General features: G+C 34.1%; 3 protein-coding genes across 3 annotated transcripts; 2 read left to right on the forward strand and 1 right to left on the reverse strand.

Moving 5' to 3' along the window:
• Positions 1–19,881: 19,881 nt before the first annotated feature.
• Positions 19,882–21,821, forward strand: LOC145565039 (uncharacterized). The gene is made up of 4 exons (XM_081625153.1): positions 19,882–20,029; positions 20,071–20,318; positions 20,413–20,539; positions 20,671–21,821. Exons 1-4 carry the CDS (start codon positions 19,882–19,884, stop codon positions 21,819–21,821), a joined length of 1,674 nt encoding a protein of 557 aa, XP_081481279.1.
• Positions 21,822–25,575: 3,754 nt separating this feature from the next.
• Positions 25,576–30,227, forward strand: LOC145563780 (uncharacterized protein At1g66480-like). The gene is made up of 2 exons (XM_081624206.1): positions 25,576–26,532; positions 29,782–30,227. Exons 1-2 carry the CDS (start codon positions 25,858–25,860, stop codon positions 29,839–29,841), a joined length of 735 nt encoding a protein of 244 aa, XP_081480332.1. The 5' UTR covers positions 25,576–25,857; the 3' UTR covers positions 29,842–30,227.
• Positions 30,228–33,488: 3,261 nt separating this feature from the next.
• LOC145562348 (putative 1-phosphatidylinositol-3-phosphate 5-kinase FAB1C) lies at positions 33,489–43,714 on the reverse strand. Its single transcript, XM_081622596.1, has 11 exons — positions 42,012–43,714; positions 40,660–41,445; positions 39,914–40,067; positions 39,474–39,818; positions 38,489–39,217; positions 38,022–38,353; positions 37,735–37,861; positions 37,482–37,646; positions 35,613–37,019; positions 35,257–35,523; positions 33,489–34,037 (listed from the first exon to the last, which is right to left on the reverse strand). Exons 1-11 carry the CDS (start codon positions 42,557–42,559, stop codon positions 33,783–33,785), a joined length of 5,115 nt encoding a protein of 1,704 aa, XP_081478722.1. The 5' UTR covers positions 42,560–43,714; the 3' UTR covers positions 33,489–33,782.
• Between the last annotated feature and the right edge of the window lie 28,375 nt (positions 43,715–72,089).

The raw sequence follows: 72,089 nt of genomic DNA on the forward strand, positions 1-72,089 counted from the left end.
AAGACTCTAAGAGAGGATTTTTTCCATGCCTCATGGTTTTACACTCAGTAAAACTCTATGCCTTTAAAAGTTAGTAGAGTTGAGTTGTAAAGGTAGTGTACCTAATGCTTTCGCAAAAGGGTCCATTACACGTGCCATGAAATGTACAAAGCAAGTTGTTACATATGACTTGTGCATGTGTAGCAAGTTTCAAGAAATACAGAATAAGCATACCGAAAGTTACCAAGAACAAATCCTTAAATACTTGAGAAGCACTAAAGGAATTTTTCTAGTTTATGGTGTTAAAGATAAACAAGTTGTCAAAAGTTTTACGAATGCAAATTCTTTCCAAACAGGCAAGATGACTCTAGATTTTGATCTAGACGCACAATTTTGTCAATATGGAGAAGTACAGTGAGCTTGAAAAGTTCAAAGCAGAGCATCATTGCAGGCTCAATGTCAGAATATGTGTATTAAGCTATAGTCGGATAGTTTTAGAGGAAGTTCGGATTAAAATGTCATATGACTAAAGGATCACCTTTGCCCAAGAACAAAGGAGCCAGTGTCACATCACAAATCCAAACAAATGGATATGAGATATCGCCTCAGTTATGAGATCATTGACCAGCGGAAGGTCACGTTCTGCAAAGTTTTATCATGAGTGAGAAATCACCAAACCCCTTCCATAGACAAATGTATGAAAGTCATATTGAAGTCTTGGATTGAAGCAAATTATGTAAATTTAAGTTGTGTATGTTTGTGGAAACATATTACATAAGAAAATACATCAATTTGCAGAATTATGTTTAAAATAGAAATTATTATTTCTCTTATTTAATTATGGTTTGAAATTAAATAAAATGTCCAAAATAATTATGAATTGATGGGCTCACTAGGTTGATGACCTTTTGAATGAAACCCCACAGGTGAACAAAATTCATATATTATTTAAGTTCCTAGCTCGAAATCATTAAAATGGACATAAATGATTTCAATAAATGGACTAGCATGTAAGATTGATTGGATAGCGCAGTTTCATGGGCTATAGGGGCATAGTGATGCTCGATCAATCACTTGGATATGCATGAATGATGCATGATCGAACTATTGACCTACTTTGAAGTTCAAGTATAGAGCTTCCGTATATATTAGTGGATTCCTTTGACATGAGTGGAACATTGATCTCATTTAATGATTGCTTTAACTGTGGTACATTCAAACGTCTGGCCGTAACTGGAGATTATAAAGGATGTTTCCCGGTTACTTCATGAGTTGAGTGGGAGCTTTGGTTGCCACAAGATTGGATAGAGTCTACCTATTAAATTAGGAAATGTGTCATGGCCGCTTGAAGAGGGAGAATTCAGAAAATACGTGGCCGCGTTCAAATGCATTACTCAGTAATCATTTGGTTTTGTAATTCTAACTCAGATTTCAAGAAACGATTTGTAGATTAATATGATCTCGACATGTGATGCAATCATATTATCAAATCGACATATACATTGACTTAAGGAATTTGAATATTGCACCCTTGTCTCAGACAAGTGGGAGATTGAAGGAGTTATGTCTTCGTCGTGTGCAATTACTAGATATATAATTGGATCAAATTATGGAGATAATTAAGTCCGGACATTTGGGTCGTCGTTTTGCCATAGCTAGAGGCACTAACGATCTTTGGACTAGTAAAATAGGCCAAAGCCCAATTGGACGGATCCTATAAGGTCACACAAAGGGGCTAGATCGAGCATTAGAGGACGAGGCCCATCATGGGCCTCATCACTCTAGGTGGCCGGCCATATGGGGCTTTAAGAGGCTATTGGGCTTCGTGCCCTAGTCTAATTATAATGAGATTATAAATAGACTAGGTGCCTAGGTTTGCAGGGAAGGAATTAACTGATCATTTAGATCAAACCCTAATTAGCAAACACGAAACCAAACCCCTCTCATACTCCCTCTCTCACGGCTCTCTCCTCCTCCTAGGCGCGGTGGTGTCTCGTGGTGGTGGTGGTTCGTGCGGTGGTCGGTTGTCCGAAAAGGTGGTGATCGCGGTTTTCCTCAATCACTCGACCAATCTAGTATTGGTGGACGGCTTGTTCGAATCTCGTGGACTAAGTAGAGGAGCAACACTTGGGGCTCTATTCTCTCCCTGATTTGCCTGTCGAATAGCTTTGTGGAATTCACGCTTCAAAGGTATGATTATGTGTCTTGTGTGTTATGCATGCGATCCTTGGATTAGGTACTCTATTGAATATGATTCATATATATTATTTCCGCTGCGTAGTACCTATAAACTCCTACACAAGTATCACGCGGTTCAAGCATGCTTCGATGGCAATTGTAAGGGGATGTCTTGCTGCTAAAGCTTCTACTACATCCACCTCTCTTCTTCCCCTAAAACACTAGCAGGTAGCTATGCGCATAATATCACCTTCACTGTCTCTCATAACCCCCCCCCCCCCAATGCCCACGATACTATCACCAAAAACGGTTGCATCTGAGTTGATCCTGTAATTGCCTCTCACGGGAGGCTGCCATTTATAAGGGGTAGTTACTTGATTAAAACAGATAGGGGGAGAACACTCATTTGCCTTCTCAAATTCTCTAACGAGGCTGACAGCTTTTTTTACAATGATATCCTCAAACATCCAAGCATTGTGTTTGAGCCAAATACCCCATAAGAGACTCAAAATGATATCCCACCAACTCTTCTCTTTATACTTTTCACAAGAGAAAGAATCCAAATTTTAAGTGGCATGTTCTTTCCGACATCGAAGTTTAAGCGAATAGGTGAAAAGTACCATATCATCTTGCTGACTTGGAAGAGGAATGGAGCGTTTAGTGTTGCTTCAGGGGCACAACCACACACAGGGCATATATCCTCCTCTCTAATTCCTCTTTCTTTTTTCAGATTGTAACAAGTAGGCACTCCATCATAAAGCACACACCACCCAAAATTTTTCACTTTTGGTGGAACTTTAGCATTCTAGAGTAATTTCCAAGCACGCACCATAAGTTGATGAGAAACTGAAACCTGACCCCCTTATCTCGCTTGCATCTCAGCATAGTAAGCACTTCTAACAGAAAAATTGCCTTTTTTTTGTTAAGTTCCATGACTAAAAATTCTTATTGCTATGACGAGCTAAAGGGATCTTCATAATTTCCTCCGCTTCCCAAGGCCAAAAAGTAGCATTTATTAGCTCTGAGTCCCAGCTCCCCTCCTTGATAATCTCACTGACCAGTTTCGACTTCTCCTCTTGGATTTGTTGTCTTGGTAGAACGCTGAAATTTGGAAGCATAAAAATTCAGGGGTCTTTCCAAATCTCAATAGCTCTTCCATTACCCACTATTTTATAGCCCCTCTTTTGATAAGATCATGAGCCGACAAAATCAACCTCCAAGTATAGCTCACATTTGATCCAGCCTTGATAGTCATAAAATTTGCATTCGAAAAATATTTCCGTTTTAGCATTTTCACCATCAGGGACTTGGATTCCGTGAGAACCCTCCATTCCAGCTTAGCCAACATTGCCTTATTAAAAATCTGAACATTCCGAATTCCCAACCCTCCCTCTTTCTTGGGGTAGTAAAAGTCGTTCCCAAGCAATCCAAGCCATTCTACGTTTAATCTTTTTTTTACCCCCATAGGAAATTACGACACATTCTTTCAATCTCACTAAGGATACTAATTGGGATATTAAAACATTTCATAACTTAGTGGGTATATCTTGTGCAATAGATTTTATCAAGATTTCCCTTCCCGCTTGAGATAAATATCTTTCCTTCCACCCTTCTAATTTTTTCCAAACACAATCTTGAATAACAGAGAAAATCCTTTTCTTCGAGCTTCCCAGATACATCTGAAGACCAAGATATTTTTCTTGATCCTTGACAGCCTTAAAAGATAACTTCGTCTGAAGCATATATCTCTAGTCTAGATCAACATTTCGGCTAAAGGACACTTTGGATTTCTCCATGTTCAGCTTTTGGCCTGAAGTAGATTCATAAGTGGTAAGAATATCAAGAACGTTCTCAACCTCCTCCTCAGTGGCTCGAACAAACAAGAGGCTATCATCCGCGAAAATCAAATGGGAGATGGGATCAACCCTCTTTCCAATTTTCACACCATGGATCAACTTTTTCTTCTCCGTCTCTTAACATAGTCGAGAGTCCTTCTGCACAAATAATAAAAAGAAACAGAGAAAGAGGATCCCCCTACCGGAGACCTCTAGATGGAATAAAAGATCTTGAAGGTTGACCATTGACTAGAATTTTGAAAGAGGCAGATTGAACACACCCCATAATCAAACTCACAAAAACATCCGAAAAGTCAATGTTTTACCATCATTTGCTCTAAAAATCCCCATTCTACACGATTGTAAGCTTTACTCATATCGAGCTTTAGACCCAAGTGTCCACACTTTCCTTTCTTCTTCTTTCTCAGAGAATGGAAACATTCATAAGCCACGAAAATATTATCAAAAATTAATCTCCCAAGCACAAAGCCGCTCTGTGACTCATGAATAATGTCTGATAAAACAATTTTCAGACGAGTAGCAAGTACTTACACCATAATTTTATATAGCACATTATACAGGCTAATTAATAAGCCTAAGATCAACAGGAGACACACACTTCTTCTTTATCAGGATTAAAACAATGTAAGTCTGATTTAGAGAGCCTATATCCCCACCATCATTTAAAATATTAATTATGCATCAGTGACATCCTTTCCAACAATACTCCAAAATTTTTGATAAAAAAGAGTGCACATACCATCGAGCTCCGGGGCTTTGGTGGGGTGCATTTGGTCGATTGCTTTCTTCATCTCATCCATCTGAAATTAAGCTGTTAACAAAATTTTTGATAATGTTTTGTTAAAAAGATTAAACCATGTTAATAAACTTGAAGATTTAATATTTAAATTTATACATAAATTTTCAACAACAAATAATCTAATTTCTTTTATATGCTCATACATAAATAAAACATATAGCTATTTTTAATATATGTATTTCAAAATATGTATTGATGTTCAATGTGATTGAAAAAATATATTTAAAATAATACAAGCATTATAGGATATGTAACTAATTTCATCTATATTTATTTTTCATCACGTAATTTTTATTACTATGTATTAAAGCTTATTTTTAATATATATTTTATAATGACCCGGGACATCACCCGGGCCAAAAACTAGTTATAGTTCTAAATAATAAATTAGATCACAAGCATATCCAACATGGAAATAACTAACTTGATTTTGAAACTTTTATACTTCCTCCGTTTTTTTTTACGACCCATTTGGACTTTTACACTGTTCACCATCCCTCCTTTGACCGTCTTTTGTGAATTATACATAAAGATAAATATATTCATGTGAGATCTTATTAGAATCGTCTCAATAAGCACTATCACAATATAAAACGTTTTATAATTTTTATTTATGAATAATTAAAGTTATTGATGGCTAAAGTTTTGTATTGGCAAGCGTAATAAATGAAACAGGTCAAATAAAAAAGAACAGAGGTAGTAAACAAGTTGGAAAGAATAGTATAATTATGAACAACTTTTTATTTTTCTTTTTGAAATGACAATGAGAAATATATTTATTATATTTGAAGTTTGAACACATAGTTGAATTTTGCTAATAATAGTACAAAGATACTCCCTCCGTTTCAGAATGACGTTCCTATTTCGTAAATCGATGCAATTTTTTATCCATATTTGTCGCAAATATCTTTAATCTCACACTAGCAAAAATTATAAAAGTTAGATGACAAATCAAACTAGATCCCGTATGACTATATTTGTTCTTATAGATTAAGAAAAATTTAAAAGATTTTTTCTTTTTTAAAAAAGTCAAAGATTTCAAACAAAAACATTATTGTGGAACGGAGGGAATAGTAAACGATTATGAAAATATAATTTGTTGAACAAGTTTTCCCTATCATGCCGAACAACTAATATAAGTTGGGTTCGTTGTTTTTGTCTTCTCTTCCTAACAAACATACAAGTATTTGTGGGCCAATTAAATGCATACTTAGCTACCATAATTAGGTTTTAAACTAAGTAGCTTAGTGACCAAATATGATGCGACTCACCCGCGATGAATGGAATTAATTTAATATATTGGTTGTTAATATAATCATACTTTTGTTTTGTTATCCGTTGATTACGGTGTGAATGATAGAATAAAAAAACTATAGTTTAAAAAAATGGTCTTTATTTTTTCTTTTTGCATGTTTTCATGTTTGAAATTAATTTTATCCACACCAACTCTAGCTGAAAATGATGCCTTTAATTTTTGTCGATCACCGTTATTTTTCTGTTGAATTTTCCATTTTCTGATGATTGTCAAAGCAAATCTAAGTTTGATATATGTCATTTTCCATTCTTTGTTTCTTTAAAAAAAATTATTGACAATTTGCTTCGTTCACTAATCGATTTTTTACTTGTATTTCAAATAGCTGCGTAATTTAAGAAATTGATTGAAATAATTTACTCGTGTTGACATTGCATTTTCTTCTTATTGGTGGTGATAAATATGTTCAAAATTGTTTGTTTCATGTTTCAAATAGTTTCCCGTAAATTGCGTCTTAGCTGCTGATAACTAATTAAGATTATTGACATTTTTTTTCCGGTCAAAGATCCTAAACTTCAAAAATTTTATTTTATCAAGAAAACTCGTATATAATTTTCATTATTACAATAAAACTACTTGATCGAAAATATAAACTTAAGTTTTATTTTAGTTACCGTAGCTTGACTTCTATATTTGTCAACTCATAAACTTGAAAATTAATTTCCTTATATATCTATCAATATAGCTTATGAAAAGACTTGACATTTTAAACAAAAAAATATTATACACATAATATAAATGTATGTAGTATAATTTATAAGTATAGAGTATGGTCAAAGACTAAAAGTATACGTAATAATAAAGATGGCAAATATAAATGGAAAAGGTACGGTAATACCACTTGAAAAAGTCCAGAATTTTAGCCGCACATCAAAAAGGACGACTTACTTTTCTACGACTCAAGTTTACTACGTACAACAAGTTACTCATGAGTGTGTTTACGTATCCTAGAGTTCCAACGTGTATTATTATGAATGCTAAAGTGCACGAGTATGTATTTTCAATATTTTACTCGACTTAATATTGAAAATTTAGTAAAAGGTCAAGCATATACGACTATGGATAAGAATTTAGCATTGAATTAGATGATTTACCATCAACTTTTACTTGGTAAATCTAGATAAGTAGTACACGAAGAGTCGTAGTCTCGTAGTGTTTGAGCCAACTTTACATTGTAAGTATTCAATTTGTTTCGCGAAGTTAGTATTGAGAATTTGAGACTAATGTCTGATCAAGAATTGTGATATGTTATCGAATTCCTATTGTACATTACATTTTATGATTGTTTTCATGTCAAAAAAGGATGTTAATTTAATTTGTAGTTCGAAATCTAGTGGGGCTGATTTTCAATGCAGATATTTCTCAAACTATTTATTTGATGCGATTCAAGTTGGAGTGATAGCTTGTTTCAAGAGTTATCCAACGATAGGTCACATTCCAATTCCAATAAGAAACGAGAAAGTTATGGGCGTTTTACGAATACTTGACAAAACTAGTTGTTAAATTGTGACTCGAAATCTAGTAGGGATGACTTTGAATGCAAATATCTCTCAAACTACAAATCATTTGAGGTGATTAAAATTGGAGGTGATAGTTTGGTTCAAGAGCTTTCCAACGGTAGGTCATATGCTCAATTTCGATAAGAAACGAGAAAGTTATGACCGTTTTACGAAAACTTGATGAAGCTGGAAATTGCAACGAGGCTGCAAGCTATAGCTCTATACGAGTGAGCTATAGCTTAGCCCTATGAGGACTTGCGGCATGCATGAGCTATCTGCGGAGCAATAGCTCGGTAGTTTGATTTTTCTAGGATAATTTATGCAATATTTCCTAAAATTATATATTTTCTATGACGGCTATTTGAGTATACTTGGGGAACAATTTAGGGTTTTTATTAGGGTTTTCTTGTGTTATAAAAGGACCTATTAGTTGATCAATTAGATGATACCTTTTGAGCCATTAGATTTAGGACTCCTTGTATTATTCTCTCGTTCTTTCTCCATTATAGTGAAGAAGCTCTCGAATCCATCACCCGTGGATGAAGGTCTATTTTGACCAAACCACGTAAATCCTTGTGTTCTTTGTTTATCATCTTTATTGTTTTTCTCGTTCTTATTTTTCATTTATTTGTTCCGCATTAATCAAACACAATTACACCCTTATTTCCTAACAAGTGGTATCTAGAGCCAAGGTTTTTAAGGTCTTAGGTTTTAGGTGTTTATAGATTAGTTTGATTAAATTATGCCAATGAAATTTGACTTTGAGAAATTCGACATCCATGTGAATTTTTGCCTGTGGCAATTGAAGATGAAAGTCATCTTGGTTCAAAGTGGTTGTCACAAGGCCCTTGAAGATGTATCCAAAAAGTCTTCAGGCATGACGATGGATAAGTGGGAGGAGATCGATTTGAAGGCTCTTTCAGCAATTCAATTATGTCTCTCTGATGATGTTTTGAAAGAGGTTGCCGAGGAGACGATTGTTGCGAGTTTGTGGTTGAAGTTGGAGTCACTTTATATGACAAAGGGTGTGACCAACCGTCTACTACTCAAATCTAGAATTCATGATCTTCGTCTAGAAGAAGGTAAACCGCTTAAATCTTATTTAGATGAATTCTTCTCTATTATTATGAATTTTCAAAACATCGATGTTGAGATCGATGATGAGGATATAGCTATTAGGTTGTTATGTTCTTTACTGCCTCCGTATAAGCACTTTCGAGGTACTTTATTGTATGGTAGAGATGATTTGAGTTTTGAAGATGTTAAGGATGCCTTAACCTAGGGAGATTTAATTGACAATAAATTGGTTAATAAATATAGTAATCCGGCTCAAATTAATGCTTTGGTTGCTCATGATGGTAATAAGAATTTTGGTAAAGGAAAATTTTGTAACTATTGTCATGTGTAGGGTCATATCAAAGCCGAGTGTTGGAAATTAAAGAAGAAGAATGAGGAGAAGTCCAATGAGGACAAATCCGCAAATATTTCCAACACCGACGATGATGATGATTATGCACTTTAGGGTTACGAGCTTCGGGGTTGCAGTTTCTATGATCTCTTCATGATAAGTGCCCCTTTGAGATCTCTTGGTAAAATGAGAAACCGTGTGGACTTGGTATAGAGTCTGTGACAGATTGCTTTTGATTCTTTTTTGTAATAAAGTAATAATCTTGGTTATGCATTAGATTTTGATCTAGTTATGCTATTTCTTATCTCAATTTTGGTATTTTTGTGATTTGTTAAGTACAATTGCAATTTAGAAATTATTGATGTAATTTTTATTTTCTAGAATTTCTTAAGTTTTTTAGTTTGGTTTTGAGATGAAGAAGTGTTTGAAGAGAGTTTGGTCAATTTTGATAAGCATGCTTGGCGTTGTGACATTATACTCTCAATAGGCCATGTGAAGGTTTTGTGTATGGAATTTTGTGTTCAGAGACGCACCGGTTCACAAGTTATGGAAGATGTCCGTTTGGTGATAGCCTAATGTGAGTAGGCTTATGGAGTTTTGTTTAAGGTGGAGGTTATTGTTTTCTTATGAGCATTACTTCTTGGTTTTTGGTTCAAGGTGGAGTTACCTTGTTTTGGTCAATTTCAAGACAAGGTGGAGATTGTTAAATTGTGACTTGAAATCTAGTAGGGCTGACTTTGAACGCAAATATCACTCAAAATACAAGTGATTTTTGGGTGATTCAAGTTGGAGGTGATAGCTTGGTTCAAAAGCTTTCCAACGATAGGTCATATGCCCAATTCCGATAAGAAATGAGAAAGTTATGACCGTTTTACGAAAACTTGACAAAGCTGGAAATTTGCAACGAGGCTGCAAGCTATAGCTCTATACGAGTGAGCTATAGCTTAGCCCTATGAGGACTTGCGGCATGCATGAGCTATCTGCGGAGCAATAGCTCGGTAGTTTGGTTTTTCTAGGATAATTTATGCAATATTTCCTAAAATTATATATTTTCTATGACGGCTATTTGAGTATACTTGGGGAACAATTTAGGGTTTTTATTAGGGTTTTCTTGTGTTATAAAAGGACCTATTAGTTGATCAATTAGATGATACCTTTTGAGCCATTAGATTTAGGACTCCTTGTATTATTCTCTCGTTCTTTCTCCATTATAGCGAAGAAGCTCTCGAATCCCCCACCCATGGATGTAGGTCTATTTTGACTGAACCACGTAAATCCTTGTGTTCTTTGTTCATCGTCTTTATTGTTTTTCTCGTTCTTATTTTTCATTGATTTTTTGCGCATTAATTAAACACAATTACACCCTTATTTCCTAACACTAGAAAATTGCGACGAGGAGGCAAGCTATAGCTCTTAGATGAGTGAGTTATAGCTTGTTCCTATGGAGCTTGCGGCAAGCTTGAGCTAGCTAGTTGCCGAGATATATTGCTCAGCAATCCGGTTCTTGTGGGACAACTTATGGAATAATTTCTAATTTGGTTTCCTCCACATGACAGCTATTTGTCTTTTACTTAGGGAATACTTTAGGGTTTAATTAGGGTTTTTATATGTTATAAAAGGACCCTTTAAGTGATCAATTAGATCACACCTTCAATTCACACCTTATAGAGCCATTAAGATTACATGCTCCTTCTATTATTCTCTCGTTCTTTTTCCATTATAGTGAAGAAGCTCTCAAATCCCCCACTCATGGATGTAGATCTAATTTGATCGAAGCACATAATAAATATTTGTGTTCTTTGTTTATATGCTTCTTTTTTGCTTTTCTCGTTCTTATATTACATTGAATTGTTTCGCATTAATCCAACACAATTACACCCTAATTTCCTAACAAAGGGTTTGTCTTATTACACAAAAGTTGAAAAAATATTATACAAATCATGGTAAACAATCTTTTTATATGTTGTTTGTTCTAAGTTAAGAACCAATGAAAGCTCAAAGTATATGTAGTATAAGAAGTTCTACATACAATTTAGGATCTTTCCGAAGAAATACTTTTAGGAAGAGATTACTAGTGCATAATACTTTGAATCAGAATTTTTTGCATTCAAATTGTCAATTATAAGTGGTGTAAGACCCAAAGTAGAGTAGTAGACTATTTGGATTTGAAATTAAGTTAATTTAAATTAAGCTATATTCACAAGTCTTCTGGATTTGATATAGAAAAACCAACACATAAACAATAATCTGATTCATATAATATACTCAATCCCAACAAACAATAAGGTCTAGTCCCTTTAATTTCATTCCTGAAATATTGTTATATTTAGTGATTTTACGCGGTTATTAATAAGAAAATTAAGTTTAGAGAAAAGAATAATTAAATGTCACATATTCTGTATATCAAGTACATATTATGACAACATTGGAAATAATTTATTTTTAATAAAAATCATTATTATTCAAAGAAATAATTAAAATCATTAACCATGCATTATGGTTAATAATTTATTTTTTTAATAATAAAATAATTTTAAAAATAAATTTTTTTTAAGAAAATAAAACCAACCACCTCCCCATCCACTCAGCCCCTCTCCTTCGCCTGGCGGTGCCCAACTCCCCACCCCTATCGGCTTCGACTCCTCATCCCACCTCTCCTATCAGCGACCCCCACCCCACACGACAACTATGGGTGGGGAAAGGGAGGAGGGGTGCGGTCGTCGGTAGAGGGAGGAAAGAGGGGGTGGCTAGCAGTGAGGTAAAGGTGATTTGAGTTTTTTTTTAATTTTATTTTGTTAATTTACAAATGATAATTAAAGAAAAATAATAATAATAATAATAATAATAATAATAATAAAATAAAAATAACGGTCTTTTAGGTCACAAGTCATTTAGGTTTACTAAGAGAGAAAAATTACAAATTTAGGCTTATTTTGGACAGATTTAAAGGTTGGTAAGGAATTAAAAGTTGAATCATTTTTGTTAAGATTTCCAAAATAATAATCAAATATTGACATCTTTTGGAACTGAGGTTGTATAAGTTTATTAGCTAAAAATCCATAGAGAAAATGTATTCCTAGGTTGTAATGACTTGAAACTTCATCGAATATTATTTAATTGAAGTCTTTAACTCTTTAAGAATTGAAATTAAAATGAATAAATACTATAGCTAGATCACACACACATGGAAACTCATATACTTATAAATTGTAAAATACAATATACAATAAGAAATGTGATTCATGAACAGCTTAATAAAAACGCAAGTTCAAGAGGTTTTATGTATAAAAAAAACTTTAAAATTATAAGGAAAATTTGCATCAAAGGATCTTTTAAATGGACTTGTTTGCAATGAAGGACCTTAAAAATCGAAAGTGGCATAAAAGGATCTTTTAAACGTTTTTTGTTGTGGCAGGGAACCTTGACGTCGGAAAGTGGGAATTGACCACAAATCTCCGGCGTTGACCACCACGTGGGTGGCACGTGACTACTTAAGACTTTTTTTCCCATGTTTCCCTCCCTTTTCCCCCTAACCCTTTATATTTTCCCCCAAATTTTATTCTCTCTCCTCTGTTTAGGAAATTGAACCCAGTAATGAAATTCAATTCAAATCAATTACTCAACCCAACTTCCCCCCTGCTGCACATTGAATTCCACTCAGAATAGATGATGACTTTACTTGCTGAGGTACGCATATTCTTTTCTCTCTCCTCTGGATTATTCTTTTCCTTTTTTGTGCATGCTCAACCTTTTAGAGTTGTTCTGCCATGGCCAAAAATAAAAGGGAAAAAAAGTAGTAAAGAATTTGGATTTACCATCAAAAAGGTCATGAAAACTAGGTAAAGCTTGATTTTTTTACACTCCCTTAAGTCGAAATTGCAGAAATTTAGGGTTTGATTTGAATTTTTTAATTTGTTACATGTAGTGGTCCATCCAACTTTAATACATTAATTTATTCATTGAAGTACTTAATTAATTGAATAATTGAAGTGATGATGTTGGGAATTGGTTTTGATTTATCTGTTTTTACTTTTTTTGAGTTGTTGCCTTATGCGTTGATATGTTGTTTGTGGGTGGGTGTTCAATTTTTATTGCATTGTGGTAGAGGGAATAATCGGTCGTTGGACAATCACCCTCAAGCCAAACACTATTTCTACCTAAACTAACCTAAGACAAGTCTAGGGCAAGTAGAGGATCGTATCCACAGGGAATGGGTATGAGTACACCGAGAGTATGAAACGGTTGCAATCTAGTTCGGTCACAAATTGGAGGTTTGATTAAATAACTACTATATGGAGACAAACACTAGGGGGGAAATGGGAATAGACACCAACCAAACCAATGGATCAAAACAATAGGCAAGCATGTACACAAATTGGATGATAGAGAGGGCACTCAACATTGTCTTCTTTTGAAGTCACCACACTAAGCATTCTTAAACCAAACTCAACTAGCAAGATAGGCCAACCAAGTCTTAACAATAGGAAGTAGACTACTAACTCGGGTTTGTCTTTCGATCGGTTCGAGATAGTACTAAGGCACAAATAATTGGGATTTCTCACCTAATTACCGCAACTAAGACTACTACATCATCCAAACGAGGTACCGTAATCAAGATAGAAATTCGGTCTAATCATACAAGAAAAGGTTCACTTCTCTCGAAACTACAACACTAAGCATTCCTAAACTAAACTCGACTAACAAGATAGGCCAACCAAGTTTTAACGATGGGAAGTAGACTACTAACTCGGGTTTGTCTTTCGATCGGTTCGAGATAGCTTAGTACTAAGGCACAAATAATTGGGATTTCTCTCCTAATTACCGCAACTAAGACTACTACATCATCCAAACGAGGTACCGTAATCAAGAGGAATTTAGCATAATCATACAAGAAATGGCTCACAACTAGACCTCATCTTTCAATGCAAGCATAGAAGTGAATACATGAGCAATAAGTGGCCATCCAATTACACATGCAATTAACCAATTCTTTAACAATCAATCATCAACCCAAAATGAACATGCAAACACAAACATCAATTAACCCATGGCTTGGTTGGGTCTTCATCCAACCCCTAGTTAAGAAACTACTCACTAAACATGGTGAGGGACATCAAAACAACAAGTTCCAATTCAAACATTAAGTTAACAAGTTGAGAGGAGTAGTAGGAATAAGGTAGATCGGACATGCAACAACAATTAAGCAAGATCAAGAGAGAAATTAACAATTCAAAGTAAATAAAAACTGAAATTAAAGAGTAAGGGATAGAGGAAAGAGATTACTAATGAAGCTTCAAGGTTGAGAAAATGTTGAAAGGAAGAATACAAACTTCAATTAATCTACTTCAATGATAGAGTTTGAGAGAAACTAAGCTAATTAATAAGAGTTTAGAGAGTTAAGGGCCTAAGAAGACTAAAGGGAAGAAGGTGATCTTCTCCAAGGAAGAAGATGCAGAAAACTGAAGCCAAGGGTCGTATTTATACACCCCGAAATAACATTGTAAAATCCGCCCAAAAAGTCGGGTCTGCATGTAGGAGCGCCCTCTCCTGGATAGAGGAGCGCCCGCTCCTCAGGCTGGAGCGCCCTCTCCTGGATCTTGCGCGCCCTCTCCTCCTGCAGCAATTTGAGGCAGTTTGTAGGAAAACAGGGAGGAGCGCCCGCTCCTATATAGGTGCACGCCCGCTCCTAAAAGTGCAGGGGAGGCAGAATGTGGCAGTTCAGGCAGGAGCGCCCGCTCCTAACAGGCTGCACGCCCTCTCCTCTTGTGCTTTGCTTCCAATATAGTTCTTCATGTTCATGCTATGTGACCAATTTCTCCTTGCATCTACAAACACGAACACACACATAAAAAGGAACGGGGAAGCCAAAAGTTGTAATCATACACAAAAAGGAGTCGGAAAGGGGGATAAAGAGGGGAAAATGACAACAAAATTGTGCTAAAAATACCATGATAAGTGGACAAATAAAACACTTATCAAATTCCCCCAAACTAGCCAATTGCTTGTCCCTAAGCAATTCACTTGGCGCAAAAGAAACCAATAGATTAATCCGCTCAAAGAAAAGCACATGTAAAGATAAAAGAATCCTTAAGCAATAAAACTCGAGCATGAGGTATATGCCTAAGATCAACCACGGTCATGACTAGCCAAGGCCTAGCTAACCTTCCCGAATGTACTCAACTTTGGTCCATTCAACCAATCTTACCGCGTCCCCAACACAAAGTTCAAATTCCCCCTAATGGTAGTGTCTCATGACTCCTCGAAGGAGCCGGAAGAAAAATAGACAAAATAAGGTTTAGAACACTCGACATCTCAATGATAAGTACCCTCTCCATATGCTTGTGAACCAACTCCCTCCACCGACTATGGCTTCAACTACTCTACTAACATTACAAAACTCAAGGATTACGACACAAGTTAAGGCATAGAGAAAACTAGAAGTGCTTTGCAATTAAAGTCAAGCTAAGGTATATAGCACTAAGAGCAAACCTAAAGAGGTTTCTAACTTTGACCCAAATTGCAAAATATGAATAAACTTGAAATAAAAACGCACCCCCAAGCTTGTTTAATTGCTAGGGTGATGGCTATTCATCACTTCTTTTCTTTCCCTTCTTTTTTTTTTTTTTTTTTTTTTTTCTTTCTTTCTTTCTTTCTTTTTTTTTTTTTTTTTTTTTTTTCAAACTTGAACATTTACATCACTAACTACTAATTACAATAAATTAAAAATTGAACTAAGAAAACAAGAATGATATGCCTTAATTTTTTTGTGAATAAACAATACATAACAACCTTCATCAATCACTAAGAGTAGTTTAGGCTGCGATCTTGGGAGTTGGGACTCAAGTTGTCGATCTAGGTACTAAATCAAAGAGGATCCTTGCCACTCATTCAAAATGTAGTAGGCTTGAAAATATTACAACCTCACTTTTGGGAACAATATGGGATCAATTACTACCTTTTGGGGTTCAAATTCCTTTGATATGGGCGACAACCTTCTTACCACAATCCTAGACTTTAGGTCTCGTACATTCGGTAAGGTTATTGTCACACTAGCCTAAACTAGCCAATTCTATGTTCAACCAAGGGCATCTAAACCATGCTCGAAATTTTATTACCAAAAGAAAGCAAATATCCATCACATGCAATCCAATATCCTCATTGAGGACTATTCTAAAAGCAATTTTTTTTTTTTATTTTTTTTTTTAGGGGAAAAGCAAAAATACTCGGGTTGCCTCCCGGGAGCGCTTCTTTAACGTCACTAGCTTGACGAAAATTCGAAGATTGGTTTCTTCACTAACACCTACAACAAAAAGTTAGTCAAAGAAATCAAAGAAAAACAAATCTATACAAATGAACTAGTCTCACATGTTTCACAAGTAACTCAATGCTCAACGCCATTCCCCGGCAACGGCGCCATTTTGGTAGAGGGAAAATAATCGGTCGTTGGACAATCACCCTCAAGCCAAACACTATTTCTACCTAAACTAACCTAAGACAAGTCTAGGGCAAGTAGAGGATCGTATCCACAGGGAATGGGTATGAGTACACCGAGAGTATGAAACGGTTGCAATCTAGTTCGGTCACAAATTGGAGGTTTGATTAAATAACTACTATATGGAGACAAACACTAGGGGGGAAATGGGAATAGACACCAACCAAACCAATGGATCAAAACAATAGGCAAGCATGTACACAAATTGGATGATAGAGAGGGCACTCAACATTGTCTTCTTTTGAAGTCACCACACTAAGCATTCTTAAACCAAACTCAACTAGCAAGATAGGCCAACCAAGTCTTAACAATAGGAAGTAGACTACTAACTCGGGTTTGTCTTTCGATCGGTTCGAGATAGTACTAAGGCACAAATAATTGGGATTTCTCACCTAATTACCGCAACTAAGACTACTACATCATCCAAACGAGGTACCGTAATCAAGATAGAAATTCGGTCTAATCATACAAGAAAAGGTTCACTTCTCTCGAAACTACAACACTAAGCATTCCTAAACTAAACTCGACTAACAAGATAGGCCAACCAAGTTTTAACGATGGGAAGTAGACTACTAACTCGGGTTTGTCTTTCGATCGGTTCGAGATAGCTTAGTACTAAGGCACAAATAATTGGGATTTCTCTCCTAATTACCGCAACTAAGACTACTACATCATCCAAACGAGGTACCGTAATCAAGAGGAATTTAGCATAATCATACAAGAAATGGCTCACAACTAGACCTCATCTTTCAATGCAAGCATAGAAGTGAATACATGAGCAATAAGTGGCCATCCAATTACACATGCAATTAACCAATTCTTTAACAATCAATCATCAACCCAAAATGAACATGCAAACACAAACATCAATTAACCCATGGCTTGGTTGGGTCTTCATCCAACCCCTAGTTAAGAAACTACTCACTAAACATGGTGAGGGACATCAAAACAACAAGTTCCAATTCAAACATTAAGTTAACAAGTTGAGAGGAGTAGTAGGAATAAGGTAGATCGGACATGCAACAACAATTAAGCAAGATCAAGAGAGAAATTAACAATTCAAAGTAAATAAAAACTGAAATTAAAGAGTAAGGGATAGAGGAAAGAGATTACTAATGAAGCTTCAAGGTTGAGAAAATGTTGAAAGGAAGAATACAAACTTCAATTAATCTACTTCAATGATAGAGTTTGAGAGAAACTAAGCTAATTAATAAGAGTTTAGAGAGTTAAGGGCCTAAGAAGACTAAAGGGAAGAAGGTGATCTTCTCCAAGGAAGAAGATGCAGAAAACTGAAGCCAAGGGTCGTATTTATACACCCCGAAATAACATTGTAAAATCCGCCCAAAAAGTCGGGTCTGCATGTAGGAGCGCCCTCTCCTGGATAGAGGAGCGCCCGCTCCTCAGGCTGGAGCGCCCTCTCCTGGATCTTGCGCGCCCTCTCCTCCTGCAGCAATTTGAGGCAGTTTGTAGGAAAACAGGGAGGAGCGCCCGCTCCTATATAGGTGCACGCCCGCTCCTAAAAGTGCAGGGGAGGCAGAATGTGGCAGTTCAGGCAGGAGCGCCCGCTCCTAACAGGCTGCACGCCCTCTCCTCTTGTGCTTTGCTTCCAATATAGTTCTTCATGTTCATGCTATGTGACCAATTTCTCCTTGCATCTACAAACACGAACACACACATAAAAAGGAACGGGGAAGCCAAAAGTTGTAATCATACACAAAAAGGAGTCGGAAAGGGGGATAAAGAGGGGAAAATGACAACAAAATTGTGCTAAAAATACCATGATAAGTGGACAAATAAAACACTTATCACATTGTCATATGATTGATTGGTAAATAAATTCTGCCCTTTGTAATTAGATGTTTTTAATTTGTATCTGAATTCGGGTTTAATTATCAGTATCAAGTGTATAAAGTTATGGATCCAATAAACATAAGGTTATATCATGGGGGTCAGTTTGTGACTAGGAAGGGCAAAACCACTTATGAACATGGTCATAGTGAATATTATAGACTATCATTGCATCCTAATGTTGAAGAGGTATGCTACTTTGAGCTTGTTGATTGGGTTAAGAAGGAGCTAGGATACAATGAAATGGGGCAGCTTTGGTTTAGAAAAGATGGCCATAGCTTGTTTACTGGTAGGCAGCAGCTCAAGGATGATAGTGATATAGTTGACTTTTTTGTTTTCTAGAGAGGATGATGGTTGGTACCACTTGTATTTAGTGCATGAGGATAGAGTGGTAGATAACAGGAGGATGATGTATGGTCCAGATAAGGTTGGAGTGTACACATATACAGAATCTGTGGGGGTCCACATCTTTGGGTAGTTTTGTGTGTTCTGACTCACTTAATACTAAAACAGCAAGTGGGTCCTAGGCAGTAGATGCTGTTCCAAACCCTAGATCTAACTTATCCAAATTCCTTACCAATTCCTTCCAAGCCTCCCAACCTTCCCAAAAAACCTTCTGCTTCCCCTTCTTTTGCAAATGAACCTGATTTTCAACTAGACTCCACACAAACATCAGTAAACTTTCCCTTAAATAATGGCAGTAACACCTTGGTACCCATTCCAGAGGTTGATGCTGATGGTGAATATGATGATGAGGAAGAAGAATCTGATGTAGGTGACAAAGATCTGGATTTAAGTGATGGTGACTTTGAGGATATAGAAGATGATGACCTGTTTGCAGCTAATGTAGATGCTGACATAAGTGAGACTGTGAGAAATACTTTAGGACATCTTAGGAAGAGTAGTGAAGGTAGGGAATCTGCTGTTAATGATGAAGGTCAGGAGATCTTAATTCAGAGTGATGAAGACTTGAATGACAGTGAGGATGAGCTGAAAGACAAAGTTGGATCTGATGATGATGAGGTACAGTATCCTATTTTTAATCCAACTGTTGATTTTAGGAGAAAGATTAACTTGATTCTAGGGCTTAAATTTCCATCTGGGAGGGTATTTAGGAAGGCTTTGCAACATCATGCAATAGAAAATGGGTATAACTACTACTTTTTGCATAACAAGAGCCATAGGATAACAGTGTATTGTGCTGAGAGGTGTAAATGCCCTTGGAAAAAGGCAGAAGGGTTGAGTGCAAGTGTAATCAAAGGAGAAAGTGTTACTTTAAGGTGCACGGTGAGAAGTTGAAGAATGAGGAGACCTTTCAAATACAGAGTCTTAGATTATATCATGTATGTGGCCACCAACATGTCAACCCTAGAGTGAGCTCTGAGTATCTGGCAGAAAGGTACATAGAGGATTGGAGGGATGACCCTTCTTACAAGTTAAGTGCATTTATCGAGAGAGTTGGGAGAGAGCTTGTGAAGTGGGTTATTACAAGTGTCATAGGGCTAGAAATATGGCACTGAAGTTGATTCATGGTGATGCTTCAGAGGAGTATAAGAGAGTGTGGGAGTATGCTATTGCCATAAGAAAGTCTAATCTAGGGAGCACTGCAATAGTGAAGGTTCAGGGAATAGACCACCCTCCCCCCTGTTCCAGAGAATGTACATATGCCTATAACCTTGCAAGGAAGGGTTCATGGCAGGTTGTAGGCCTATTTTAGGGGTTGATGGTGCCCATCTGAGAGGGCCATATCCAGGGATTCTCCTAACTGATGTAGGGAAGGATGGTAACAACAATATTTTCCCTGTAGCATGGGCTGTTGTGGAGACAGAGAATGCTGAAACCTGGAGTTGGTTCCTTGAGCTTCTTGTTAATGATATTGCATCAGTTGCTGACTCAGTTACCTGGGTTCATGAAGTGGATGTCACTTTTATGAGTGACAGACAGAAGGTTTGTACTCCTTTTTCTTTCTGTTTGTTGTTATCTGTGTTTTTAGCAAACTAAACACATTGCTTACTCAACTATGATGGTGTTTTCATGTTAGGGCCTCTTGGATGCATTTCACAAAGTGGATCCCAATGCTGAGACCAGATATTGCTGTAGGCATATCTGGTCCAATTTCAAGAATAAGTTCCCAGGAGAGGTTTATAGAGAAAGCTTTTGGAAGGCAGGTAGGTCTTCAACCAAGGTAAAAATGGATTACATGTTTACCAAACTTATCAAACCACTTCTGTTTTTTAACAAGATTGTTATAGTATTGTAAACTTCCTTTTTTTTTCATTTTACCAACATGAATTTGAAGCACACATGACAGACATAAAGAAATTGAATGTTGAAGTTTTCAATTACCTGAGTGACATACATGTATGCCATTGGTCTAGGCATGGTTTTAGTAGTAGGGCAAAATCTGGAATGTTATTGAACAACTGTTGTGAAAGCTTCGATAATGTACTAAGGGAAGTAAGGGCAAAACCTATATTATCTTTGATGGAGTGGCTTAGAAGGTATGTTATGAAGAGATGCTTTGCTAAGAAGGAAGGGTTAGCTAACTTTGATGGCTTTATTATGCCTTCTGTTGTGAAAATGATAAAGAGGATACAAAAGGTGGTAAGTAGCATGAGAGTCACATTAGCTGATTTACATGAATTTGAGGTAGATTATGAAGGAGACAACTATGTGGTGAACTTAGAGCATAAAACTTGTGGGTGTTATAGGTGGAATTTAATGGGGATCCCTTGTTGGCATGCCTTGGCATGTGTTGCCAAAAAAAGCCTTAATTATGAAGACTTTGTCCACCCAGCTTACCATGTTGCAACCTACTCAGCAACATATGCACCAGCCTTCCATGCCATGCCAGGACAGAAGAAATGGGACAAGTCACCTTTGCCTGAACCTTTACCACCTCCCTTTAAAGTGTTGCCTGGAAGACCATCACAAAAGAAAAGAAGGAAAGAAGCAGGAGAAGGGAAAGACAAGTATGTTAAAAGGGCTAAGAAACAGAACACTTGTCAAAGATGTGGTGGTTTAGGTCATTACAAGACAAAATGTTTCAATCCCATCAAACAAAAGGGCCCTATAAACAAAGGTGGTAGACAAAGGAAGGATGGTAGACCCCCCATTTTCAGAGAACCAGCTAATGAAACATATGCCCCTGATGGTGTAGCTTCTTCCTCACAAATAGTCCCAACCACAACATCAACAACTTCTATCAATCCTATTCCAGCAGTAGCTGCATCAACAAGGCAATCAGGTTCATCTGCATTTAGGATAGGGGGTGGTACTGCAAGGAAGACCAACACCAAACCTCCTGCACCAACAACAACTTCTGCTTCCAGGAAAGGCAAGTCCAAAGCAAATGCACCAAATCAGAAAACAAAGAAACAGAAAACAACTTATGTTAATGCTCTCCAATCCTCACAAGCATCTCAGCAAAGTTGTCTGTCTCACCATTGAACAATTCAAGTTAAATTTCAGTTTATTTAGTCACTTTAGGTAGTAGTTATGTTTATGTAATCCACTTTTGCTTAAACTTTGGTATTTTAATTTTGTGAACAAGTCAGCTTTATGCAATTTGCTACAATTAAATTGCTGCTACCTTGCAATGAATATTGAAAGTCTATTGTTTAATGTTGTTGTGTGTATACATACAACTATTGTTCAGGTTGAAATTGCTATTGTTCAGGTTGGAATTGCTATGCAAAATTGTTTGGAGTTGAAGGACTAATACATTGCACATGCCAATTTTGTCAAACTGAACTTCATTCATTCATTGAAATATTTGAAGATTACATCAGTTTTAATACAATTGCACTAAATTAAACACTTAATTTAACAACAATCAAAGTACACACAATAGACAAAACTACACATATGAACATAGTCCCCAAAGTGTTAATCCCACATGCTTTGCAACCTTCCCTTTTCAGCATCATCTTCTGCTTCATCTTCTCATGTTCCTCATTCAACCTCCTGTTCTCATGTTCTATGCAAGCAACTTTAGATTTGAACAACCTTAAATCAGTGGCCAACCTTTGTTTTTCAGACAAAAGAACATTAGTTACATCCCTCTGCCACTCTAGAATATCCTCGTCCACCCATTCAAAGAAATCACAACCTTTTTCTCCTGTCTCAAAATTGTAATACTTGCACGATATGAACCTCCTACCAGGATTATCATGTGTCCATGAGGTTCTTTGAGCAACAAGAAGCCCACAATTGCAATCTTTCTTCTCTGTGAAAACATGTTGCAAGGTGCAATTTCACCAAACACATAAACCCTAATTTTCAACACAACATTCGACAACAACGAATTTGAAAAACATAAATGGAAAAATAGACATTTACCTGGCTCGAAATGTGTTGAAATGATAAATTCGTGGCTCAATTGTGCAAACAAATCTCCTAGGATTGGGAATTTGAGCTAAATTGTGAGAGGGGTACTAAGAACAGAGGAGAGAGAATAAAATTTGGGGGAAAATAAAAGGGTTAGGGGGAAAAGGGAGGGGAAAAAAAAGGGTCTTAAGTAGTCACGTGCCACCCACGTGGTGGTCAACGCCGGAGATTTGTGGTCAATTCCCACTTTCCGACGTCAAGGTCCCCTGCCACAACAAAAAACGTTTAAAAGATCATTTTATGCCACGTTCGATTTATAAGGTCCTTCCTTGCAAACAAGTCTATTTAAAAGATCCTTTGATGCAAATTTTCCAAATTATAATATCTTTATCAATTCTTGATTTAAAAAATAAATAATAATAAAAAAATAAAAAAATAAAAAAAAATAAAAAACAGTTTTTTGCACCAGCTACCTCGTGCACTATAAAATTTAAAATGGAAAAGGTAAGCTTGAAGAAATTATGTAAGATAATGGCCGCCCATCAACAAAAACGACCCACTTTTCTCAAGAATATGTATAATCAATGACCCATGCATGCTATATCTTAACTCTTTAGGGATTTAATGATTTATTAATGTATAGTGTGTTTACTCATAGTTGTCTTAGGGTGCACTTATTCTAATTATAGTGTTAATAATACGAGTAGTCGGACTAGTTAGTTTGGGTTTAAATAAACATGTGAATTTATTGTAAGATTGATTTAAATTAGTGGCATGCTTAAATTGAATCAGGTTGGATTGGTTAAGTTTTGATCTGCTAATTTAAATCATGTTATAAAAGGTTCAGGTTTAATAAGCCAAGTCAAGTTATACACGATAAGGTACACATCATTTGAGGCCCACTCGGACACTGACTTGGATACATATACATATAAGCTTGGTCTCGTAAATTGCGTATTTACAGTTATATAGGAAGTCTAGTCAATTGGGTTACATATCACGTCTATAATTTACAATAGATTATCAGATACATGTCTGATTAATTGGATCATTATTTTCGAGAATTGTTTTAATTTGAGCTGGGTTGGATCGTTTGTTGTTTCGATTTGTCTTATCGAGTATGCATGGGTTGTATTCGTTATCAAATTATTATTGGCTCCTTAAATTTAATGAGTCATACGAAGTATCATATACCGCATCAATATCATTATGTTAAGAACTTAACATCAATCATAATTTTCTGTGCTATTATCATTATATCAATGACTTGATAAATCGATTTAGTAGATAACTAACATTTATTATTATAAAGGATCGTATATCTCATTATATTATTGAAGAAAAAGAGTACAACTACACATCATGCAGTTATGAACTTACGACTATATCACTTTATCAGTAATAACCGATTAAGACAATGAAGTATAAAATGTTAATCATTGTATAATTAAAGTTATCTTGTACCATTAAGCTAGTTATATGTTTTTAATCATGTAAAACTACAAGAGTACTAATATAACACTATAAGGCCTGTTCTTTTGAGCTTCTGAGCAAATTTCAACATAACAGAGTAGAGCAGAGCGGGACAGAGCAGAGTAGAACAGAGCAGATTTGAACATTATTATTATTATTATTATTATTATTATTATTATTATTATTATTATTATTATTATTATTGCATTATTATTATTATTATTATTATTATATTTTATTCTTTTTATAACATTAGAAAATGTGTTAAATAATATAAATATTAATTATTACCATTATATATTAGTTATTATTATCAATTAATATTATATATTAATTCTTATTATTATGATTATTAAATATTAATTATTATTATCTATAAATATTAGTCATTATTTAATAAAAATTAATTATTTTTATTTTTATTAAATTATTATTATTATTATTATTATTATTATTATTATTATTATTAATTGTTAGTTTTAAGCAGGGCAGAGTAGGCCAGTGCACAGCAGATCTCAGGAGAGCAGAGCAGGACAGAGTAGAGCAGCTTTAAAGAACAGGGTCTAAGTTTGTAAGAGTATAAAGGTACAATTTTTTCATGCGAACATGTTAAGGGGCTAAAAAGAGTAATAAAATTTGAGGAAAAAAGCATTGTTACTGGTAGTAACATAATTTTTTTTTTTTAAAAAAAAAAAATAAAAATAAAAATAAAAAATAAAAAAACTTGGGACCTTTATTTTAACATAGTGACCTTTATTTTTCATATTGACCAGTATATAAAATATTTCATTAAAAAAATTAACTACTTATAGCCTTGCTTTTATTTCAACATAGTGACCTTATTTTTATTATAGTGACCTTTTTTTTTATTAATAAAACAACCATAGTTTCTCGATCAAAGTAAATTCAGTTTTAACAATTTTTTGATAAGTTTAGATGTATAAAAATAGTTGAATAAAATAAGAACTCTTATTCATGAAATTATTTGCAAAAGGCATACATGATAATATGCGATAAATGTCAAAAACTGACTCACTAACCTGACCTGGACAAAAGAAAAAAAATATATATATATTAGTGGACACAATTATAATTTATAATATAACAATCTAAATTTATATAAATCCGACCCAACCAAATCACACCAAACCCGGCTTGACCCAAACACCTGAATTGCTCTATAAATGTTGTTCAATAACATGCAACCTAGGTCCGACATATATGTCTTTACATGAACCCCAATCCGAAAAACAGCGTTTGAAACGTTTAATTTAAACCACTTATTGCACGAGAAATTATTCAACCAAAAAAGTTTCAAAAATTGTCAAACTAAATATATAATCGTTCACACGGTTGTAAAAACAGCACTAAAACAAAACTTAAATGTAGATAGAATCAAACATTAGTTTAATTAATTCGTCCAACTTTTTTCCTAACATTGGCAAGATTTTCAAACTTTTTTTAGTATCCATAATTTGACCTTACGACTCTTTCTACCGTGCTCCTTAAACACGGGTCTTTTTCCAACACCCACCCTTATAATCATGCCTTAACATTTTAGTTACAATTGCTATTCTCACAAACTTCTAATCCAACACCCACTTCTCCAACTTAGCTTACTTTTCCCACCTTTTTTTTTCAAAAAAATTAATATTGTTGCTAATATTTTGTTGATTTTTCGATTATGGGAAATTCTTTAGGAGGTAAGAAAACCGCGAAAATTATGAAAATAAATGGTGAAACAATGAAGTTTAAGACACCGATTCAAGCTAAGGAGGTGGTTAAGGATTATCCCGGTCATGTGGTGTTGGATTCGGATGCGGTTAAACATTATGGTATACGGGCGAAGCCACTTGATCCGTTTCATAATCTCGAGCCTAAGAAGCTTTACTTCTTAGTAGAGTTACCTAAGTTTCCACATGACCACCAGCACCGGGTTCCTAGGAGGGTCCGGTCTGGGATCAATATGTCCGCTAAAGACCGCCTCGAAAGCTTGATGCTTTCGAGGCGGTCTGTATCGGACCTCTCCATCATGGGACCCGCTACTAGAATTATGGTTGACAACGGGTCCCATGATGGGGTACAGGAGGGCAGTGAGGGAAGTGTGAACTCGGGTTTGAGGGTGAGGATGAAGCTTCCCAAGGCGGAAGTGGAGAGGTTGATGAGCGAAAACGCGGACCAAGACGCGGTAGCTGAGAAGATTATGGCCTTGTGTTTGGGGAAAACGGGTCAAAATGAGACAAAGAGTAGTAGCGTAATTAACGTTGGAAATGGTGTGGCTAGCAATTGGAAGGGCAAAGACGTTGTTGATGGTAACTTAAGCCAACCGATGGCTCGTAGTAGTCAAGGAGGTTACAAGGTAAATGATACTCCTTTCGTCCTATATTATTTTTTGTGTTATAAATTTTTTACGAGAATTAAGACTAATGAATGGTCGTCTTCAATTATAAATTTTTTTATAAAAGTTGTTCCCGTGTATTAGAGTTCCTCATGCATACTGTGAACAATAATTATTTCCCGAGAGTTAAAAATTACGAGAAAACAAGGACAAATTTGTAATTAAATTTTAATAGGGATTTTAGGAAATAAGGACGACTTTAGAAAGGAAAAATTAGAAATAAAAAGATCATTTTTGGAACACTTTACTACCTTAAAAAGAAAACCGAAAAAACATTATAGGACGAAACAGGTTAATATTTTTTCATTTTAATCAATTAAGCATTAGAAATTGTCTTATACGACTACCCTATTCATCCCTTTCCTTAAAAATTGCCCCACTTTTTGGGGTCATGCCTAAAAGATTGTTCTACTTCGATTTTCGTTTATACAATCCCTTAAAATTACTCCTTAATCTATCCCACATAAACTTTTAAACTAATTGTTATTTCAATTTCAATGGCTAACTAATAGCTTACTATTTGAATGGATCACACCTCCTTAATTTAAGTTGATAAAATTTATTTTATTTATTCTAATTTGTTTAATTTTAGCAGTATTTTTCCAAGCAAATTAGCTTGACGGCCAAACTAATTGCATTTTTTACCTCCAATGGTTAAGCTAGTAGTTAGAGATTATTTAATATTACAAGTAAGTCCCTAACTACAACCATTGGAATTGCTCTAATACACCACATACTACACAATAATTGTCCATCCCAAGTACTACGTAATATGTCCTTTGTATTCTAGAGAAAATAATACCTCCGTTAAATATTATGTGCAACTTTAGATTATTATTTGTGAGATATAAATATTTCAAAGTTGTACATAACATTCAATAGATGTAGTATATCATTTCATATTTTTCAATTCATAAGTTAACGGATTCTAATGGTCATAAGTAAGTAATGTTTAAAATAAAAAAAAGACGGATGAAGTAGAAATGTAGAATAGGCAAAAAGATCCGAGTATAATTTCCCGAAGTGGAATTTCGTACTTATCAGGTGTCACACGCATGTCACACTTACCCTGCTCATACGTAAGTGTGCAAGTGCATTACAATATTCCTTATGTATTTTAAAATTATATATTTAAAAATAATAATTTAAAAAAAAAAAAAAAAAAAAAAAAAACAGAATTCCAAGTGGAGAAAAACAAAATCTACAATTAACAACGGTTTTGCACCCAAACTATACCTAAGATTCCACCAGACTATTTAATGAACAAACATATTATAAGTGAATTCATTTCATATTTGTAATGATTTTCAATTCTCCATAAAATCATTGACATTTTCATTTTTTATCACTAATATAATGTTTGATACAGTGCATAATTAGGTTGTCAACAACAATCCTTGCTTCAAAAGAAGTTTAATATATGAGATAGTTAATCAGATTTAGTCATAAAGAATATAATAAGGTCTAATAAATTAAGTTTAGATGAGCATAATGACTAGAACATTGATTATGATCCTAGCTATTTTTCATTAGTAAGAAATATTTTTTCAATATCTTGTAAGAGGTACCCGTTTACAAAATATTACGGAGTAGATCGTAAAATTAATATATGTCTTGTCATATTATTTAACATTTATATATGCCTCGCTATGCCTATCATATCTCGTACAGTTGAACTAACTCAAATAGAGTATTAAGATATATGACTAGTATGAGTATAATTATATATGTGTTGATACTATATTTTGACACTTACTCAACAATGAACTAGTTATATGTAAGTATGACTAATGGATTTATTATATAGTAATAAATCAAAATTTGGTATCTCTCTCCATCAATCAAATGGTTTTATATTAAGATTAAAATGAAAATCAGGATGCTAATACAATGTTTATTGTTGTTATTGTTGTTGTTTTATGATATAAAAAAATATAATTTGAAATATACGGCTTACACTTTATTTTTTGTCCCTATATATTCAATCAAGCACAAAGGGTCAATCAAAGTATAAGATATACGAAGTACATATGATATAATTTAGTATGCTCGAAATAAGTATGAATCAAACTTACACTTACGTACATAGAGATTACAATGACCTTTCATAATGTTATAGGGGTGATCGGGTGAGTTTAAACTATTTTTATACACAAATTATATTTTTAATCTTTGCCGTTAATTATTACTCCGCATAAAAGTTCTGCCTATAACTTGGAGATGTTATTATAATAATGAAAAGTTCATTAAAAATTAGTTGAACAGTGCTAATTAAACAATATAAAAGTACAATTTGAGTAAAGTGGCTCCAATGTTGTATGTATTATATGCAAACTTCCGGAAAAACATGAGATGGTCCAAAAATAATAGAGCTAAATTCTAATTGTTGCAAACAACTCCAAATTTGAAAATTCAACATAGAATTTGTTTGTCGACCAACAACTTGCTTCTAATGTTTAAAGTAGGCAGTACTGTAGGAGTACAAATTTCAGGGCATTTGACAAATTCTGAATTATTAAAACAATTAACCATATTAGGGGCCCACATTAATAAATGACAATTCTAAGGAGGATTTTGTTTGGAGGTGTTTGACAATTGGCTTTTTGCTTAGCTTTTGGCTTTTTAGTTTGGTTAAATAATAAAAAAAATATATATTTTGTAGTTGGTTTTTTTGTTGGCTTTTAAGCTAACTTTTCCGCCAAAAACCTAAATCTAATAGGAGTAGCTTTTTCTACTAGGTTTTGGCTTGTTGGCCCACTTTTATCACTAATAAACAGCTAACAACCATAACTAATTTTACCACACTTTTGTAAACAGTCGGGTTAAACAACTAATTTAGCTTAAACAACTAATTTAAAAAGCCAATCCATACAGCTAATACTTCCACCTAGTCAAACAAGCCATGCAAACAAGCCAACAACCATCAGCTAACTGCTAATTGCCAAACAACCCCTTGTACAAATAAACAAAACTTGAGCTACAATTCAACGAGATTAAACAATAGCTACTGTGCGAATTATATATACTTTCTTTGTTTTAGTTGACATATTTTGAATTTGGGTATTACATGTACAAGTTACTTTGATTTTTATTTATAATTGACACTTCCTATGAGGTTTTATTACATTTGGATCACTTCATATTCATACAAGATCTAACATTTTGTTACTATCACTTGCTAACGATTAATATTTCACTATTTTGTGACAGAAACGAGTAGGCTTCATGCCCGTTCGTGAAGGCGAGATAAGACTAGCCGTTGCATCATGATAAATTATGCAGAATAAATGACGGAGTTCAAGGAAAAAAAATAGCTACGGTTAAAATTTCACCATATGATATAGCTCAGAATTAGATGTAGTTTTTCTATGCCATTTTTTCCAAAATCTTCCTCTTTTTTTCCAATCAAAAAAGTAAAAGCTAAGAAAAAGAAGAAAAAAAAAATAGTTTATTACCTCGTATCCAGCATATAAAAATGATATTTTTGTACACCCACTTGTATATTGTACGAACAGAATTTCTTTTTGCTGAGATATTTTACAAATATTGGTTTTAACTATGAAAGTTGGATGTCCCTAGAAAAGCCTATTGATAAATTTCGTAATGTAATATTGTATTGGTTTACTCTATTTATTGCAATCATTCTTGTTATCCAAGGAAGTGGTACATTGTACATAGGCCGCCCAAGAGGACACATCACTTGCATTCATTTAGCACAATCAATTTCTAGCCTAAATTGTGAAACTACTGATCCAATAGGATCTAAATCGATTAGAACCCGCCAATTGGGAATCAATAATCAAATCCAAGCCGATTTTATTCAATACATCGTACTTGATATTGAAAGAAATTATGCATTACTAGTTAAACAGAAACCAAACCGAAATGATTACATTCTTACCAATTAGTGGATCAAACTGTTTTAATCCAAGAAAATACCATGTAACCTACACCATTTCATCTCGTAGTACACTATATCCAAATCATTTACATTTTGTGACTTGTTTAACTCGAACTGTGTCAACTCATTACTCAATTGTTTAATCATAATCGTTTCAACCCATGTCTCGTGTCAACTTGTAACAATTTTTAGATGTCTAAACTTACCTAAGTCCAAGTTCCGCCACACTCAACTCCAAGTCCACATCACAAGCACACACTAGGTCCAATTCTAGTACGAGTCCATGTCACATTTTTAGTCAGTCTAGTCTAGCTCATAATGTTTTCAACATCTAAGAACAATTCATGTTATAAGTTCAAAGATTGATAGGGCCTAATAAAGCATATTGCAAGATTTGATCATGGACAAAGTATTTCAATATAACTCATGGGATCCAATTGATTAGGGACCCAGCCCTAATATAGGTTTATCAAACATTATTAGCACCTTCAAATCTTATTAATTAGGTCAAGTTAATTGGAGAGCCCCTCCCCTAGCTAGCTAGCATTTCAATTTACATTATAATGTCGAGTCTAGATTTGAGATTTGAATTTCAATAAAATCGAAGTTATTTTCTAAATCAATAATATAAGTAGTTTTTAGTTATTTCCTTATACTATTTGTGCATCAATTCGGTGATGACAATGTAAATACCGTTTGACCTTAAATTAATTCTAATAAACTTGACTAAAAACAAATAGTCACTTTGACAAAAAAAAAAAAAAAAAAAAAAAAAAAAAAAAAAAAATGCTTAGAAAGAACTAATGTACTAAAAAGCTCGAGGCGCACTGAAGCAAGAAGGGTTTTGCTGCGCCTAGTTGCGCCTAAGGCGCGCCTCTTTGAAGTGAGGCGCAATATATGGGCATTTAAAAAATGTTGGCTGATGTTTGCTTCAAGTGCGCCTCAAGTACGCCGTGGACACTTTTTGTGCGCTTAACCCAAAACGCCACGCCCACACCTAATTAAGCGCTTACCCATGATCGCCTTGCGCCTAGGCGCGCTTTTTCAAACACTGGATAGAACAACGACATACACCTTTCTTGACACGTTCATTAATTATAATGCCCCTTGACCCTTCTGCAAAATCATTTCCACTTGCTAGCCATTTTGGGATTTTTTAATTTATTAATCCTTATTTCTTCAACCACATCTGCTTAATATTAGGATGGAATAGTATACATGAAAGACGTGCAAATAGAAAGATGGTTAATATAATTGTAAGTTTCAAATCAAGACTAACTTTAAATAAAATTCAATTTCAAGTGAAAGTCAAAAAATTAAAATCAATTGCGAAGTGAAATCAAGATCAAAAAAATAAAGTTCAAACAAAGGTAATAAAAAAATTGAAATTTCAAAAGTCAATAACAAATTTGTACACCTTGGGGGCTTAATTCGGCTCTTGAGTGTCCTTCTATTGAAAATCTTGAACCTAATCACATTATGATTCTTATAAAACCACTAAAAGGCAGCACAATCAATTTCATTCAAATTCAAGGAATTCAAATGGTCGATTCTAAAAAGATATGTATGTAGCCTTATCTTGAGTTTTGACCCATTAATCGTTTAAAATTGTGTTATGAGGTCTTCCATTTGTTCTAGGAAAATCTCAGAGAGGATTTTTCAAATTTTCTTTTAGAATTGAAGGGTTTCATTTTCAGATCTGCTCAAAGAAAATAGACACAATCTCCCATAGAACAAGTTACAAGCAATAAAACAACCAAACAATAATAACGATATTAATTGTCAATTTTTATATTCTCTTTATCTCTTTAACTAATCTGTGGACAGCTAAGAATAATCCCAACACTATTAATCTACAATGATTAGCCTTTTTAGAATCTTGAAACACACGTAATTTAGATCCCAACATAGACTCGAGCTAGAACCTAAAGTGAGAGCCAACCACATTAATCCCACGCCATTGTCACTTGCTTGTAATCTATCATAAATTCAAACTTTTTTATTTTCTTAATCTTAGATATTCTTGTCAATCCCAATGGACTCTCCACTACTCTACCAAAAGATTCAATTCGAATATAGTCTTGTTCCACTCAAGCTCAATTCAAATTCGTCACCATGCAACTATCGTTCTAGTAATACCAAAATGGGGGCTTACAAAATTTAAAGAATGACCTTCATATCTTCTGATTATCGAAGACACCTCGATTTGACTACTTAATTTCAATTCGATTTGCATACCCTATGTTTTATGAGTAATAGTTTTCAAATCACATACGGTCAATTTTGTCTCGCTCACAACTTAGTCAACTCTATGTCATATCAATCCTACACCATGGTTGATGTAACACTATGGTCAACGTAACACTATGTCAAGTAACGTCAACCATTTCAGGTTCTTGTCACAAACTGAATCCTTGTTTGCTTAAGGTTTGTTCCTTTATGCTTCAATCCAATTCAATTTTAAACCAAACTCATTATAAGGAATAAAAATACTCAAGTTCTAACAAAGTTTTGTGACCATACGTGCCTAGTCAAACCGAAGCACTTAAAATAAACAGAAGGAGTATAAGTTTTTTATCACTTGCCTCTAATTTATTTGATACAAGAATCTCAAGAGTAAATTAGCATAATCTAGTTTAATCACAATAAGTAACCATGTTCATGTATATTAAGGCTAATAAGCCTAAGATTAATTTCATCCTTTTCTTCTATGTATTCTTCTTTAGATCCCGATGATAACTCACCGTAATAGTTGGCTCGTTGCTAATTAACGTTGGTCATTGATCTAGTAGCTTCTTCTCGGTGAAATTTTTTTTTAAAAATAAAATAAAATAAAATAAAATAAAATAAATAATAAAAAAAAAAAGTACTTAAGTTTTGAAAGGCACGACGCTCCCACGTTGTAAGATCCAAAGGAATCGGGTCTATCTTTGTAACGTTACAGAGTGAAAGAGAGAACGCTCTGTCATTCCCTACATCATACACTTTATTCCTAGATAAATTGAACCCATTCATGTGAACCAACCTTCATTTATCATAACTTTGCACATGCTTTCTTTCGCTCATTGTATCTAACACTTTTTCTGTTGGGCTACATTTGTGCCCGTTAAATTCTTTAAAAAAGAAATTAAGAAAAATGTAAAAGAAAAGAAAAAATAAAAGGAAAAAAAAGGAGTCTTCTAGAGCTCGAATCAAGGAGGAATGAACATCATGGTATCACAAGAATCACCTGCCTTGTTCTTAACTTAAACAGCTGATTTGTGAACCAAAAAGAATCACATTTGAAAGTGGGAAAAAAAGGAAAATGGACTCAAGATGACCATTGATCGGGTACAGTGAGGAAGTAAGTTGTCATTGCTTTCCGAAATCTTCTCTTGTACTGTTTTGGGGAGATGATGGTTGGTGAGGCGTTTTTTAGACCGCCAAGGATACCAGAAGCCTTTACCCAAGTTTCAAGATGCTTGTCCCATGTATACTGTCGCATAAAATCGATTATACCAAGTACTAGCTCTTTCCGCTCCTCATCCACGCCCACTAGCAGCGAGTAGTCCATAACGTCAACAGACTGCAAATAAACAAGTAGAAGGTGTCAGTCTTTGACACTTCTGCCATGGGAGCATGTCTCATATTTCTCTGTTTTCACGGGGAGAGGGGAGGGAAACGGGGCAAATGGTCACCTAGGAAGGGAAAAAGTGATTCGTGTTTCAAAAATGAATTTTATTTCAATCCTGAGTCCTGAAGGTGACACAACAATTCAACTGTAACTGCCAATTTCCATTATGCACTTTGCATTCCTCCAGTTCAAGCAGAATGAAAGATGTATTGCTAAAATGCTAATGTCGTACTATTTATCAACCAACAGAAAAGCCTTTAGTTTGCCAGGACCAAATATATACTCGACTAAAATTTGCTAAATTCTTGAACTAGGGATCATAATAGCCTAATAGGTATAACGGTTTTAGAGTTGACTAAGATAAAACTGGCTCATTCCTCTGCATTAATCAGCAATATTCCTACTAACTAACAGCAATTCAAGAGGTGTAACTCAATATCATATTTTATAAACTAATTAACTCAAATCAACTAAAGAGAACTTGTTACTCATTGGGCTAACAATCTATTAATTATTACTGAAACAGAAGTTGCTTACGTCACCATTGCCCACGTGTCGCTTTCTCAATAAAAAATTTCCCGTCTAAATACAATGATGATGTCAATTTTTTTTTTTTGTTTGTAGAGCTATAATATTTAACATTTTTGAAATTTAAATATTGGAAACTTTTACGACATTACAACTAAAACCTATCGATTTATCGTAGGAAATTGAAACAATTTTAAATAGCAAGCTAATAAATGACCTCCTACATTGAACTATGAATTAGACAAGGTTGAACAGATACTATATCACAATTTTGATGAAAATAAAAAATTTTAAAATTACAAAATATACGTAATTCTTATTTATATTCATGTATAATAGCGATTTATTTCTAAAATGTACAAATTAAAAATAGGTTTTATATAAATCGTGCATCGCACGGGTTCTAACCTAGTATCTTAATAATATGGCAATAACTAATAAAAATGATATGTACAGCAGCAGCTCATGTGGAACCTGCCAGTGGCAGTCTAGTGAGGTCTAAAATTATGCACCTTCATTGCTACTAGTCCAATGTGAAAAGTGTGTTAAGAATTGGTACGATAAAGTGAAGGCCTGGTAATATACTGAACTTGAACCACATTAGATAAATACTACGAATATAACAAAGGCAGAAGCAACTTACGGCCAGAAATGATGTATCATTCCAGACAGCTCTTTCTAATCTTCTTTTTGCCTTGCTTCCAAGAAAAATGGGATTTGTTCTCAATGTCTCCAGAAGGTTCATATCTAGAAGCACTTTGTTAGCTCCTGTTGTATCAGAATTATAACGAGACCGAGAAGAGCCCTTGAGATCATAAATCTTGGATATATTTCTCTTGTAAAAGAGATTCTCCATCACCATCAGATCCATTTTTGTTTCACGCCCGCCCTTCAGATGCTTAACAGTAACCTGTCATAAAAAGCACAAGAGATCAGGAGTTTCACTTCCCTTACAACTTCATTACACAGCTAAGGTACAAAAGAAAAAAGATGCCCAACCTGAAAAATTCCAAGCACTTTGGCAAGACAAGTTGGACTTCCAGAGTCTAAAGAATCATTTAAATATTTGAAATACTCCGCTGCAAACTCCTGGAAAGATTCCAACTCTGTCTTTGTCACTTGCTTAATTATGAACCTCTCATCCATGGACTTCGCAAAGTACACATTACTCTTTCCCCCTTGTGCACTCCATCTTCTACAACGGCTCAAAGAGCGCACAAAGTCCAATTTGTTGGGACAACATTTTTCTTGAAGCATGTCAAACTGCTTTGCAAAGTAACAAGTAACAGAAAATTTTACTTTCCCAATAGCAGCTGAAGAATCATCATCAAAAGTAATCTGCAGGTGAGGAGATCGCTTCTGATCATTCACTGTTGAATTAGTCCTTGATAAAGATTCTTCAGAGCAGTAACTTCCATAGTTGATGTAATCTAATTCCAGTGAGCCAATAGACTGCCAGGATAAAAAAGTGGAAACTGCAGAATTCTCTCTCTGGAGATCTTTGCCACTCCAGCCAGCTATCTTTTGGCTCGACTTATCACAGATCCAATTATCATACTCTGTCGAACAAAGGGCATATGATATTACACTGGTAGGTTCATCATCATAGACAGCAATAACCAAATCGCTTTGGCCTGTTTGTGGATGTAGTAAACGAGGACCTTCAAACATATGAGATGAAGAGATAAAGGAAGGGATAAATTGAGCCTCGTGCGGTATAACTTGTGAAAAGGTTCTCATAACACTTGGAGTGGGCTCTTTAATCATATTTCTGTAGTCTCCAGAAGCATGGAAGGACCTGACAGCAGAGAGTTGTGATGCAGAATGCAACCTTCGGAGTAACTTTTCTTCTAATCTCATAGCAGAGTCAAAAGAACAAACCCTTGCTGGACCCATCAATCTTTTAAGAGGCAGGTTATCAGCTTGGATTACTTGACTTACAGGAGCAGCTTCAGTTACGTCTACATCTGTGCCAGTCCATGCAGAGTCTATTTTATCCGACAAATTAGATGCAGGAGAGTGCAGAGTCTCTGAAGATTTATCACTAAATGTTATTTCTCCGTCCACATACGATTCCTCCTGTTGTGAATGTTGTAAAGTATCTGAACTGGGATACTCAAGAGAGTGAGATTCGGTGTGCCCTTCATCTTCCGCTCGATCAATAAGAAACTTGGAATCCTTAACTAGGTCATTCTTCAACTCTTTCAGCTCAGCAAGAGACCCAATATCCCCTGAACCCTCCAGCTTATAACTTCCAGAATTGAGGAGAGAATCCAGAGAATAAAACCGACGGTCCCATGTATGAGAACCAACTAAAAGAGACCTACGCAGTTGATTTAGCTCCAAAACGTCAAATGATCTCTCAACCAACTGTAGATTGTCATCCATAGCCAGTTGAAGTAAATCCTGTAAATAACGAATTAAAGCATTAATCATCCACTGACTAAATCAAGCCTACTAATTTGGCAATGAACAAGCATCAGGGTTACAAAATACATTCATAATGTTTCATCCAAACTTGCATGTCAATTGCTTTCTGACACCTTCCCTTTGAATCAGTAATAAAACAAACCAAGCTTAGAAACTAGACAGGTTTTTCTCTAGGAAATTAATGGACACAAATTAATGAATACATGTACATTCAAAAAGATTTTCTTAGACATTAGCATGATAGAACTACCAAACATAAATCAAAGTCTATCAGTGACATGTTCAATCACTTCAATATGAAAGACTGATAGAAGGAAGAATTATGACACTAAGTAACAAACCCATAAGATTCATCTCTCATAGGTTCTAGAAATACAGAAATGCAGGGTTTAAATAGGAATATGAAATTGAAAACTAACTGATATTCTACATACTCACTTGGTAGTGATTTCTTTCTTTATCTAGGATGTCTTTGAACTCTAGAATGTGCTTATGCAAGTCAACTGAATCCATTGAAGCGCCCCTGGAAAATGTACTCTTTTGCTCCATGACATGGAGTACATCACTCACCTCAGCATAGAAGGTTTCCATTTTACTCTTCAGCTGTAATTAATCAAGGCAAGAGAAACAGAAGATGAAGCTATTTATAATGCAGAGACAATCACAGAACTAGAAGGAATCTAAAACTTACATCTTCCACTTCTCTTTTCATCCAATCCTGCTTACTTTGGCCATTAAACTCAAGTACTGAAGGGGGCAGATGGACAGTGAGGATATCAATTGGTGAGTAGTGAAAGAATACAACCATGCTTCCAAACCTACAAACAAACATAAATGAGTAAGTAAATAAGAAAAAAAATTAAGGAAACAACGAAAGACTGACTCTACTTGTTTCAGTCATCCCTGCCAAGGAACAAAGGCACCAACCAAAATTATAAAGGGTAGGGAGGGGAGATACAATCATGATAAAAGCAGTACCCATAGAAACGGAGACAATCTCTTTGAAGAGAATGGCCACAGCTTGCGACACGGTTAGCAGTTGCATGGTTTGAGAAACTGAGCTCTAAGAACTTCCCAAAGGAAAGGCCCCAGGCAGCCTCGGACAATATTACTCTGCGGGTTGCTGGTGGGACATTATCAACCTGTGCACATCTAAGGCACCGATGCCACATCCATATTTTTCCATCGCGCTCTCCAGGGAGTTTTTCTTTGTCTAGTCGCCGAACATTTATAGATAAAACACCCTGCTTGTGAGTATAGCATTGCACATGTGCTTCAACAGGTTCTTTACAAGATCGACACAATGATGTCTGTACAGGTAAATCGAATTTGTCAACTTCTAATTCGGGAAAGCAGGGTTGATAACAAAATAACTGTAGCACAAATTTAAGTAGACTGGCATAACAACTTACAGTGATGCATAAAAGAAAAGTAAAACAAAATACCTGATCAAAAAGGTCATCACGGAGATATCTCCCAAGTGGCTTATCAAATGAACCATAAAATCTGATCCGCAAGAGTCGAGAACGTTCACAAAGAGTTGCCTTAGCTACACAACGACTAGAGAAGGACACCAGTATACTCTGATGACTCTCAGTTGATGTAATATAGTCACCAGAAACTTCATTTTCATCAATACTATCCATCTCTTTGGGCTTACCTTCGTCTGGAAACACTTTCTCATGCAATTTAGACTGCACAGGATCGATTACACTGCTACTTGAGTCACTGAATCCAAGTATGTAGTTATCACATGCAGGGGATGTAGATTCAACAGTTGCATTAGGCAATGAGCCATCCGCAAGCATGTGAGGTAGCTTCTTATCAGTAGTAGCATCAACAGGGAGACCTGACAAAGAACTAAGAAGCTCAAGTGATACTTCTTGTTGACTGGTCTCCATCTTATCTACAAATCTTCCAGAGGAATCTACCACATCACTTGACTGCTTTGAAGGAGCAACTGCATCAGAACAAGGGAGAGTCGATGTTGCATTATTAGCAACTATCTTTGTTTGTTCAGAATAAGATTGTTTAAGTGCCATTTTAGGTAGATGAGCACCCTCATCAGCAAGAAAAGAAGTTTCCAAGGACAAATGGTAAGCTGCAAAAACTGAGTATTGAACCACATGCTTGATTCTCTTCAGCTCCTCCCGGCATAAACCCTTCAGCAAGATCTGTATGAACAAGAAAATCAGAATTTACGACACCCGATCAAAATCATTTTTTTTTTCTGTCACCAATTTTTTTACTGGATTATGCATGCCACTGAATTTCTATAATCAAAGATAGATTGTTTTGTCTAGAAAAACTATTTGACATGAATCCATATATAACTTTCCAAATGAAAAGAAAGATACAGGCCCACTCAAGGCCCTACAATTTTCAAATTTCAAGAGCAAAAAATAAAGCAGAAAAGAGAAAATATATTACCGTACAACCTAACCGTCTAGGGCAACCTTCAAAAAACATCAAGGTTTTAGACGGTCTCTTATTGAATTGATTAGCAATCTCAAGTGTTTCAGATACTCTCTCCAATCGGAAAAGCTCACAGTGACCAAGTCGAGCCACTGAAATTTTATCAACAGAGGGAGTTATCAAAGCCCCTGTGCACCTTGCTATTCGCTCCAATAGAGTCCTTTTAACATTCAAAACCAAAGAAATCTCCTTTTCAAGTAGATATTCTTGTGCATATGATGACACACTTTTCTCAACAAGTAAGACATTTGGCCGATGGGCCTCTATCTTTGAGACAATCACCTTCAGATGGTTCATCTCCTGCTCAGATCAAAAAGTCGAAATAACTATGACATTTTGAAAAACCATATTGGATCAAACGCATACAAATAAGAATTATAAAAATAATTAAATACCTCTTCCAGCAATGTATTGAATGATGCCAGCTGGTTTTGAGCTCTCTGGTACTCTAGTGATCCACCTAGGAGCAATAACCTTGGGGTTTTGTATTGAGAAGTCATTCTCTTATGTTTAATGTTCTTTGTACATGCTATACCCTTTATCAGGGTGCTGAGGAAAACAAAAACCAAAAATCAAATATAAGAACGACAGCAGAAAAACAATGGGATACGACAAAGGATATGAAGGTCGTAGGATCTATGATGTTTATACAAATCCAAAATCAAATAACCGATTTGAATTACTATTTAGATCAGAAATATGATCATTTTATTCTCATTCCATTAAGCATCAACCCTAAAATTGATAATTTAGTAATAAAAATCTTTGCACCTTTAGCAAAAAAGTAATATACCAGCAGTTCACCTTTAAGTACTATCTTCTCACCCGTCTCTATTTAAGCAACTTCTAAGAGTCCAGTGTATGTATTCATTTTTTATCCATTAATTTTACTTCATTTTGATAAGTTAAAACGAAGAATAATACAATCAAACTACGTGTATAATGTTGCATCTTGCATGTTTGTGCATGACATAACAGTTAAAAATTTTCACTGTATGTAAGTTATAACTATTTGATTTGTACTTTTGGTAACCTTGATCTTGAAATATGAGTAATTCTTCACATAATAGCAGTTCAATACCAAATAAGAACTTTCAATTTGCCCTGACAACAGTTGACAATAAACAATTTTGAAACATACCTTTCACTTGGGCTTCCAGATGCAATACACTTAATCTTCACATAGTCTCCAGGATCCATACTGCCTCCCTTGCTAGTATCTGGCTTGACAAAATTAGCAGCTTGCCATGCTAAATTACTAACAATTTCCAACCAATCTTGACAGCCCATTTCCTTGCCAATTTCAACGCCTTCATCCTGTAATAACTGTGATACAAGAGCTCTGAAATGACTTTGAATCGCAGACCTTAAGGGTTTCCCCTGCTCCTCATTGTGGCTATCTTTTGCAGGACATAAATCAGGAAGGCTGACAGTGGAGGAGAAGACACCACCAGATACTCCAACATCATCGTCATCGTCGTCATATTCAAAACAATTTCTTTCTGCCTCATCATTATCATCTTCAGGAAGTGGAGGATGCCAAATATGACCAATATTTTCAAAATCCAAAGGTTTAGGAAGCTCTTCATTTTCTTTGACAAGGATGGTGACTTCATCAAATCTGCCATCAACATTTGCAAGATTGCTAGTCCCTCTGTCAAGCCTTTTTAAAACGGCCACACTAGAGGGACAATCATGCTGAGGTTTAGGGCTTCCACCAACTATTTGCTGTACAGGGCACCCAGCCCTAGGTGTATTAATATTGAACCTAGAGGGGCTATCTAAGGGACTCGAATCTGCTGACCTGTAACTATAACACTCATTCCTAAAACTAACACTATTAGTGTCTATGTCTGAACTGTCATGGCAATATTCACTTGTTGAGCTGAAAAAATGCCTCCCGGACTCTTCTGGTTCTTCATCACTCCTATATCCAACATGAAAAAATCTATCAAGGGAATACAGCAAACAAAAGGCCACAAGAAATAGCATACAAGAATTCATTAATTTTAAACCTAATTGCTGAGTTTGTTGGCACCCAATTATGACTTTCAGCTATCTTTCCTGTTCAAATAAAACCCTGGTGTCCTCTAAACTGAGTTTTCCTTTCTTTTTTTTTTGAGTAAACTTTTTCCCAAATATTGTCCAATTTGAGTAGCAGATCAACCTTTTTCACTACACCAAATACTTGAGTAACATTTTATCAAACAAATTCTGATGTACTTTGAACATAAACAGCTTTTAACAGTTATTAGTGTAGCAAATAACTCATCCCACACTAAATCATCTATTATCTTTTTTTTCCTTTTTACTGTTGGGGGGAGGGGAACATTCATACTTGGAAGCCAAAAATTATTACAAAATGATGTTGGCAGAGACAAACAAATTCAATCATCACATGTAAACTCAACAACAGTACTGAACTTCTAAAGAAAGAAAAAAAAAAATGAACCTCTAGGCATAAAATAATCTCTTAATAAAGAAAAGGCTTACTGAATTGGAGAGTGGTGAAGAGAGATTTGTGATGGATAAGACAACATCCTGCTGCTGCTCACATTCTGAGAAGAAATGTTATGATCCTGGAACCCAACTGTATGAGAAACACAATCGTCTTCAGTTCTCTCAGCAATTATGTTGCTTCTTATATCATCACAATCGGCAGGAGGTGATAGAGGCTCCGGGCTTGCCCGTGGAGACTCGGAGGGATAGATTTTTTCAATATGCCTCTTAGAAGGCTTAGAGCAGAACTTGCAGGCCTTAATAACTTTCTCCAGGTGATCACCATTTCTAGTACCACTAAATGTAGCAATAACAACACGAGCACCACTCCCGCGAACACAAGAGGCACACAACAACCTTTTACAGCCTAGACAGCTATACTTGAGGCACGACTCTGAAAACTTCAGTTCACACTGGCAGCAAGAGCTCTCAACCATATCCATATCAGAAGAGCAAGAAAAAGTAGTGATTTTACCCAAAGAAGCCCAAGACCTAAACTTATCAATGAGATCTTGTAAAGGACTGCTATTAAGCACTCCCATCCAATGAAATCACCCACCAAGTTTATTACACAACTCTAACCTTCTTAATCTCAATAACCAAGCAAAAACTCTACCCAATTCAACACCAAAAAAACCCAATTCACCTCAAGTGTAATCAATTAATAAGGTATATTGCTCAACCCGAACGACATCGACAACCAAAAAAAAAAAATTCAATCCAACCCACAAAGAAAAAGTTTGGTGGGGGTATGCTGAGAAAGGAATAGAGGGATTCACATATTAGATCTATCCCAAGTTTCCTTCTGCTTCCTCCTTTCAAAGTAATTAAGAACAATTAGGAGATTCCCTAGAAGAAATACGGGGTTCTATACTCCTTTTCTCCTAGCTCATAAAATACTGAAAAAAAGGAGGGAAAATCACAGCTAATTTATGATATGATTATACTCCTATTATTTACAACACTCAAAGATTTTTCCCACATGAACAGTTCAATCCTCACCAACCCAGATGATTTATATCATTTTAATGACTAAAATCATATCCAAAATCCCAATTCATCAACCAATACCAGAATCCTCCAGATTTGATCCCAGAAAAGTTTGCAGCATCCAAATATATATTGGGGAAAAAAAAAAGCAAAAAATATTGAAAATCTTCACTAATATGGAAAGAAAAAAAAAAAAAAGTGAGACTAATCAATACAGCTTTTTTCCCATCATAGAAGATCAATTTGTGATCTGGGTATTAATTAATTCAACTCCAAAACAAAAAAATAAAAAAGGAAGAAAATAAATTAAATCGAAAAAGTGATGTTTGTATATGAGCAATAAATTGAGATTGAGTAAAAATATGGAAAGTGTAGAAAAGAAGGAAAGTAAAAAAAGATGTTAAAGAATAAAAATGAAGATTACAATGAAACTTCCTCCTCTACTTTGTTTAGCTTTGCTTGATACTGCAACCGCCATTGATGAAGATGAAAAAAGCTCGAAAACCCACAAAAATGGCAATTTTCTCTCTCCTCTTTTTCTCACTCCAGTTTACAGAGCTTAGTAGTGCTAGTATTTTCTGTATCTTCTTCTTGGTTGGCACTCCTCCATTAGCGGTTTTCTCTCTCCTCCCTTGATTTTCTCTCTCCTCTCTCTCCTCTCTCTTCTTACAGTTGACGCTTTTTGAAAATTTTTTATTTCTCAATCTTCTTCTGCTACTATGTTTTAAATGGGTTATTTTATGGCACTTTTTTAATATTATTATTTTATTTTTTATGATGTTTTATTGGAAAACAAAGTTATAGTCTATGAAATATTATTACAAACGGTATTTTTTTTAATCCATCGTTTTCTTTCCTTTTTTGAATTATACCTTCCCTCCTTTGTATACTTGTTCAATTACACCTTACTTTTTAATGTAATTAAAGAGTAATTTAGCATTAGACCTAACCAATAAAATAAAATAGAAAAAAGAGTCTAATATGACATGGTCTTTACTTTTCTATAAAAAAAATATATGTAGGTTATACTAATATACATCCTTCTTTTTTATTACTTGACTAACATTTTTAAATGGAAATGTCATATTACTTGATTAAGGGCATGTTCACTTCATCTTAATTTCATTTCAATTCAATTCAATTCAACTCCAATCAGTTCAGATTTGTTCAATTCAACTCCTAATTCCCTTCTCTCATAAAATATTCATTTTAGCTCTATTCAATTCAGCTCCAATCAGTTCAGTTCAGTTCAATTCAACTCAGTTCGGTAAATGTGAATAGGCCCTAAGGGCCTGTTCACTTCAGCTTAATTTCAGTTTAGTTTAGTTCAGCTCCAATCAGTTCAATTGAGTTCAGTTTAGTTCAGCTCCTAATTTCCTTCTCTCATAAAATATTCAGTTCAATTCAATTCAGCTCAATTCAGTTAATATGAACAGGCCTTAATGCTATATGTGGTAAGCTTTTAATGGATAAACTAGCATTTTGGCCCGTTCAACGAACGGGTTGAAGCTCATTTTATTTTTCTTGAAATGTGTTACTTATTTGTGTTGTATGTGTCGGTAATTTTTTATAATAATTTGCTTAATTTTCTTACTTATAATTTGCAAGTTAGGAATACATAAAGATTTTAACATTAAATAATGTGTTATTTTAACTTTTACATTAAAAGGGTATAAAGAGGAGTACAACTTTTTTTTATAGTGAAAATGAAACACTAATGGAACACTCCATTTCTTACTCAAATTTGCAAGTTAAGAATGCATAAAGACTTTAGCATTCAATAATATTTTATTTTATCTTTTACTTTAAAATGGAGTATAAAGTGGAAATATTAATTGTTGTGTTATGTGGCATATGGGTGAATTACGATGACATGTGTCATATAGGAGATTGTGGTTTCGCTTTTTAAATACTAAGTATAGATTCTCTAAATTACCCTCAAAAGTGCACATGGGGGCATCTTTTGGGGGTAATAAGGTAAGCCATGTGTAATAAGGCCACAAGGGCCACAAAACAACAATTTCTCTAAAACAACAATTTCTCTTTTTTCTTCTCAAGTATTGTATCCAAAGCTATGGGTTAAATATAGTCATTAAGTTAAATAAGCTATGAATATTGCTTCTCTTTTTCGAATTGCTTATCAAAAGCTTTTTAAATTTTAAGAAATTTATCAGTCAAAACAAAAAAAAATTATCTTGATCAATGGCCTTTTCACTAATTGCACAAGGCATGGTGTTACCAATTAGCAGTGACTAGGGATGGCAACGGATCTGGACCCGACCCGGATCCGTGGATCCAGCTCTGTTTTCCACGGATATGGGTCTTCAAATTTTGGACCCGACGGATCCGGGTTAGATCCGGGTCCTGTTGAAAAAAACGGATCTGGATCCGGGTCTAACCCTCAGACCCGCACCCAGATCCGTTTACCCGTTTTATAATTTTCCTATTAAAAAAAACCAAAATTATTTGTTTCTTTATTAAACATGTTTATGATGTTAGTGATGAAGATTAGCCCTTTTAAAAGATGGATTTTTGATGCTCACATCGGATACATTATCGTTGTTTTTTTGTTTGCTCATTTGTAACATCGTACTTTTTCATTGTTTATAATTTTTGTTTCAAAAGACAAGTGTATAAGTTGGTTGCTTTGTATTTTTAGATTAGTTGTATAACTTTAATTTAGATTGAATTTAATAAACCTCCGGTCGAAGATTTTTGACCCAAACACTACATTTATTGTAAAAAATTAGGCAAAACGTATTGGACCCGTTTTAGACTTGGATCCTGACCCGGACCCGGTGGACCCGTCGGATCTAGATCCGGTTCTTCATTTTTCAGACCCGTCGGATCTGGATCCAAGTTAGAAAAACGGATCTGGATCCGGGTCCATCCAGACCCGGTCCAGATCCGACCCTTTGCCATCCCTAGCAGTGATAGGACATTTTTTTTTAATTATACAAAGTATAAGGTATATAGTTGTAGACCTTAATAGGGGTGAGCATGGGACGGGTACCCGTACCATTAATACTAACGGTTCAGGTAACCGATAACCAATATCACTAAAAGATATATCCATAAATTGAACCGATAAGTGCGGGTACTCAGACTTCGGATACCCGGATTTTCAGATCAGTTATCGGGTATCCAATAAGATATCCAATGATGATAATTAAACCTAATAATGTAGTTATTATGATATCATTTAACATTAATTAACAACAATACTACATGATCTTGACCAAATTATTAATATTATTACTAATCATTGATATTATAAAGTGATTATGAAGTAAAGTAAGAGTTTAGATTTTGGAAAAATAAATTTAAGTAGGAAAAAAAAACAAAAAAATGCTTATCGGATCGGATAATCGTTAATTTTAAAATGATACCCAATAATCATACCCGATAACAAACTATCAGAACGGGTACCTAAACCGTTATGCTTATCGGATCGAGTACTCTAATTTCTAGAACGGTTACAAATCGGGTTTTTAGTTTATTGGGTAGTTTTGCTCAACCATAGACCTCATAGTAAAATAAACAATGACTATTTGCCACTCAATTTTAAAATGTCTTGACTACAAGCATTTGTTTTTGTTAATGAATCAATTGGTCCATTAACATGGTATCGGAGTCAACGTGACACAAAGATCACGAATTCGAATCTCATTTGCCTCTTCTTTTAAAGTGGAACATTAAGCATTGGGTATGGTGAGTCTCATGCTACACCGACACTTCAAGCCTAACATGCTCTCATATAAGGGGTGTGACATTTCAGGACCTCAACCATCAACTTATGCTTCTGGTTGAATTGGTTCTCTAACATGGTATCAGAGTCAACGTAACACAAAAGTTATAGGCTCGAATCCTATCCGCTCCCCTTCAAAGAGGAATATTAAGCAACTAGGTATAGAGGGACCCATGTCAATTCACACTTGAAGCCCAACATGTTCTCATGTGAGAGAAAGGGCATGATAAAATATGTAATTAAATCAATCATGGGCTTTAACCATCATCTTGACCTTTTGGTTGATATTGTTCTTTTAACAGTTTTAACTTGCAGTATCTATGCCAATGTGTGATATAATAGAATATTGAGCGAAAACAAATGTATGGTTAAAGCAACAAGCTACAATTTTAGCATATTGTATATAAGAAGAGAGAAACCACAAATATTTGAAAAGAAAAAAACACGTGTACCTAACAACATCCTATTGCAAAGAGTCCAGAGGCTAATAGAGGAGCAAAGCGTGAACACCAAACATCATATATTTCACTAAAAAAAAAAATTGTGATTTATTGATTTTAGAATGCCTAATTTTAAAATTCTATAAATTTTCACATACACACATGCATATATGGAATTCTTTGTTTTAAATGTGTGAAAGAAGATCACATATTAAAAGTCTACGAATGCAATCCTATCATTTTTATAAGTTTTATAAATCACAAAACTAAATATTAGGTGAGTCGATTTAACCGTGAGTCAACCCCCAAAATATAAACCCAGTGTTATGTTTCATTTGCATTTCACTAAGCTATCAACACAAAGCTACACCGTCCCTTGTAAATCCTCCGACGAAATACTCTCAATAATCTCTAACGAGAAGTTCTTCCATGCTTTAATTCTTTAAAGAAACCCCTCATTTGCTCGGGCTCTTGATGGCCTATAAACTTGAATAGCCCAAACAAAGCCGTTGTAGTTAACCTCTTAAGCTCAATAGAAATATCGCGACTACACATAAATAAAATAATCGCTAAGAGAGGTCATCGAGGAGGTCGAAATCATCTTCAGCAAAGGAGGATTTAATTAACTTAGAAATCTAAGTAGCGAGCTCACCAAGGTGGATATCCTTGACAAAGTCGAGAAGAATTTTGGAGACGCGACGTAGTTGCTATATCAACATCAGATCTTCAACACCAACGTCTTCTAATGAAAATGGAGAACATGTCAGTGAAAAACTATTTCCATTAACTTTTTCTAACAATATCATTGTAGACACCTGATTATGTCTCCCCAAAAACTAAAGCCAGTGATGAGTATCTTTCACATTATTGAATATCGAGCAAGGTGAAATGTTGAAGAGTCTTGTAAATATTCCCTTTCTAAAATGTTTTAAATAAAATAATTCATTTTTTATTTCGAAAATCATTCATTTCGTGTCCTATTTATGAAAAACGTACAATCTAGTTTAGTATGGTCCGTAATCTGGGTCCAATAATTGTGTAGTTAGATGGGCACTACTACAAAAAGTAACAGAGACCCGTTGAAAAATGCTTTACAAACTGCCAAACAACGGGTCTCTAGCTAAGGGGTCTGTCAGATAAACAAACCGCCTCTTTGGAGGGGTCTGTTTTAAAAACATAACAGACCCGTTAATTAAGAAGTCAGGTTTGTCAGACTAGTACTTTGAAAAATTATTTAGAAGGATAAGAGACTCATTATTTAACATAACAGGTCTTTTTGGTGGGATATCAAATAGACCCTATATGCTACATAAGTGGTCTCTTTCTTCTTCTTTTTTTTAATAAAAAATTCTCGTGATTTTTTATTGTACGTAGTATTTTGAAATTTGAATTTCATTGCTTTATTGAATTAGCGGAATATTGAAAATGCAAACTTTGAATTTATAATTAAACAAACTGATATATATTAATTATTGAAATTTACAAAATAATTACTAGAATTTACAAGTGGTAGCTTATTGAATAATTTAGAAGTACATACTCCATACAACCATACATTAATAGTGTATCTTGTACTCCGTATTCCTTCCATGATTATCAATAGCATAACCTGTCCAATGATATAAACAATATTAGGAATAATTATGCCCAATAATATAACAATATTAGGAACAATTATGCAAAATGTTATGTAGTTTTATGAAATTAAAATATATCTTGCTAAATTAAGAGCCAATAAACAAGTCAAGATTCAGTTAAAGGAAGATCAATAATCTAATTTAACATTCAAACTAAATAAAATAAAAAACCAGATAAAGATCAGAACACCAACAATTCAACACCACTAGACTACCTCCACACCCAAATAAACCACCCTAACAGCCCAACCCTCCTAAATACCCTAGCCGCTGCCACTGCCTCACCGCCAAAAACAATCTAAAGCTACACCCCAACAACCCCCATAAAACCATACTCACTTAAGAAAAAATCCAAAATCAAAACGACCACCATGAAAAAACTTGTTTTTACCCACAAAAAAAAACTGCAAATTCTACTACACAATCTTCAGACCTTTCTCACATAGATCTACGGACCTTATCTTGAAAACTCCGATCCAGATCTCAATGATTAGAGCGCAAATCACACAATCACATGATTTTTCAATAGTCCAACAAAAGGATTATAATCAATATAATGTAAAGAAAAATTTGAGAGTATAAATAGAATCAAAAACCTATTTTCATTGTTACCAGCATCTTCATCCTTTTTGGGTTGTGACGAATCATCATATGGGATTTTGAAAGGCTCTTGAGTTGATCTAAGAGCTCTCAATCTCTCTCCTCTCAATTACTACTTGTTCAATTGAATCTTCTTCCGTCGCCATTCATGCATGCTCAAATTACTACAATGTTTACAAATTTAGGTAATTGTAGACACTTGATTGTGTCTCCTCAAAAACCAAACCTAGTGATAAATATCTTTCACGTCATTTGATTATCAAACTAGGTGAAATGCGAAAGAGTCTTGTGATGCACCGGTTTTTAATAAAAATACTTCTTTCTGTTTTCGAAAATATTTCTTTTCGTACCTTATTTATGGAGAATGTCCAGTCCAATTTAGTTTGGTCTATGATATGGGTCCAATAATAGTGTAGTTGGATGGGGTTCGAAAAGAGCTTTCTAACGATATATTATAAGCCCAATTTTGATGAATAATGAGGAAGTTATGGCCAAAATACTAATTGGGCCCAAAATGGTTTTATATGGCCCAATGATCAAGTGGAGGGCCCATTAATTATTATTCCTAAAGTTATTAGGATTACTTTAATTTTCTAGATTAATCTAGAAGGTTATTTTTGAAGGACTTAAGTCTTCGATAAGTGCAATTACTAGATATAATGTAAGTGCAATGATAAGTGCAATTATAATGTAAAAGATGTCGTTAATTCGATACCTCAGATTTACTACTCCTGGACTGACAGTGTAAGGTTTGAGACTTACAATATCCATTGTAAGATTATGGCTAAAAAACGCATGCCTGGTCAGTCAGTTAGGACCCATATCAATGAACTGATTGGATTATTCAATTAGATGGATGTCCTAGGGGGGCCGTTCGATGATGACTCTGCACAGGATTTATCCTGTTCTCGCTCCATGATGGATTTGATCTAGTCAAGCTTATTCATGATGATGAAGGCTCGACAGTGACACTAGTCAACCTTTTGATCAACCACTCAGAGGAGTACTTGAAGAAGGAGGGAAGCCAGTGCTTCTATTGCGGTAGGTGGTCTTGACACATACTTAGGTGTCCCCATTATACACCAGTGAGAATGGAAGGTAAATAGTTACCTAACGTTTTTGTTGTAGAAATTAATCTTACTTCTTCTTCAACTTGGGTATTCGATACCGGTTGTGGTGCTCACATTGTTAATAACATGCAGGACCTAGAAGGGAGTAAGAAGTTAGCAAAAGGGGAAGTCACACTTCGAATAGGAAATGGAGCAAAAGTTGTTGCACTTGCTATTGGAAACTATCATTTGAGACTTCCATCTGGTCTTATTTTGGTGCTTAATAACTGTTATTATGTCCCAACAATTACCAAGAACATTATTTCAGTTCCTGTTTTAGATACTGAAGGTTTTTCTTTTGAAATAAGAGACAAGTGTTGTTTTATTTCTAAAGGAAATATGTTATATGCTAACGCCAAATTGATTAATGGTTTGTATGTCTTAGATTATACAACTCATGTTTACAACATTAATCAGAAAAAGCGTAAAACAGATGAATCAAACCAAACCTATTTATGGCATTGTAGGTTAGGTTATATAAACCAATCGCGCATCCAGAAGTTACATAAGGATGGACTCCTAACTTCATTTGATTATGAATCATTTGAGAATTGCGAGTCATGCCTGTTAGGTAAAATGACCAAATCGCCTTTTACTGGAAAAGGTGAAAGAGCTAGTGACCTTTTGGGCCTCATACATACAGATGTATATGGACCAATGAGTTCAAAAGCTAGAGGTGGTTATAACTACTTCATTACCTTCACTAATGATTTGAGTAGGTATGGTTATATCTATTTAATGAAACACAAGTCGGAATCCTTTGAAAAGTTCAAGGAATTCCAGAATGAGGTACAAAACCAACTTGGGAGAACAATTAAGGCATTAGGATCTGATCGTGGTGGTGAATATTTAACCCAAGAATTTGATGAACATCTGATAAATTGTGGAATACTTTCACAGTTAACCCCTCCAGGAACACCACAATTAAATGGTGTATCAAAAAGGATGAATATGACCTTACTAGATATGGTTCGGTCCATGATGAGCTTTACTAATCTTCACATATCATTCTGGGGATATGCATTAGAAGCAGTTGCGAACATACTAAACAGAAGCCCGTCCAAAGCAGTTGAGAAGACACCATATGAGTTATGGAATGAAAAGTTCTAAAGTTGTCTTATCTCAAGGTTTGGGGTTGTGAGGTCTATGTAAAACGTTTACAAAGCGACAAACTCAGCCCTAAATCAGACAAATGTTTCTTTGTGGGTTATCCCAAAGAAACAAAAGGGTATTACTTCTACAATCGCGAAGATAACAAAGTGTTGTTGCTCACGATGGTGTCTTTCTAGAAAAGGAATTCCTCTCTAGAAAGCCAAGTGGGAGTAAAGTAGTTCTCAAAGAAATTTGAGACGAGCAACAAATGGATGTGGATAACACCACATCAGAGGCGAGGGCGCATAATCATGCGTCGGAGCAAGCTAATTCAACTAGCGAGACTCATATCGTCCCACTTTAATCTAATTCTTGCGAAAATCTTCAAAGAGTTGAAGAGAACATTTCTATTGTTGCTCCTACCCCACGTAGGTTTGCCAGAATCAGAAACAAACAGTTTGTTGAAGTTCTGTTAATTGAGGATTCTGAAATCTTCTTATTGGAGAATGAAGAACCTACAACCTACAAGCAAGCTTTGGCGAGCCCCAGCTCAAATGAATGGCTTAAGGCCATGAAATCCGAAATGGAATCGATGTCTGAAAATGCTGTGTGGACCCTGGTGGACTTGCCTAATGGGGTAAAACCTATTGGTTGCAAGTGGGTTTACAAGATTAAAACACATAAGGATGGAAATGCCTACATCTATAAAGCAAAACTGGTTGCGAAAGGGTACAAACAGTTTCATGGTATTGACTATAATGAAACCTTTTCCCCAGTAGCAATGCTTAAGTCCATTCAAATTCTTTTAGCGATTGCTGCATTTTTCGATTACGAAATTTGGCAGATGGATGTCAAAACTGCCTTCTTGAATGGGTTCTTGATGGAGGAAGTGTATATGACACAACCTGAGGGTTTTAAAGATCCAGAAAATCCTGGAAAGGTATGCAAACTTCAGAAATCCATTTATGAATTGAAGCAAGCATCAAGGAGTTGGAACCTTTGTTTTGATGAAGCAATCAAAAAGTTTGGTTTACTTAAAAGCGAAGAGGAACCTTGTGTATACAAGAAGTCCAGTGGGAGAAGCATAGTTTTCTTAGTCTTGTATGTAGATGACATACTACTTATGGGGAACGACATACCAATACTTGAGTCAGTCAAGGAGTGGTTGAAGAGTTGTTTCTCCATGAAAGACTTGGGTGACGCCGAGTACATCTTGGGAATTAAGATCCATCGGGACAACTCTCGAAGGATGATTTGACTGAGACAAGAGACTTATATTGATAAGATTCTTGATAGGTTCGAGATGGCAAACTCCAAGAGAGGATTTCTCCCCATATCCCATGGCATTATGCTCAGTAAATCTCAATGTCCGGTTATGCCAGACGAGATGAGACGTATGTCTGTTATACCTTATGCTTCGGCATTAGGGTCGATAATGTATGCCATGATTTGTACAAGGCCGGATGTTTCATATGCTTTAAGCATGTGTAGCAGATTTCAGGCAAATCCAGGTGAAGCACACTGGACAGCTGCCAAGAACATCCTTAAGTACTTGAGAAGGACTAAATGAATGTTTCTAGTATATGGCGGCGAAGATGAGTTGGTTGTCAAAGGTTATACGGATGCGAGTTTCTAAACAGACAGAGATGATTTTAAATCCCAGTCTGGATACATCTTCTTTCTAAATGGAGGAGCAATGAGCTGGAAGAGTTCAAAGCAAAGCACTGTCGCAGACTCTACAACAAAATCAGAGTATTTAGCTGCTATTGAAGCAGCTAAGGAAGCAGTTTGGATTAAGAAATTCCTTATTGAGATTCATCATTTCTCTTATTTAATTATGGTTTTATGATATTAAATAAAATGTCCAAAATAATTATGAATTGATGGGCTCATCAGGTTGATGACCTGGTGAATGAAACCTCACAGGTGAACAAAATCCATACATTATTCAAGTTCCTAGTTTGAAATCATTAAATTGGACATTAATGATTTCAATAAATGGACTAGCATGTAATATTGATTAGATAGCGCAGTTTCATGGGCTATAGGAGCGTAGTGAAGCTCGGTCAATCACATGGATATGCACGAATGATGCATGATCGAACTATAGACCTACTTTGAAGCTCAAGTATAGAGCTTCTGGATATATTAGTGGATTCCTTTGACATGAGTGGAACATTGATTCCATTCATTGATTGATGTAATTGTGTACACTCAAACGTCTTCCCGTAACTGGAGATTATAAAGGGTGTTTCCTGGTTACCTCATGATTTGAGTGGGAGACTTGGTTGCCACAAGATTGGATTGAGTCTACCTATTTAGAATGTGTCTTGGCCCCTTGAATAGGGAGAATTCAGAAAATGCATGGTCGTGCGCAAATGGATTACATAGTAATCATTTGTTTTGTAATTCTAACTCAGTTTTCAAGAAAAGATTGTAGATTAATATGCTCACGACATGAGATGCAATCATATTATCAAATCGACACACATTGACTTAAGGAATTTGAATATTGCGCACTTGTCTCAGACAATTGGGAGATTGAAGGAGTTATGTCTTCGATAAGTGCAATTACTAGATATATCAAGGATCACTATTATGGAGATAATAAGTTTGTTCTTTTGGGTCGTCATTATCTGTTACTAGACTATGATCAATGATCTTTGGGCTAGTCAAATAGTCCAAATCCCGCTAGAATGGATCCTATGAGATCACACACAAGGGTATTGGGTTAAGCAAGTTAGAGGCCCATTTATGGGCCTCATGAGCAAGTAACTAATCATGAATTGGATTGGGCTAGCATAGTTAGATTGGAGTTAGGTTTTGGGCTTTGTCATGGACTCTTATTTAGAGACGAGATCTATAAATAAGATCCATGCCTAGGGTTGTATAACATAACAATTAACATAACAATTGACACACAATTAACAGTTGATTGTGAATCAAGGCAACAAAATCCCAAAACCCTCTCACTCTCTCTCTCCTCCCCTTGGACTTACGGCCGGCCACCCCTAGTGGCGCGTGTGGTGGTTCGTGGTGTATGATCACAATGGGGCTCAAGTGTGGGATGCTTGAATTATTCCCTATAGTAATGAAGATAGAATAATAAAGATGATTTCAATGTATGGGCTTTAGAAAAGGGGCGTTGATAACTAAGAATGAAATCAGAGAAAGAGAAGGGAAGAGATAAAGGGTCAGTTATGGGAGTGGAGGAAATAAATCCATAAAAGATAAGCTATGATATAAAATAATTAAGAAGGTAAGAAACCCGTTCAGTCTGACAACGGGTCTCCTAGACTTCTATTGTTTTTTCCATCCCAAAATTAGTGGGACATACTGCATTTTAGAGACCCGTTAGGTTTCACAATGGGTCTCTTGTATCTCCTCTTAATAAATTGGTGGGACCTGATGCACATAAGAGACCCATTATCTCTAATATTAGATCTCCAATATCAAACAGACCCATTATTAAGATGACAGGTCTTATATTAGGGGTCCTTTTTCCAGATTTTGTAGTAGTGGGGGTTTGAAAAGAGCTTTCCAACGATATATTACAAGCCTAATTCCGAGTTATAATGAGGAAGTTATAGCCAAAATACTAAACTAAGCCTAAACCGAGCTTTATATGCGAACCCCATGGTCATGTGGAGGGTCCATTAATCTTAATTATATTTCTAAAACCATTAGTATTTATTAGGAGTTTCTAGAAGTCTCTAGAAGTTTCTAATCTATCATTTTCAAAAGATAAAGATCAAGAGCTTGAAATTGAATAAAACTTCTCTTTTTTGAAAGTCCTAATTCTATTCGAATTGAAAGACGTTCAAAGACGGTCAAATACTATTTTCTTGCCTCATAATTTTTATCCAAATCTTATACGGTTGGATAACCTTTGAAATTATCTTTCCAATGATATATTATAATATTAATTCCGAGCTATAACGAAAAAAGATATGAAAGAAATACGAAACTCTATCCAAAACTATTAATATGATTCTAATTGGGTTGGAAAGTAGACTTTTATATCTTTTCAACGATATATTATTTGTCTTATTTCAATTTCTGGATCAAAAGATATGATAAAAAAAATATCCGCAAAAAACTATTTTTTTTTTATTCTGATTCGAATTTTGACTCTTTTCTGATTGTTTTCGGTCGTTTTTATCTATAGATAGTGACAATTTCTTCATTTTCAATCACCCACAATCATCATCAATCATCTTTTCTTTCTCTCTCTAAGCTAATGCTTATTCTTTCTCTTTCTTTCTTGATTTTCTAAACCTTTTTAAAAACCTTTTCATACATATACACCATACGTCTTTCACGAGATTTAGACACACCTAGCCAAGTTCGAAGTTGCCTTAGACCTAGACGTGAAAGGTTGATAGTTCTAAGGGTTTGGTCCCAAATCTATATTTCAATTATTATTTTTAATTGTTTGATTTAATATTTTCATTGAAATTATTAACGTGTGTGTTTTAATAGAAATAGGTACGAGGCATCAAAGTAAGTAATTATATTAATTCTCCCTATTCCTTTGATATAGGAATCATGCTTAGATTAATTTATTTTAATTCTTAGTATCATGTTAGGATGCTTTTATTGTTTCCTAGTATCATGTTAGGATTTCTTATTGATTTCTAGTATCATGTTAGGGATAAAGCTTTGATTTTATTATTTAGTGACATGCAATTATTTGTTATTAATCATGTTAGTATCATGTCTAGGATCTTGCTAATAATATTATGCTTTGATGAGATTATTTTGATGATGATGATTTGTAGAGTTAATATTATTATATTTCTTGATTATATGATTGTTATTGCTTGATCACGCCCTCTCTTGCAGGTTTAAAGGGAATTTGTACTTGAAATCACGTTTAATAAGATAATTAATAATTTAAATTAGGCTAATATGATTTCAATTCAAGTGATCGCCAATAATAGATTTTATTTGTGCATTAATAATAAACCAACATAGATTAAACAGATTTAGGTTAAAATAATGATTGTATGTTGATCAGAAAACACACATGAGTATGAAAAAAACAAAGTAAAGGCCTATTTAGGGCGAGTTCAATCTCTTTTAGGTTGGATTCATACCATCGTCCCTGAGTATCCAGTTATGGTTCAGGACCACTATGGAGTTAGCGATCTCTATGATCATGAATGGAGTGTAACCTTCACCTCGTGGACGGTTTACAAGTTTCTAAAACTTGTTGGCGACTTTTTTGCTCTAGCTTCCTTCCCTTTGTACGCCACCATGCTTAAATGCATGATCACGGTGGGGCTCAAAATTGAGTGTTTGAAATATTCCCTACAATCATAATACAAAGTGATCGAGTATTATTGCTATAGTATAAATAATTGAAAAGTTGATATCAAATATTAATATATAATCATGAGTGTAATATTTCCTATCAAAACTCTGATATCGACACTTAAAAAGTTTATATCAGAAATCAGAGTGTTGATATTAGATATTAAAATGTTGACATAATACCTCCTCCGTTTTTTTTAAGTACACTATTTTCCTTTTTGAGAAGTTGCATATTAATTGCACACCATTCCCTTATTTGGTAAGTTCTATTCACTTTTTGCTTGTATTCACACACAAAATACCCTAGTTAATTACCCTTATTCACATGTTATAACAACAATTATTACCCTACCTTTTCTCTCTTATTTTTTTTTTTCACATTGGCACATATAAAATTCTTCATTTTTTTACCCCTTATCTTAAATCTTGTGCCTATACCAAATGGTGTAATTAAAAAAAATGGAGAAAATATATTAAAGTGTTGATATCATATATAAAAATGTTGATATCTGATATTGAAATGTTGATATGATATATATTAAAGTATTTATATCAAACATTGAAATGTTGATATTAGATATTAAAAAGTTTGTAATCAGATTTTGAAGTATTGATATAAGATATTGAAGTGTTAATATCAGATATTGAAATAGTGATATTAGATGTTAAAATGTTGATACTCTCTCCATTTTTTTAAGTGTTACACTTTGACCAACATATAATTTTAGGTAAATTAATTGACTTTAATATAACAAAGATGTGTTGTAGTTGAGATATTAAAAAAATTATAACAAAAGATAGCTAGGTTAATATTTTAATGAAAAGTAACGAATGTGAGAGGAAAGAAATAATAATAAAAAATAGTAGTAATGGATTTGATTGAGGACCGTGCGTGGTTTGAGAGATATAATAATAAAATGGAATATTATGCCAAAAATTGAATAACACGTAATAAAAAAAATCGCTGCATTTGGTAAGTGTAACACTAATACTTAAAAAACGGAAGTAGTGTAAGATGTTAAAATGTTGATATCAGATGCTAAAGTGTTGATATTATATTTAATGTTGAAGATTGGACTTAGTGTAAGTCCGTCTCCCATATACTTTCTCTTTATGAATATATTTTATTTATATATTTATTTATTCAAGGGGTTTTACGAGTGTATATATTTTTAAAGATTTTAATAAATAGATTGATTTGTTTTATGATATAATTTATTTTATTTTATGAAATAGAGTTATGAAATTATTAAAATATTTGCAAAAGAATAAAGTCTTACTTATTTATTGGGCCCAACCTATAAACCTATTATTCGTTAAAATTTTGGGCATATTTCTTAAACCAAAATTTATATGGTCGTACAACCCATGATTCAATTAATTGTATGTAGGAAAATTTGTTAATTTCTATATAGCAAAACAGGCATTTTGTCAAATGCTGCCCTTTTATAGAATAAAAAGTTGTTAATTACTACCTAAAAATCCACTTTATAATTACTATTGCCACCTTTTTCCAAGAATTTGGCCTTAAAATGACATAATCATTGTGTGATTTTCCTTGATAATTAGATATGCAATAATAATGAGTAATTAATCCGCCATTTTTTCCTTTGTTAACCTTTATTAAATCTCTCTCCTCTCTTTCTACGATTGACTGTTCATCATCATTACCTTCAAATCTTCTATCTTATCTTCTTTGCTCATCTTGAAAAAAAATTGTAAAATAATTTGAAGTTTATTTCATAATTCAGATGGAAAGGAAATTCCTTAATTGAATCCATAATGAACCCTAACCCTAATTAGATTTTCTTGAATATAAAATTTTGATTTGTTGTTCTAAATTTCCAAAGAAGTATAATTTGTGAGAAACTAAATGTTTATTTAATGCTAGATTATGTGCCCAAAATTCGAGCAAAATTCGCTAAAAATATCCAACTTCACCGAAAACAAATATCAAATTAAGTGGGGGGGGGGGGGGGGCGAATAAGTTTTCGAATGTCTTATAATGTTCATACGGTGGTTGAGGTGGAAATTCTTTTTATTATGGCTAGTTGCTGCACCATGTTTCAATTGGGTTTTAAGGTAATTTGATTTTGGAAAAATTGCTGGGAATAATCCGACCTTTCCCTCATCTGCCAAAAATAATCCCACCTTTTGATTATTATTTAATATATCCGACCTTTATACCCAATCCGCTCAAAATAGTCCCAAGCGGTCATGTAACTTGTTATAACAAGTTACTTGACACGTGGAGGCTGTAAGGTTTTACGTACTCTAAACGAAATTTCACGAATTATATTCTTTCTTACTGTAGACACCAAATTTTGATCCCCTATTTTCCATTTTTTTTTACTTTCAATTAACTAATAAATTTTTTGTAATTTCATAATTCTAATAACAAATTTAATTTTGCTAACGACAACCGCAATAATTAGACATAAGAGACAAATTCAAGTAGTATTTATTTATAATTTTGGAGTATACAAAACCCTTACAATTTGTACTCCTAATTTACGAACAAAACACGAGGATAATTTGAAGCACAACTCGAACCTTGTACACTCCGTGCCGGAATCTTCAATTCGTCATTTATTCATGATTATGAAAATCATTAACGCCATTAGTAGCACCACTAACGCCATAATCAAAGCTAAATATAAATTTAGCACTCGAAAATGCTTGTCGAATGGAGATGGAGCTTGACGGTTTTGGTTGCCGGGGGCCATGGAAACCGAAGATGAAAAGGTAAGGGGTGTATTTTTGGGTAGATGAGGGGGTGAATAGTGATTTCGGATAAGGGAAATCTCCCTTTTATAGGGAGTAAATCTTATCCGTATTTTTATCATATCCCAATCGTGTAATCGTCTAGTCTAATAATAGTAATGATGTTATCTTTTAAAAATGAAATAAAAACAATGTTATTACCACTGACATATGTAACATTTATTCCGTTTGCCATATCCTGGTCGAGAGTATCAAATATTGACCCTTTAATCTGCACAATTTTAAAATCGTGACCGTTTCTATAGTATCACTTTCTAACCCCGGATAAAGTTTAGCACTATTAATTTCATGTATCCTATTGTTATTATTATTCTAATATTTTCAATCACCTTTTAATACATAATAATAATAATAAAAGAATTTAAAAGTGTGCATGAAATGTCTAAGAAACAATGACTAATAAACAAAGATGCATTGAAATGTGCATGAAAATGTGCTAACAAAGAGTAAAAGTCACGGCTTAAGTAACAATAATAAAATGACAATCACTAAGAAACAAAACATGCATGTAATGCATGCATGGTAATTGGTAATTGCAGTAAGTCACGGCTCCCCCTTTGCATTTTTTTTTTAATTTTTGTTTAACTTCCTTAATTATAACTTGTTTCAGTTCCACTAATTTCACTTGGTTAATAACGTAATACTACTACTCCATTTTTCATCTTCTTCCTTCCTTTCAAGTCCTCACCAAAACACCATTACAACTATACAACGACTCATCTTTTCTCTGTTCCATACACTCAGAAATAACAAGTGCAAGTATGCATGCTATTTCTCTTCTTGGTTATTGCAATGACGACAATATTTGACAGTGAAAGAGTGGCTCTAAGCAAAGATATCTCTGCCATTACCACTCATTTGATATGTTAAATCCCTACAGAAAAAGAAAATGGTAAGCCATGGTTGTAATTTAGCAACGAAAATCAGAAAATGGTGTGATATGACAATACTTTGTATCACTGAGCTGTGTTTCTTCCCAAACGGTAAGGTGATATGACTATCCACAATCAATGGCAAACAACATTTTTCTCCTTGTTATTTTCTGATAAGAGAGTTTTGTAATAGTCTTATTTTGCTATGGTAAGTTTGAAATACAAAGAGTAAATACACTCTTCAAAGGAAAATAGTACCAATTAACAATTATATTAAAATTATATTAGTACTTTTAATTATTTTTAGTCATTAATAATTTTGTCATTTGTTCAGTCTAATTAGTAATTAAGTTTTGCATGAAGTAGTAGACTAATTCTATTTGTCCTCTACCTCATTAAGACGAATTTTGGTTACAATTTCTACCTAACTCTTGTATTCGTACGTATTTATTTCATATAAGCAGTATATTCTTTGTATTTTGTATTTTAGCTCCCATTTGCTCCTATATACATACCACCCACTCGTCACAAAGGGGGGGGGGGGGATCGAAGAGAACTGCTAAAAAAGAAAACTCATAAAAGAAGTCTAAATTATTACGGCACTATAATTAGATATATAAAAAAAAAACAAAACGTAATCAAAATTTTTTATTTTCAGTAAAAAAAAAATATGAAAAAAATATAGTAGAAGGACTTGGCCTCAAATTAAATAGATCATTTTGACACTACTTTTACTAATTCCTCAAGATAGCTACCCAAAGTCAAAGGTAATATTTTCTTTCTTTTTATTTGTGATTTCATATTATTTTTTAATACATTTACTAACTTTTCTACTTTTGTGTGTTCCATAACCTCCTAGGGCACTATACGTGCCGGTTTCCTAATTTGGAAACCAAATAGAATTTGACCGATCGCGAGCGAGTTTGAGAGTGAGTATACATGGTTTGTTTGATTTTTTTTCCCTTGTATGTATCATCATTATGTAGAGTACGAAATGAAAACAACGATAATTGTACAAAATGCATAAGGAAGCTCTAAAGAATGAATGATGGAATTCTAGCAAAATACCATTCTCGACCACTTTATTTTTTATTATGTAAAAAAATCGTTTTTCATAATAAAATTAAGAAATAAAATTTTCAAAGTAAGCTTATGTATTTAGGAGTGTATGAGATTTTGAATTTTCTAAAAATAAATTTTAACCAATCCATAAAAAATCAGACATTAAGGCTTAGTAACACCATAAATTTCTTACTACAGGTCTGTCCATTTTCCAATTTTGACCAATATCTTATTTTAATAATAAAATTTGAATTAACTAATTAGAAAGTAGATTCCTTAAGATTTCTAAATTGGGGTCACACGTTCTCATAGGATGAATACTCTATTTTCTATGATTTTTACAAAACAAGATATTAAAATATTAAACTGTTTTGAGGCTGTTTTTCTCAACCAAGAATACCTTTTTTATTTGGCACATCAAATGACTTATAAAAAGAAATAATTTCCTATAGAGAATCTAAATGTTTTTCCTTAACATACCATTGAAAGGATCATGTCAATTTCGAAGTACTTTGACCATTATCACCCAATTCCCCATGAACGTCCCAAACTAGAGTGATTTTAAATAAAATTCATTATCTTTTAATTCAACTGCTGGACGAATCCCATTTTTTGATATGTTATAGAAGACTTGTAGACCTTTCCAAAGACCTATCATATGCTCAAATCCGATCGTTATAACATGAGTTATGACATCCGAAAGATTAGGGAAACTTTAAACCCTTAAGAACTTTAAGGAAGAAAAGAATGAACATTATTATATAATTTGTGTCACCCTATTATATATACCTCTGGTAATTTTTTTCTTAAAATATTTTAAATTAAGTCATTTGAGAAATCTATGAATTACTCATTAATCTCATATAATAAAGAGACACATATGTATCACTTTAAGACTAACCTTTTTTTAGTCTTTTTCATATCTTATGGCTATATGAAATGAGCATTATAAATAATTTATTTATTTTGGAATAGAATGCCTTATACTTTTTAAAGAAATTTTGTTTAAGTTTTAATTCCATCACCGTTCGGAAGAACAAAATTTTCTTATGCCTTTCTTAATAAAGAGACAACTAATTTTTAATTAAGTAAATATGGCTTTGCATGCTTGTATCATTTTATTAATAAAATAAATCTTTCGATGGAGTCAATTTCGTTTTCTATTTGAAAACGATCATAAACAAAAAGACCGTCTCTATTCGGGCAAAAATAGAGTGGCGACTCTAATTTCTTTTTTAGTCAAATTATCGACTTATGTGGGATTTTGACTTCTAATTTTAATTAGTCAAAAAATGGATACAACACTTACCTAAATAGCCTACAAGCATAAAACATAAAGAACACATAATTCATACTTTGATGCGTGATTTCCATGTTGCGATTGACTGTCAAATAGGGAGATGATAGAGCCCCAAGTGTTGCTCCTCTACTTAGTCCACGAGATAGGATTGAACCTCCACTACTGCTAGATAGTTGGGCACGAACACTTCGAACCACATTCTACAGAGAGGGGAGGAGAAAATCGAGCCACAAACAACCACAACCACTACCGTGCACCACACGCGCCACCGGCGTGTGCGGACGTGAGGGAAGAGGAGAGAGTGAGTGCGTGAGGCTTTTAGGTTTTGGTTGCTAGCTTGTCAATTCTCAATTCACTGCTAATTGTGTTGTATATCAAACCCTAGGAAGGGTTTTATTTATACATCAGATGTATAATTAGAATCCAAACCAAGCCCATACTTCTCCTTTTTCAATCCCATATGGGCGGCCATTCCATGAGGCCCAATAATGGGCTTCTTTCTTTTGTTCAATGCATCACCCTTTTGTGTGACCTTATATGATCCATTCTATTGGGATTTAGACTATTTAACTAGCCTAAAGATCATTGATCACGTCTAGTAACAGATAATGATGACCCAAAAGAATGAACTTATTATCTCCATAATACCAATCCATGATATATCTAGTAATTGCATTTGACGAAGACATAAATCCTTCAATCTCACACTTGTCTAAGACAAGTGTGCAACATTCAAATTCCTTAAGTCAATGTTTGTCGATTTGATAATATGATTACATTACATGTTGAGATCATATTAATCTACAAATCATTTCTTGAAATCTGATTTAGAATTACAAAACAAATGATTACTGAGTAGTTCATTTGAGGAGGCCACGCATTCTCTAAATTCCCCCTCTTCAAAGAGCCATGACACATTCCTAATTAAATAGGTAGACTCAATCCAATCTTGTGGAAACTAAAGCTCTCACTCAACTTTTGAAGTAACCAGGAAACACCTTTTATAGCCCCCTTTTACGGAGTGATGTTTGGGTGTACCACAATTAAATCAATCATTGAATGAAATCAATGTTCCACTCATGTCAAAGGAATCTACTAATATATCTGGAAGCTCTATACTTGAACTTCAAAGTAGGTTAATAGTTCGATCATGCATCATTCATGCATACCCATGTGATTGATCGAGCATCTCTACGCCTCTATAGCCCATGAAACTGCGCTATCCAACCAATCTTACATGCTAGTCCATTTATTGAAATCATTTATGTCCAATTTAATGATTTTGAACTAGGAACTTAAATAATTAGTGAATTTAGTTCACCTATGGGGTTTCATTCACCAAGTCATCAACTTCATGATCCCATCAATTCATAATTATTTTGGACATTTTATTGAATACTAAACCATGATTGAATAAGATTGAAACTTTGTTTCAATTGATAAACTTAGAGAAACATGACTGATGATTTTGCAATTGTGACTCCCTAGGAGACAATCAAAACCATCCACCATCCCGTTTTTTCAAATGAGCCTTTTGTATCTTTGGGCTATTGAAATAGTTTAGTTAGTATAATTTATGAGACATTCTCACAAATATGAGTTTTTCAACTTCTAAATTTTATAATAATCTTTATCTTCATACATGCACTAAGAAACTTCCTTCATTCTTCCGCAAGGAATTTAGGAATTTCTAAATTGTGTTCCAATGGTAACATTGAATTTCGATTGAAATCTATCAACACATTTTCTCAAAACGTGTGAATCAAATAGACGAGTATAGTCCATGACATGCATGATACATCCTTTGCAAAATGCACAAGGAGCATCACTCAAACCCTTAATTTCATCAACCTTTCTCAAAGCATTGAATCTTGTTAAGTAATGTGTCATGTTATATGGGATTGAAACTCCTTTCAATATAATGTTGAATCTCAAAAGAATATTATCAATATAAGTTTCTTATATAAGCTCAAACATCCTTTGACACCTATCTCTATAGATCTTGATTCCCAAATGTACTCATCTTTCTTTTCATGGTTCTTCATACAAAGTGCATTAGCCATTACTTGACCCTTCAAGTATGGAATAATCGCTCTTTGTATTAAACCAAGAAAACTGTATAGCTCCCACTAAACATCTTTTATACACAAGACCTTTTCTTCATTTGATGAGAACATCAAACAATTTTTATTAACTCACAAAATTAAAAACACCAACTCCATGATTCTTTCTTTGCTCCATAAATGAATGGACCTCTTACACACCTTAAGATTATTGAATTTTGAAAACTATTATGATTGTATTATATACAAATCTTCTTTCATGAACCATTTCAAGAAAGCGTTTTGAAATCCATTTACCAAATCTCATAAGGTAGAAATCACTAAAATATCTTAATAGATCTTTGCAACATGACTAATGTAAAGGTTTCATCGCAGTCATAGTCATACTATGGATTTGTTGAATTCTGTAATAAGTCTTTGCTTTGCCTAGAAAATATTTTTCTTTCTTGTCAGTTTTGCTTATAATGGGTCTTACCCAATTTGGGAAATTAATCAAGTGTCATACACTTGCTTACAGATTTAGAATCTATTTCAGATTTCCATAGTTTTTAAACCACTTGGAGTTATACCTTGTCAAATCATCTTTATTATTTGCATAACCATATGTTCCAAAATCAATATTTTAGAACTCTTAGTCAATATGAAATCACATTTCTTTGGATAAATTTTAGATATGCTAGTCATCATTGTGAGCCTTTATGCAACAATTGAAATTTATACAACAATTTTGTTTAATTTTCAATGAGAAACGACAATATAGGGTGTGCACTTGGAATGTACTCCCTTTGATACATGGTTATTTTTCCCATTACACTTAATGAGACCACGCATTGTCATTTATAACATGAGGTGAATCATGCTTATATTGTTGCTTTTATTCGATTATTTCTCGAATTTATTCAAGATTTTCGAATTAACTTTTCTTGAACTCTTTCAAGACTCTCAAACTCTTTCGAGATTCATATACTCCCAATTGCCTTTTGAAAAGGCACATTTAGCATAGGGTGAACCAACCATGGTTTGAACCATGTTTGTTTGTTGCTTTTCTCGAACTCTTTCGAGATTTATACTACTCCCACTTAACCTTTTAGAAATAACATCTTTTCCATAAGGGCATTTACTTAAGCAACAAACATTTTGTGCTATGTATAGGAATCGAACGTGCATTAAACGATTTAATACAACTTTTAATCCTTGCTCTGTAGAAAGACTTTATAATAACTCTTCTTATCCATATCACATATGAAGCCTTTGCTACATTTTGATTTGACGTATGTAGTTTTGTTTAGTTTTGTAGCTCATCTTAAAAGTATATCCCTTGAATACTAGTTGGAAGATAGGTAATTTTCATCCATTATCAAAATATCTTATATAGATTGATTGCTCCTTTCATAAACACTACATAAGGTTTTCTTTCGGATTTTGTTGTAAAACGATTTCACAACTCTTGGATGTTTATCAAGGTCTTGGCTTAAATTCTCATTATTATGATTATATCGCAATACTTTGAATATATTGCCAAGTAAATGTTTTGACTCAAATTTTCATCATTACAATCATATTGCAATGTATTTATTATTTTGTCAAGTTGATTGTGAACTTCATACTAGACTTTTGAACTTTTCAAAACTTTCACTCTTATACTTTAACTAAGCACAAGTGATCATATCACAAATGAAGTTTCATTGTTCGTCTCTAAATACCAAACCTTAGATTTTCTTACATCAATATGTATTCGACCTTGAGTTCATGTCATCATTTCTCCAAAAGATGACATTGTCAATTGTCAAATTAGAATGATATTTACATATATCAATAGATTCATAATTTAATGATATTAAAAGTCCATCCTTTTAGATCTTTCGTATGCAATGTTCATTTTCATTTGAACCATTTGACATTTTACAGACTATTTATACATATAGAAATGGTTTATCTATATCTACCATATAGAACTTGTAAACCTACTTAGCCATTCAAAACACATTATGACTCAATAAAGCATTGAATACCATTTACTCCATGTTTTTGAATTTTCAATGTTTAGTGGTTAAAACATTGAATGTTGTTTTGATAATGGCAAGAATAAATAACATTTATTTAATTATAACCCATAACTATGTAAGGTGAAAAATAAGCTTCTACTTGTAAAGTTGCAAATTTTGCTTCTAAACTTGTAGAATCTACTTGTGAAGTAGCTACATTTGCTTCTAAACTTGTAGATTTATTTATCCCTTAGCCATACGTCTGCTTTTAATTCAACCTCCTTTTCAATGAGAGAACTAAACAAGACATCATATGTCCAAGAAGTTGTAATATGCTAAATCAATTTCTATAATATACTTCTTAAATTGACACATTTCCATTCTTTTACCTTTCAATTGTATGAGGTAGTTTCTAATCAATTGAAATTGGTTCACTTAATTGGAAACAATTGTTGTTCATAACAACTTCAAGTATATAAGTGTAGGGAATATTTCAAGCATTACCCCAAACTTGAACCCCATTGTGATCATACACTTAAGCATGGTGGCGTCCAAAGGGAAGGAAGCTAGAGCAAAAGAGTCGCCAACAAGTTTTAGGAACTTGTAAACCGTTCATAAGGTGAAGATTACACCCCTTAACGATCCATGAGATCGTCAACTCCAAAAGGTCTTGAACCCAATAGGGTTCGGGGATGAAGGTACAAATCCAACCTAAAAGAGATTGAACCTTCCCTAATAAGGCCTCTACTTCGTTCTTCTCGTATTCATGTGCGCTTTCTGACTAACATGCAAACAATAGGTTTACCCTAAACCTGTTTATCTATGTTGGTTGAATTTAATGCACAAGCAAAACTATTATTGGCGATCACTTGAATTATAATCATATTAGCCCTAAACAAGATTATTAATTATCTTATTAAGCCTGATTACAAGTACAAATTCCCTTTAAACATGCATAAAAGGTGTGATCAAGCAATAACAATAAATAAGCATCAAGCAACATAATAATTATCATAATAATCATAATTATCATATTCATGTTAAAGCATAATATTAATAGCAAGATCCTAGGCATGATGCTAACAAGATTAATAACAAATCCTAGCATGTCACTAAACAATAAAAATCAAAGCTTTAGCCCTAACATGGTACTAACATGATATTAGAAAAGAGTAAAAGGCACCCTAAACATGATACTAGAAAGCAATAATAACATCCTAAGCACGATACTAGGAATTAAACAAATTTAAACATGCTTTCTACAAGAATAGAGCAACAAGATTACATACTTTGATGCCTCGTATCTCTTTCTAATAACAAAATACACGTGTTAGTAACTTCAAGGAAAATAATAAATCAAACAATTAAATTAAATAATTGAAATAGAGATTTGGGACCAAACCCTCAGAAATTATAACCTTTCACGTCTAGGGCGAAGGCAACTTCGAACTTGGATAGGTGTGTCTAGTGCTAATGTATGAGGAATTGTGTTTGTGAAAAGCTAGAGAGATGATTGTGAATGAATAAAAACGGAGATTTAGGACCCTATTTATAAGAAAATAGTCCGGAAATAGGTAGAATTTGATAAGGAATAAAACTCCACTCTGTCGCTGCAAAACCAACCTTGTCGCGTGGCGACAGGCCTGTCATTTAGCGACAGCCTGGATTCCTACGCGCTTTCAAACATGGAGTCCACTTATCAATCAAAATCGATTTGTAAAGTCCGTATGAAAATCGAAATCGTATTTTCCATAAAATAATATTTTATTCCAAATAAAACTTATCAAAATATAATTATTAATTCTAATTCTATTAGGACTAAAGAGAACCTTCTAGAGAATTCTAGAAGACTATAATTAATTCTAATAACTCTAGGAATAATAGTTAACCGGGCCCAGTTTAGTATTTTGGTCATAACTTCCTCATTATTCATCGGAATTGGGCTTATAATATATCGTTGGAAAGCTCTTTGCAAGCCCCATCCAACTACACTATTATTGGACCCTTGTCGTGGACCAAACTAAACTGGATTGGATATTTTCATAAAATAGAGTTGTTTTTCGAAAACAGAAAGAAAGAATTTTTAAATAAAAACCAACCGCAACACTTGACTTTTCACACTTTCACCTTGTCCGTCCGATTATCATTCGACGCAAAAGGTATTCATCACCGGGTTTGGTTTTGGGGAGACACAAATGGGTGTCTACAATAAGTAGTTTTAGGTTTCATAAGTGGCAGCTGCTTGCATTTCTTGGCCTATGACTTCTTAATGCAATCCTCATATATTCTTAAACCTTTCCCTTTTGAGCCACTTAGAACATCTCTCTTAGGTTCAAAAATGATACTTTGCTTAACTTCTTTAAGCACTTTTCACGATTTTGCTAAGTCTATTCAATCATTATTCATATTAGAGTTTAATCAACTATTTAACTCTATATGAAATAGATGAAAAAAAATGTCATTTGATCATAGAGACTTCCAATCACTTTCTTATATTCAATCATATTTAAGATAAGAGATTTTATTGGACTTCTATACTTGTTTTTTAGAGGGTTTGTACCTTCCATCTCATTCTAACCATTGAAACACTTTTCAAAATGAAGATGGTGTTGGTATTTTACTCAAACGTTTTGAATTAAAGGATACCAACCTTAGACATGTGACATGGATTTCTAAAACTTGCCTTTTAGAACCATTTTAGCAAAATTAGGATATAGGTTTACAGATTATCTTTTAAACTTTTGAAAACGCTTCTCAACTTTATTTTCAATCAAGGAGATTATATATAATAATAAAATAAGAACAAAATATTACGCAAAATTTAACTATGTTTATTTTTATAGCACCTAAATTAAAAACTATAGGTAACTTTAACACTTTATTCAATATTAATTTGTCCCAACTGAATTAAGTGATTCCAATATCCTTTATTCGTGTAATAATTGACCGGACTTTTGGCCCTACCATCAACCATTACATTTTCAAGGTTACTAATTACAACTCTTGTAACTCTTGGTTGAATAATTAACCATCTCATGTTTATTTATTACCCTTTGCTTCAAGGTTCTAAACTTTTTAGGTAACCTTGGACTCTTTAGGTAACCTTGTTGAGCACAACCAATTAAAATTGTAAAACTTGATTTACCCCAAGTTACCTAAGATATAAAAATGACACTCAGCTTTGGCATGACCTATCATTAATTATCAAAGGGTTGTTGGGTTTTTAATTGGAAAATCAATCTCAATATTACCAGGACCTAGATTTATTATGTTGTGATTAATTTAGTGAACTCTAGCGCATCATCAATAACATCAATAAAAATTAGCATGCATAATATACTGAATGCATAAACAAGACATAGCATAACCCCTAATCCTAAGAAAACTAATAAAGTAAATGCTCCCACTTGAATCTTCATGGATCTCATCCACCTCGTTCCTTTAGGCTTTCACTTCAAGGGCTTCTTGGATTAACAGTAACTTGTAATTCTACTTTATTCTATTTACTATTTAAATAAAATTACAAAAGTACTACTTTATCGGTACGCAGACCGTTGTTAGATTACAAAAATACATCACAATGCGCAGATCGTATTTATTAGTAATCTACTGGGCCATACTAGCCATTATATAGCAACATAATATCATTTATACTATAAAATTGCCACATAATAAATATTACGTAAACATGCTTGCCTAAACTACAACATCGAATGTTCATAATTACAGAAACATGGTACAAAAATATCTCATATTTTAATTTGTAATTAGATAATATCATATATTAATAATCATGACCATCAATAAAATATCATATATTTTAAATTAGGCATAGATAGACCCAAATCTTATTTTAATCATAAAGCTAAATCATATTAATCTTTAGAGATTATCCTAACAAATTTAGGAGATTCTATTCTAATTAATAGGCAATAACAAAATTTTAAATCACTTACCTAACTAATTATGGATAATCACATTACCAAGTCAATCTTTATCTTTTAGAATCTTGCTCAATAATCATTAAAAAAACTCAAAGATTAAAACAAATTTTAATATTTGAAATTATCTTAGATAAAATTAATTTTATCTAAAATTAAAATAAACAAATAATTTTAATTTTTTTTAAATTTACTGCCACGTCAGCCAGGGAAAGACCCAAACCAATGCAACAACAACCAACAGCTTCCGCACGTTAGTCATGAAAACCCAACCAATGTGGAACAGTGACAAGGAATAGAGCCCAGCCACGGTGCAACCTGCAGCTAGCTATGAACCGTTCCATCCAACCACCTTCTGCCTGAAGATTCCCTGGCGTCCGAGGGCTGTTGTCGTCCGTCGTAGCTAGGCCGGAGCCCATCCACTAGCAGAACGCTCTGGTTGTAGCTTGCGGCAGTGCAACGGTTGCACTTCCCTACTGCCGCCTGTTGCCGCCCTCCCTCGTGCGCCCCTTCTTCGACCACCTAGACAGCCACCGTGGACCACCTATAGTGGTTCTTCCACCCAGCCATGATTGCGCCCTCTCAAAATAAAAATCCTTTTTTTTTTTTTTTTTTTTGAGATTTAATCTAATTAAACAATTTTTGTAAAATTAAATTAAATTAGGTCCTTTGAGTTAAAATATTATATTTATGTCTAATTCAACTTTGAAATTAAATTCATAATTCAATTTTAGGGTTCTTCGTAAAATTAATTCAAATTCAATCTAACACTTAGATAAAATTATTAATTATGCAAAAAAAAAATCATATTTTATGTATCAAATCAATCCAATTAAATTTATGAAGCATAAAATATTCTAAAATTATCAAAATTTAGGGCTTTATTTCAATCAAAATTTTCGAAAAACTAGGGCTTAATTCGGATTTTGATAGGAAAAATTAAGCAATTAAATCACATTTAAACTAATTCTGAACCTTTAAATCTCCATTTAAAATAAAGATTGAAACATAATTAGAATCCTCCCTCTTGATTAAATTAAAATTTGTGGACATCAAAGAATTTTAATCAATATGTGTAAATGCAAGAGGCTAACTGATACCACTATAAGATTTTAGGTACTCTAAGCGGAATT

Source organism: Chenopodium album, chromosome 10, assembly GCF_948465745.1.
Source record: "Chenopodium album chromosome 10, dcCheAlbu1.1, whole genome shotgun sequence".
Lineage (NCBI taxonomy): Eukaryota > Viridiplantae > Streptophyta > Magnoliopsida > Caryophyllales > Amaranthaceae > Chenopodium > Chenopodium album.

Coding starts and splice junctions, on each gene's coding strand:
- LOC145565039 (XM_081625153.1), top strand. CDS start 19,882: ATGGCACTGAAGTTGATTCATGGTGATGCTTCAGAGGAGTATAAGAGA. Junction 20,319..20,412: donor TTATGAGTGACAGACAGAAG/GTTTGTACTCCT, acceptor TTTTCATGTTAG/GGCCTCTTGGATGCATTTCA. Junction 20,540..20,670: donor AGAAAGCTTTTGGAAGGCAG/GTAGGTCTTCAA, acceptor ATGAATTTGAAG/CACACATGACAGACATAAAG.
- LOC145563780 (XM_081624206.1), top strand. CDS start 25,858: ATGGGAAATTCTTTAGGAGGTAAGAAAACCGCGAAAATTATGAAAATA. Junction 26,533..29,781: donor GTAGTCAAGGAGGTTACAAG/GTAAATGATACT, acceptor ATTTTGTGACAG/AAACGAGTAGGCTTCATGCC.
- LOC145562348 (XM_081622596.1), bottom strand. CDS start 42,559: ATGGGAGTGCTTAATAGCAGTCCTTTACAAGATCTCATTGATAAGTTT. Junction 40,068..40,659: donor TCTGGAAGCCCAAGTGAAAG/GTATGTTTCAAA, acceptor TGTTTTCCTCAG/CACCCTGATAAAGGGTATAG. Junction 35,524..35,612: donor AAGTGCTTGGAATTTTTCAG/GTTGGGCATCTT, acceptor TTTTTATGACAG/GTTACTGTTAAGCATCTGAA.